This window comes from Rhinolophus ferrumequinum, chromosome 18, assembly GCF_004115265.2.
Source record: "Rhinolophus ferrumequinum isolate MPI-CBG mRhiFer1 chromosome 18, mRhiFer1_v1.p, whole genome shotgun sequence".
Taxonomy (NCBI): Eukaryota; Metazoa; Chordata; class Mammalia; order Chiroptera; family Rhinolophidae; genus Rhinolophus; species Rhinolophus ferrumequinum.
In genome coordinates, this window is record NC_046301.1 from 62,443,727 (window position 1) to 62,515,815 (window position 72,089).

General features: G+C 42.9%; 1 protein-coding gene and 1 long non-coding RNA gene across 3 annotated transcripts; both read right to left on the minus strand.

The window, feature by feature from the left end:
- Nucleotides 1-15,091: 15,091 nt before the first annotated feature.
- On the minus strand, nt 15,092-15,914 carry LOC117037981 (malignant T-cell-amplified sequence 1). Its single transcript, XM_033134540.1, has one exon. It carries the CDS (start codon nt 15,771-15,773, stop codon nt 15,228-15,230), a length of 546 nt encoding a protein of 181 aa, XP_032990431.1. The 5' UTR covers nt 15,774-15,914; the 3' UTR covers nt 15,092-15,227.
- A 4,605-nt stretch (nt 15,915-20,519) lies between these two features.
- LOC117037511 (uncharacterized) lies at nt 20,520-28,203 on the minus strand. Of its 2 annotated transcripts, none has more exons than XR_004425535.1 (3): nt 27,784-28,203; nt 26,986-27,172; nt 20,520-23,926 (listed from the first exon to the last, which is right to left on the minus strand). It is a non-coding gene; the product is annotated as an uncharacterized LOC117037511 (long non-coding RNA). The 2 variants fall into 2 exon arrangements; XR_004425534.1 differs by lacking the exon at nt 20,520-23,926 and adding an exon at nt 24,957-26,121.
- Between the last annotated feature and the right edge of the window lie 43,886 nt (nt 28,204-72,089).

The following is a 72,089-nucleotide window of genomic DNA, read 5'->3' on the forward strand; positions in this document are numbered from 1 at the left end:
AAGACCTGAAACAATAAATTGCATAAAAGAAAACATAAGTACTACACATACGGACCTTCAGTTCACAGAGTATTTTAGGAATTTGACCTCAAAGGCAAGGGAAGTAAAAGCTAAAATAAATAAATGGGACTATATAAACTGAAAAGCTTCTGCACAGCAAAAGAAACCATTGACAAAATAAAGAGGCAACCAACGGAATGGGAGAAGATTTTTGCAAACAATCCTCCAATAAGGGGCTAATATCCAAAGGATACATAAGGAACTCATACAACTCAACAACAACAAACCAATTAAAAAATGGGCAGAGGCCATGAATAGACATTTTTCCAAAGACGACATACAGATGGCCAATAGACATTAGAAAAATGCTCAACATCACTAACCATCAGAGAAATGCAAATAAAAACCACAAGGAGATATCACCTCACCCAGTTAGAATGGCTGTCATCAACAGGACAAATAATAACACGTGCCGAAGAGGCTGTGGAGAAAAAGGAACCCTCATACACTGTTGGTGGGAATGCAGATTGGTGCAGTCGCTATGGAAGGCAGTGTGGAGGTTCCTCAAAAAATTACGAATAGAATTACCATATGACCCAGCAATCCCTCTCCTGGGTATCTACCCCAAAAATCTGAAATTATTTATCTGTAAAGATATATGTGCTCTGATGTTCACTGCAGCTCTATTTACCGTGGCCAAGACATCGAAACAACCAAAATGTTTCGATAGATGATTGGATAAAGAAGTTGTGGTATATATACACAATGGAATACTATTCGGCGGTAAGAAAAGATGAAATAGTATCATTTGAGGCAACATGGATGGATCTTGAGATTATAATGCTAAGCAAAATAAGTCACACAGAAAAGTCAGGAACCATGTGATTTCATTGATATGTGGGATATAAAATTGAAAGCAACAAAGGAACAAGACAAATAAAGAAAGAAAAACTCATAGACACAGACAATAGTTTAGTGGTTACCAGTGGGTAAGGGAGAGGGGGTTGGTAGATGAAGGTAAACGGGATCAGGTATATGGTGATGGAGGGAGAAGTGGCTCTGGGTGATGAGAGCACAGTGTGATATATAGATGATGTGTTGCAGAGTTGTGCTCCTGAAACCTATGAACTTTGCTGACCATTGTCACACCAATGAACTTAAAAAAAAAAATCATACACCACAATCAAGTAGGATTCATTCCTGGAATGCAAGGTTGGTTCAATAACTGCAAATCAATTAACATGAAACACCACATTAACAAAATGAAAAATGAAAATCGTATGGTCATATCAATAGATGCAGCAAAAGCATTTGACAAAATCCACCATCCATTTATGATAAAAACTCTAAGTAGGAATTAATTATATCTCAACATAATTAAGGCCATATATATGATAAACCCACAGCTAACATCATACTCTGTAGGGAAAAGCTAAAAGCATTCCCCTTAAGATCAGGAACAAGACAAGGAGGCCCACTCTCACCACTTTACTCAACATACGAGGTCTGACAATTAAGTTCGTGAACTTGTTGCAACAATATTGCTAAACTTTTTTGATATCAGAGGCATTATTCATTATGAATTTGTACCAACTGGACAGTAAACCAAGTTTACTCTTTGGAAGGGCTGAAAAGTCTGTGTGAAAAAGTTAGACGACCTGAACTTTTTACCAATAATTCATGGCTCTTGCATCACGACAATGCACCAGCTCACACGGCACTGTCTGGGAGGGAGTTTTTAGCCTGTAAACAAATAACTGTATTGGAACACCCTCCCTACTCACCTGATCTGGCCCCCAATGACTTCTTTCTTTACCCGAAAGGAAGACATTTTGATGACATTCAAGACATCAAGGGTAATATGACGACAGCACTGATGGCCATTCCAGAAAAACAGTTCCAACATTGCTTTGAAGGGTGAACTAGGCTCTGGCGTCAGTGCATAGCTTCCCAAGGGGAGGACTTCGAAGGTGACCGTAGTGATATTCAGCAGTGAGGTATGTAGCACTTTTTCTAGGATGAGTTCGCGAACCTAATTGTCAGACCTCATATATGCCGCATGGATGACACTTGGGTTTCCATGTCTTGGCCACCATAAATAATGGTGCAATGAACATCAGAGTACGTATATCTTTACAAATAAATGTTTTCAGTTTTTTTGGGTAGATACCCAGGAGAGGGTCATATGGTAATTCTATTTTTAATTTTTGAGGAAACTCCATACTGTTTTCCATAGTGTCTGTACCAATTTACATACCAACAGTGCATGAGGGTTCCTTTTTTCTCAACTGCCTCTCCAACACGTTATTATTTAGTTTGATAAAATCCCATTCATTTATTTTAGCTTTTACTTCCCTTGCCTTTGAGGTCAAATTCATAAAATCCTCTTTAAACTCAAAGTCCATTAGTTAATATCTATGCTTTCTTCTATGCAGTTTATTGTTTCAGGTCTTATGTTTAGGTCTTTGATCCATTTTTGGGTTAATTTTGGTATATGGCGACAGACAGATAGCAGTCTAGTCTTATATTTTGCACGTGGTTTTCCAGTTTTCCCAGCACCAATAATTAAAGAGGCTTTCTTTTCTCCATTGTATGTTTTTGTCTCCTTTGTGAAACATAATCTGCCTATCTGAGGTCAGAAAAGTCCATGAACTCATCGTAGAAAAAGTGCTACATACCTCATTGCTGAATGTCACTAGTCACCCTCGAAGTACTCCCCTTGGGAAGCTATGCACGAATGCAAGAGCCTAGTCCACCCTTCAAAGCAATTTTGGAACTCTTCTTTCTGGAATGGCCATCAGAGCTGTCGTCGAATTATCCTTGATGTCCTGAATGTCATGAAAATGTCTTCCTTTCAATGTTTCCTTTATCTTCGGGTAAAGAAAGAAATCATTGGGGGCTAGATCAGATGAGTAGGGAGAGTGTTCCAATATAGTTATTTGTTTACTGGCTAAAAACTCCCTCACAGACAGTGCTGTGTGAGCTGGTGCATTGTCATGATGCAAGAGCCATGAATTGTTGGCGAATAGTTCAGGTTGTCTAACTTTTACACGCAGCCTTTTCAGCACTTCCAAATAGTCAACTTGGTTAACTACTTGGCAACAACTTGTTTGTCCAGCTGGAACAAATTCATAATGAATAATCCCTCTGATATCAAAAAAAGTTAGCAACATTGTTGCAACAAGTTCGTGAACTTAATTGTCAGACCTCGTACATAGGCCAAGCTGTACTACAATAAAATATCATTTTCTTTCTTATTGGTTTATAAGTTGACTAATCAACCAATATACGACCCAGAGGAATCTCAGATGGTATAGATACAGAGCCTCCCATTTTAGCTTAAGACACAAAGGAAAAGGAGGGTAAAACAAACCACAGACAAACAAAAAACAAATTAAATAAAGACAAACCAAAGCCAAACATGAGTACTCACAAACCAAATCCTCAACAAAGAAGAACTGGGGTTCAGAACCTGGTCTCCCATCAAAACTGGTACTGCAAATGGGTCTTGAGAGACCCCAAATGACATAAAAGCCCCCAAACTGGTACCAAATGGGTTACTCAAATGAGGACCCCAAATGGCATCAATGCCCCAATGGGAGACAGGGGAACCTGGTCTCCCACCAAAGCTGGTACTGCAAATGGGTCTCGAGACCCCAAATGGCATAAAAGCCCTAAACCAGTACCAGTGTTGGGGCTCAAATGAGGCCCCCAAATGGCATAGATGCCCCAAAAGGAGACAGAGGATTTCTGGGGCATTCTCCGGTCTGACAAGTCCCAGACTTCAAATGGGTCTCGAAAGACCCCCCCATATAGCATAAAAGCCCCAAATGGCACAAAAGCCCAAAACAGTCATTGCAAATGGGTTTCAAATGAGGCCCTAACCTGCAGTGTCCAGAACCAGACAACCATTTTCTTTCCACCAGCTTAATTGTTTATCGGTGTCCAACACTGGGAAGGGGAGAGATTGGAAAATTCCTCGAGAAAAAATGAATTCTCAGCAGCTGCTAGGACTTCCCTGCAATAGTCTCCCCAGGGCATCTGCCACAAGCAGCTGTGGATCTGACCGGCTGCGATGCTCTGTTCCCTCTCTTTCCCTGGTTGGGGGAGTGAGTTCACCAGCTCCTGGTCCAGTCTAATCCTATCCCTTCGTGGTTGCCAATTTGTTACCATGCAAAAGGTCTGGCTGCTCGCCGCATGAAAGCCAAAACTTGAGAGGTGAGGTTGGTGGAAAAAGGAGATTTCATTAAAAAATGCCAGCATTAAGGGAAGACAGTGGACTCCCTCCCTTCTCTTAGTACTGCCAAAATGTTTTATAAACACGCAAGAAGGGGCAGAACAAAGGAAGGAGAAGTTGGCCAGGTGACCTCAGGAAAAAGTGCTTCCCAGAGGCTGGTCTGCCTCAGGGTCAGCAGTGAATCTCGTAGAGATGCCAAACCTCTCCCAAGTCACTGTGCATGCATGGGCATGAAGTCAACAGAAACACTGAAACTGGTTTGCGCAGTAAATATGTAGCAAACAGAGTGTGGGGACCGAGCCCCAAAAAGCAGTTTCCAGGCTCTCGGCCTCACATAGAAAGGTGCTGGCTCAGGTAGTAAATGGCCATCGACTGTGATCAAATGGCCAGCAGCTGTGGCTAGTTGGCCGTCAGCTGTAACCAGTGAGCCATTAGCCATGAATATAACTGCCGAGGCTAGGCTAGCAGAAGAAAAGGGGGGAGCTAGCAAGAAGATGGTGGCTGAGCCTGCAAACGGTGCAGTGAGGGTTGAGAATTGTGTTGCTCCTGGTTCCTGTGTCTCCAACCCAGCCGCCATCGAGAGTATAGAGATATGACTCCCCTACCTATGGCTCCGTGGGTGTTCCTTTTTGGCCTCACCGTGTCCTGCGTTCTTATGTGGGGAGTGGGACCAGAGACCCCGCCGGAAGCCCTGCACGACACAGAGTCATTAAGATTTCGCGGGAGGGGAAGAAACAAAGAAAAAAAAAATTGTCCAAAAGTCCCAAGCCAATCCTTAGTCAAATTGAATTACATCAGAGGTTTTAATTTCAAAAATGGAAGACATAGGGCAACCATTACATAACCAATAAAGACAACAGCAAACAAATCACAGCTCTATTTGGCTTGAGAATCTGCAAAAGCTTTAAGAATGTGTCTGTATTTAGCATAACATAATGCCCTCCAGGCTCACCCATCTTGTTGCAAATGTCAGGATTTCCATCTAATTTTTCTATTTTTACATTATGGTAGGTTTTTAATGAGATATAGAAATAAATACAAATGTAACAGAATCAAGTGGACATTCGACCTCCAAAGAATATGGACATAATTACCAAGTAGGTATGTTTGTAAGGAGCCCTTGGAGGCACCGCTCATTTCATGCTTTGGAAGACACAGTCATCTTCAGGTCGAACCCTCAACACCCTCAAGTGGGAAAGGCCGTACTTGCTGTGAAAAGCACTATATTGCCCTAAAATCATTTGATACAGTATTTGGTTTTCGCAGTTGTTTGGCTATGCCTTAGACATGACCCTGACTTGCCTGCCCACATTTCTGACTCATTCTGACTGAAGAAAAAAAAGTCTTCAGATAGAGATAATCCCAAAACATGCGATTGAACATTTGATATTTTGCATAGTCAGATGTTTCCTTCTTAGAAAATGTTTTCTCTGTGACACAGATGTGCTTTTCAAAGCCTTAGAATTTCCTCTTCTGAAAATATGCTGAGCCAGCTGAATTTTTATAGGAAATAATTATATCCTGAATTTAGCTCTGCTAAAAGGGCATGCAAGATTGCAGTCCTGTTCTTTGTAAACAATTTGAAGTTTTCCTGGACTTTATCACGTGAGGATGAATTGAAGGGACTGGGGTCCTAGGGTTATTGTAGACTTTGATTTTTAAAGAATGAGAAAGTGCATCAAGGTAAAAAAAAATAGCCCACATATAATTATCATTAATTATCATTTGTAATATTCAAAATCCTTATTGATTATTATTTGTAGTATGTTTTCCATTCAAGATCCCTAGTAAAATAAAGATCGAGAGTGGATAAATGTGTGACAATGGTAGCAATGTCCCTTTATGTGTTTCCAGTTTTGGGGGAGATAGTGACTATAAATATTTTCTTTCCAAAGTCACTGGTAGGCTGTACCATTTCTACCAACAATGGATGAGACTTCCTTCATTGGCTCAGCATTTTTGCCAACCCTTACGTGGCCAGTCTTTTGTTGTTGTTCATTCTAACAGGTGTGTAGTAGTATCTCATTGTAGTTTAATTTGAATTTCTCTAATGATTACAAATGTTGAGCATCTTTTCATGTGCTTGTTTGCTATTTACATATCCTATCTGGGGAAGTGTCTGTTCAAATCTTTTTGGCCAGTTTTTAATTGCTTCTGCTTTTTCACTATTGAAATGTGAGTTTGTTACATATTCTGAATGCTAATTATATACTCAATATATATTTTGCGAATATTTTCTTTTAGTGTATAGCTTGTCTTTTCATTTTCTGAATTGTGTCTTTCAAAATGCAGATGTTCTTGGGGCAGCCGGATGGCTCAGTTGGTTGGAGCGTGAACTCTGAACAACAAGGTCGCCGGTTCAATTCCTGCATGGGATAGTGGGCTGTGCCCCCCGGCAACTAAGATTGAAAACGGGCGACTTGACTTGGAGCTGAGCTGTGCCCTCCACAACTAGATTGAAGGACAATGACTTGTAGCTGATGGACCCTGGAGAAACAAGTTCCCCAATTAAAAAAAAAACAATGAAACAAAACAAAACAAAAAACTCAGATGTTCTTAATTTCAATTAATTCTATTTTTTCATTTAAGGGTGGTGCTTTTGGTGTTATGCCTAAGAAATCTTGCTGAACTCAAAGTCACAAAGGTTTTCTCCTATGCTTACTTCTAGGAATTTGATATGTCTTAACATTTAGGTCTATAATCTGTGTGAGTTAACTTTTGTCTGCATTGCAAGGTATGGGCCAAAGTTCAGTATTTTTACATATGGATGCCTCCATTTGTTGAACCATTTGTTGAAAAGACTATTCTGAGACAGGTTAGTTAGCATGTTTTTAAGTAGACAGGGAGGTCCCTGATGGAATTAAAAAAGACAGACATATTCTGAGACTTCAGGTTTTGAAATCATTCCTTGACTCCAAGACAAAATGTAACAGCGCCTTGAGATTAATCATAAAATCCCTTTTGGCCTGACAAATGGAACAGATCTGATAGATAAGAGCGGGTTACTTTGCCAATCCCTTCAGGACGGGCTAACAACAAACCTGGTAGACGAATTCCATTAAAAGGCGTCAGCTCCCCTTCCCCAAACAGGAAGGGAAGACATAAAAGTAAGAGCTTTTGCCTCAGGCACTGGGAACCCTCATTTGGGACCCTCTCCCGCTTGGGAGCTCTGGCTCTTTGCTTTCAATAAACTATCCTCTTTTTAAAACTCCTCACCTCTGCTTGCTCCGTGTTTCCATTCTTCAGTCTCAGGAGACACAGAGACACTATCCCAGCACTCACTCACAGCAAAAATCTCCTACATCGTGTGGGGACTCGCAGAGCTCTTTAGCTTGCAAATATTCCGACATCACTTCCTCAATTGAATTGCCTTTGCAACTTCATAGAAAAGTCAATCAACAATATTTAATGAGTCTATTCCTGGACTCTTCTTGGTTCTATTGATTCATGTGTCTATCCTCTTGCTAATATCGCACTGACATATCTACCACAGCTTTAGAATAAGCCCTGGAGGCACGTAGTGGGAGCCACCAAGTTTGTTTTCCCTTTTTCAAAATAAATGTTTTGGGCTATCCTGTTACTTTGAATTGCCATTCAAATTTTATAAATTCTTATTAAAAATAAGTTTGTCAATTCTTATTTAAAAATATTGTGGGATTTTGACTCAAATTCTAGTAAAAATACTATACATTAATTTGGGAAGAACTGACATTATCACCATATTAAGCCTTCCATTCCATAAGCAAGCACACCACTATGTTTGTTAATGTCTCCTTTACTCAGCGCTTTTTTCATAAGTGTTTGGTAGCTTCGGCATACAGACCCTGTTAAATTGATACATAATTGTTTCAAGTTTTTTGGTGCTATTTAAACACACAATGGTCTATTTAAAATTTTCAATTTCCAATTGTTCATTGCTAGCATATGGACATGCAACTGATTTTAAAATATTTATTTGCTAAACTCACGTATCTGTTTTCATAGCTCTTTTGTAGATTCCTTTTGATTTTCTACTTAGACAGTTGTCTATGAATAAAGACAGTTTTGTTTTTTATTTGCAAGCTCTTTGCCTTTGTTCTTCTCATGTGGAAGCCCCCTCACTATAGAAATTTTAAGTCTCCTTTTCCCTAGTTTCTTAGCTCCTTAGCCCCCGGCTTTGATTACTCTTCTAATCAGTTTCTGAGTCCTAAACTAAAGACTTCTCCCAGCCTGAATTACAGAATGTCTCCCAGCCCTGCTTTAGGAAACTACTTAAAAGCCTGTGACTTCCCAGTATTCCCCAAGCCATTCTGGATTTAACTCTTGGATAATTCCATCCCAGAGACCAAATAGATTTTAACATACCCCAGGACAGTAATCATTGTCCAACCCATTCTGGGCCCAGCTGGAAAACTGATGCCACCTAAATGACTGGTTGAATGGCTACAGGCTCTATAGAGCTAACGGATTTATTAATTAAAATCTATTTTTGGGGCTGGCCCGGTGGCTCAGGCGGTTGGAGCTCCATGCTCCTTGCTCCGGAGGCTGCCAGTTTGATTCCCACATGGGCCAGTGGGCTCTCAACCACAAGGTTGCTGGTTCGACTCCCTCAGGGGATGGTGGGCTGTGCCCCCTGCAACTAGCAATGGCAACTGGACCTGGAGCTGAGCTGCGCCCTCCACAACTAAGACTGAAAGGACAACACCTTGAAGCTGAACGGCACCCTCCACAGCTAAGATCGAAAGGACAACAACTTGACTTGGAAGAAAAAAAAATCTAATTTTCCTCATTCAGGGGTCTTGGGAATACAGAGGATACCCCAGCAAGATTGCCAGTCTCAACCAAAGAAGCCAGCAGGTCTTCCAGGCGGATCTCGAGACCCCTTTCCCTCATCTGAGATCAGACAGGGCGAGAGTTCCGTGAATCCCCCAGTAGGTAGGGACAGCTCCACGCCCCTGCCCCGCAGGAAGCAGATACAGAAGAACAGACCTCCTGTCCCTCACCTTCCCATAGAGATTTTATGGGGATCACGTCTCTCAAGGGAGAAACAAGGCAGGCAGTTAGAGACAGGCATCGGGTCTCTGCATCAGTGCCCATAAGACCTCCCCTCTCCACCCCAAACTTCCCCTTTTCATTGTAATTATCTACTTCTGTGAGGAACAAATGGGTACAAAACACCCAACTAGATTAAACTGGACACTCACAGTTGAGCAGTTTAAAAAAGATGGTCGTTGACCACAGGATGGCCACGGGGTTTGAAAATTAATCTGGGGAACGTAATTTGGTGGTTACCAGAGCGTAAGGGTGTTGGGGGGTGGGGGATGAGGGTGAGGGGGATCAAATGTATGGTGATGGAAGGGGAGCTGACTCTGGGTGGTGAACACACAGTGTGATTTATGGATGATGTGATACAGAATTGCACAACTGAAATCTATGTAATTCTACTAACAATTGTCACCCCAATAAATTAAAAATAAATAATAAAAAAAAAAATCTTAAGCAGTAAAAAAAAAAAAAAAAGATGGGGTCAATCGCAAGTGTCAATCAAGTGGTCCCACGCCCGGGAAGGAACAGCCCATCCTAGAGAAAAAAAAAGATAGAAACTCCAAGTCCTCACCAGTCGACCCTTTTTTTGAGCCCAGGACCTTGGCCCTTTGCGCCTTTTTTGCCTTTTGAGGCTCTTCCTTTGTTCCACCTTGAGCCCCTGGACCTTTTTGCCTTTGAGCCCCTTTTTTTGCTCCTGATAATGCCACCTTGGGCCTTTGAGCCATTCTCTACTGCTCGGGTCTGTTCCTATTTCCTTGAAGTGTACTATCTCTTCTAATAAACTGCTTTTTCACTACTTTATCTCGGTACCTTGTTCAATTCTCTGCTCGAGATGCCAAGAACCTGGACCCCGCGCCGAGAAGAGCCCACCCTCCAGTAACACTTCCATTATTGCACAACCGAGAACGGCCAGTAGAAGTAGTTATAGGGGGCACTCCTGTCTTGTTCCTGATTTTAGGAAGAAAGCATTCAGACTTTCACCAATAAATATATAGGTATTTCGTAGAAATATTTTATCAGGTTGAGGAATATTTCTTTTATTGAGTGAATTGATACTGAATTATGTCAAATGTTCTTACTGCATGTAGTGAAATGATAATATGCTTGTCCTTCTTTAATCTATTAATATGGCTTATTACATTGATTGATTTCTAAATATTGAAACAGCCTTCCATTTCCCACAGAATAAACTCCACATTTTGCCATTTTTACGTATTGCCGGGCTCACTTTGCTAATATTTTTAAAGGATATGTTGGGACGGAGTCCCAGACAGCAGTTTCCAGGCTCTCGACCTCACATGGAAAGGTGCTGGCTCAGTTGTGTAACCCTCACATGCAAGCACTTATGTAACTAGTTCGCCATCAGCTGTAACCAGTTAGCCATCATCCACTATTATTCTGCATGCTATATAACTGCCGTGGCTATGTTAGCAAGCGTGGATGGTGTGGACCTTGTGGATCCTACTTCCTGTGTCTCGACCAGCCGCCATTGAGACTATGGTGCAGGAATATCCCTTGTTGGGGTGTTGGTGGGTGTTCACTTTCTGTGTCTCAACCAGCTGCTCTCGAGAACATAGTGGTATGAACCCCCTATCCATGGCTCCGTTGTTGTTCCTTTTTGGCCTCACCGTATCCTGCATACACTTGGTGGGAGGTGAGCCCCTGCATTACAAGATATATGTGTTTATGTTCATGAAGGATATTGGTCTGTAGTTTTACTTCCTTATAATGTCTTTGGTTTGGATTTTTGAGTAATGCTAGCCACAAAAATTGAGTTGGGATGTATCCCCAAAACTTCTTTATTGTGGAAGAATTTCTGCATAATTTTGACTTTTTCTTCCTTAATGCTTGGTAGAATTCACCAGTGAAACTTTTTAGGTCTGGAGTTTTGTTTGAAGAATTTCACCTCAAATTTAATTACTTTAGTTATGTATTTCTTCCTAAATTTCTCCCTCTGAGTTTTTCTCAAACCTTACCAGTTGAGATCAGGTATTGCTCCCCCACTGCCATGGTAACACAGATCAAGGATTTAACACCTGTGCTTTAGGGGCTATATAGCCCTTAATGGAAGTCATGATGTCTCCCTTGCTACTCAAAGGTGGCAGGAGAAGCTAGCCTGCGGATGGCTGGAGCAGCCAGGGCATTTTTCTCCTTTGGTTCCAGGCCAGTGGCTCCCCCTCCAGTGCACATGCCTCAGTGTCCAGAAAGACCCTGGGCTCAGGGACTCTCCTTTTACCCTCAGCAATGCCACCCCTACTCCCAGAGCCGCTGTCCCCACAGGACAAGGCAGGGTGGTGATATGGGCATCTGCACGCAACAGAGCCATAAAATTTTAGTTCCTCTTAGAGGGAGCTGCTCACAGCTGTGTGCCCAGAGTTTCCTGATTTTTCCACTGAAAGCCCGGGGCCTGGGAACCACCTCAATCCCAGTAAATTGAGCGGTTGGTCACCTTTGTTCCTACCCCACTGAACTTCCCCAGTTCATTGAGCTTTGTTCTAAAGTAGCTGAGGCAGCAGTCGAGGAGCGGGAGGGGCGTTAGGGGCTTCTGGGAAGTGAGGCTTCTCAACAGGACGCAAGGCTTGGCGGTTTCCAGATGCTTCCTTTTCCTCTCAATAAACAAACTCTTCCTCCAAAGCCCTCCATCTCCTCGTGCATAGCACTGAAGTCAGCGTTGAAGACCCTGTGACTCAGCAGCCACTGCTGTATCACCTTTGAACCAGGGTGAACCAGGAAGGAACGTTAGGGCCGTGTACATAGATGAAGAGACCTGAAAGAAGGCTTAGAATAGACCCACAGGGTCCCCTTTCAACTTTTGGTGGAGATGATACGGGCCAATCAAGTAGCCCTCCCACTGAAAAACTAAAATTTTCTTTCCTATAGGGTTTTAAGTTTCCTTTTCCCCAGTTTCTTAGCTCCCTGGTTCCTGATCTTCATTACCTTTCAAATCAGCTTTTCAATCTTAAACAGAAGAGTGTTCTGAGCCTGAATCATAGGAGGTCCCCTGCTCCAGGCCATCCCAGGCCCAGCTCCTGGGTGAACACACCACCTGAATGACCAGATTAAACAGAGGAGAAGACCACACAGCTAAACAGAATTTCTATCCCACAGCCACCTCACATCAATAACTTTGAGCTCTGCTTCTTGCTTGGGCGAACACTTTTAACTCTGTTTAACCAAAATCTATTTTTCCTTACTCAGGGGCCTTGGGGATATGGATGATACCCCAGCAAGATTACCAGTCCCAACCAAAGAAGCCAGCATGGTCTTCCAGACGGATCTCGAGACCCCTTTCTTTCATTTAAGATCAGATAGGGCAAGAGTTCCATGAATCCCCCAATAGGTAGAGACAGCTCTACGCCTGTCCAGCAGGAAGCAGATACAGAAGAAAATACCTGTCTCTCAACTTCCCATTGAGATTTTACAGGGATCATGTCTCTCAAGGGGAAAACAAGGCAGGTAGTTAGAGACAGGCATCGGCTCTCTGCATTCTTGCACTTCCAACACAACCCACAGGATGAAAGGCCTCCCCTCTCCGCCCAAAACTTCCTTCTCATTGTAATTATCTACCCCTGTGAGGAAACAAATGGGTACAAAATACCCAAGTAGATTAAACCAGTCACTCACACCTGTGCAGTAAAGACCACTATGACCTTCATTTCACCTGGGCCTCATTACACCGTCATTATAATATCATACATATGCCCGGAAGTTCATTAATATCATTATAACACTGAATTCTGCGAAGGAACATGCACAATCTAAAAAGATGAGGTAATAGCCTCTTGTCAATCACAGGTGTCAATCAAGTGGTCCCAAGCCCAGAAAGGAACAGCCCATTCTAGAGAAAAAAAGGATAAAAACTCCAAGTCCTTGCCAGTCAGCGCCTCTTGAGCCTTGCCTTTGCTTAGGGCCTGCTCCAAACCTTTGGGAGTGTACTTTTTCTCCTAATAATGCCACCTTGAGGTTTGAGCCTTTTAAGCCTATTCTTTTGCTCGGGCCCACTTCTACCTCTTTGAAGTGTACTTTTTCTTCTAATAAACTGCTTTTTCACTACATTACCTCGGTATCTCATTCAGTTCTTTGCTCGAGATGCCAAGAACCTGGACACTGCGCCGAGGAGGGCCCACTCTCCTGTAACAGAGACAGTTGTTTAGGACATGGTAAAAAAACCAAAGGGTATTTACCTTGACTTTCTCCCTCGGTGTTTGTCAAAGTCGTTGGTGCTCCAGAATCTTGTCATGAGAGGTTTAGAAGTCCTCCACAGGTGTGGACTAATGGCCAGAGTTAATGGTAATGATTGGGGTGGAGAATTAATAGGGACGGAAGCCCAATTAATAGGGACGGAAGCCCAATCCTCTGAGGAAAAACCAGTGATGATAAGAAGTGTTTAAGAGTTGTCACAGGACAACTCTGTTGAGAGGATATGATCCAATGTGGAGATTCATGAGAACAGAAGGCCATTCCTTCCCACTCCTGTTCCCAATTATATTCCCATTGTCTCCCCCCTCTTAGTGACTCTTCCCCCTCAGCATATAAAAATACTCAGAAATCTCATTAACAAACATGCAACAAAAAAATAATAAAAGCAACAGCAAAATAATCTAAACTTCAAAACAAAACATCTTGACTATTACCTTCCTCTAGCTTTCACCCACTATCTTTTAATTCACAACCAAAATTCTGTAAGGAATAACATGAAGTCTAAACGTCCGCGTACTACCTTCTCACTTTCCTTTCACCCCAAAATCTACTGCAGTTGATTTTTACATTGAATTTTACTGAAACTGCTCATGCAAAAGTCACTGATGAACTTTCACTTGACCTATTTTATCCCCTTTAAGCAATTTTTCAGTTGGGTGTCTATGCCATTGTGTAAAAATTGAGATTCTTTGGCTTTAAATTTCAGAAACCTCCAATAAAAATGGAGTAATCTATAAGGAAATTTTATTCTTTAATAACTTAGCCACACCCCTTAATAAGACATCCTAATATATGGAGGCTCCATGGATGATTAATCATCAGTTTAGAAATCAAGGGCACTGTTGATTTTCATTTCAATTTTACCATGTTCAGACTTCACGTGTATCAAGATTGTGAGCAAAATCACACATGCCAATGTCCATTCAGAGTAGGGAGACTGTTTCTCCCCATGCACTTTTAAGAGCCTGAAAACTTTTTCTGGAAATCTTTTAGTGGCACCTCCTGACACAGGTTACACACCCACCTATAAATGATTCAAAATGAAGGGAGAAAAGACACCCATTGTCACAGGAGTTCCTTAATAGGGAAGATCCTACTTGGCTTTAGGCCCCATGTCCACCTATAAACAGATCAATCTCACAGGGAAATAGACCACCACATGGGCCTACAGTAATCAGCATTTACCTGGTTCATGTACAATAGAGATGGACAGAGTTCTGCCAGCAAAGAGGGAGGGGGCAATGTTGGTTGGATGCATAACCAATAATGCTGGCTGTATACTTTTTAATGGATTTTCTGCTTCCACTACAATTGTTCAAGTATCCCATCTTCTGCTCATCCTTTAAATGTTCATATTAATAGAGCTGTTCAGGGCTCATCTCCAGTCATTTTCTTCCTCCCAACTCTTCACTCACACCATTGGGCCTGTGTACCACTGAATGCTCTTGACTTTGAAATCTATTTTTCTACAAGAGATAATTTACCTGTGCTTGAACTGATATCAGCTTGGACAGACAAGACAGCAAACCTAAACTAATTACTCCTCTTCAAACACACACACACTCACATGCATACACACACACAAATGTGCATACGACGACAGATACACAGACATATGGACAAGTTCGAAATCTTTACTTTTCTTTTTAGCTTCTGTTGAATTTATTCAGCATAACCAAAGAGGTATTGTCTTCATGCTGCTACACAGACAGACACAGACACAGCACAATGTGCATATTTAGCCCGAGCGTATTCCTTTTGAGGCTCATTTATATGTCTTCATATGCCACAGCCCATCATTTAAATAATGGATATTTTCAATGCCAATCCCTTTGTTGACCTTCTCAATATCTTCTGCAGACATCTTCATGACTCCAACACACAGAGCATGCTGTTTTCCTTCTGCCATGATCGCAACAATCGAATCCACTGCAGCAGGGTAAAGCTTGGCTCCGGGAGAAGTTAAGCCTGGACACATGATATTTGCTCCACTGAGTACAAATTTGATGGCTCCTTTATCAACTTGCTGGCGTGGCAGGATAAAAGGGTATTTGTGAAGCAGCCTTAGAGTTGGGTAAAAAGGCCCTTCTCTTTGTCTGAAAAATAGTAACTCTCCATTTACTGTAAGGATTTCTATATGTTCGTGGCATCGGACTATTTTGACTGGATCTTTCTTAGGCATGATTTGATTAAGCCATGGTTCAATGCGTGGAAACTGCTCTGTCAACTGGTTCTTAATACCCTTAATAACTGACGTTTTCAACTGGATGCAGTTGGACACGTTTTCTTTTTCATCAAATTTCTTGAACATGATCCAAAGTGAACGGGGCGACAGTACAAAAGTGCCCGGAATGAAGGAAAAACGGAATTCGCGAGGGTCGACGAGGGACGCTTACCGGCGGAAGGCCCGCAGAGCCGCTCGGAGCGCGTGTCGTGAACCGGAAACGGACGTGCTTTACGGCTCGCGCACAAGCGACTTCCGCTCCTCGGACCGTGGTGCTTTCGCTGGCGCTTTGGGGCTGCGGGTTCCCCTCCACGGCAGGTGGGTGACCTGGCGGGGCTTGAGAAGGAAGAAAAGTTGAAACGGTCCTTCTTGTTGCAGGAAGAGAAGGTTGGAGGGTGCCTGTCTTTTATTTTTATTTTTGGGAAGCCGCGTTCCCATCCGCTTACCCAAGAAAGCAGGGGCGACTCCTGGCTGACGGGCGTCTCCGGCTCCCCACGGTCACTACCAGGGGCGGGTCCTGTTCATTGTTCCTCTTCCACGTGTCTCACCATCTCCCGCTGCCCTCACGCTCTCCGGCTTTGTGAAGCTCGGGTCCGTAAGCCGTTGCTGCTTGTCACCCCTAAATGCAAGAGAGCTTGTCCCTACCGAGCTCTCTCCACCGGCACCCAGAGCGGAGAGGCTTGGCGGCCAGGAGGGATGCAAATGTTGGATTTCAGTCTTTTTAAACGTATCCTAATTTATTTTATGGCCCAGAATACAGTCTGTTTAGATGAGTGTACCAGGTGCTCCTGAAAAGGAGTGTTCTGCTTTGTTTGGGTCCAGTGCGCTCCGCTCATGCCAATGATGCCCTGTTGGGGTGGATAGAGTTGTTCAGGTCACCTCTATACCTTATTTTCTGTTTACTCGTTATATCAGTTGCAGATCAGCATATTGAAATCACAGCTATGGAAACTATGATTATGGGTCTATTTCCCTTTTCCGTTCTGTTAGCTTTGGATTCGTATATTTTGAAACTTCTTTATTATGTCCATACTCAGATTGATATGGAAGTCACCCTGTTAATTAGGATTTTACTTGTCATCCTAAGAAGTGTGAGGTCCATGAGAGCAGGAATTATGTATTTTATCCCTGTATTCTTTCACTTAGAGCAAAAGCTGTTTCATACTACCTACTACACACCCAAGAAATGATTGATAAATGAATGAAAGAATGCTTCCTCTTCCCCAAGATCTGGTCCCTTTCTTTCCTTGCCAGTGGGTGAAAAGAATAAGCTCAAATCCTTGCTATCTGGACGCTTCTGCTATCCAGTAAACACATGCTTAGTTTGGGAAGCCTACACTGAAATTAGAACAGGTGTTGGATATACAGTGGAAAGGTCACATACATTTCTGCATTCTTGAGAGTTTACAGTAAGTGAGTGTGTCATGTGTAATCTCCCCAATCTCAGGACAAAAATCTGTATTAGTCTGGGTTTTCCCAGGCTGTCTACCTGTATGAATGTATTTCTGTGTATGTATATACGTGTGTGTGTGTGTATGTACACACACACATTCACATATATATATATATATATATATATATATATATTTAATTATAAGGAATTGGCTCACATGATTATGTTGGCTGAGAAGTTGCGACATCAACAGTCAACAAGCTAGAAACCCAGGAGAGCCAATGGTGTAATTCAGTCTGAGTCTGAAGACCTGAGGATGGGGAGAGCTAATGGTATGAATTGTAGTCTGTGTCCAAGTCCGAAGTCAGGAGAAGACCAGTGTCCCAGCTCAGAAGCCATCAGGCAGGAGGAATTCCTTCTTACTCAGGGGAAAGTCAGATTTTTTTGTCCTATTCAGGCCTTCAACTGGTTAGATGAGACCTATCCACATTAGGGAGGGCAATCTGCTTTATTCTACCAATTAACATGTTAATCTCATCCAGAAATACCCAGAATAATGTTCTACCAAATATCTGGGCACCCAGGGGACCGATCAAGTTGTCACATAACAATAACCATCACAAGGGTAGAACGTCTTAAATGAGGCACTGTAGAATGGGGTTGTTGGGACAGAGTCCCAGAGAGCAGTTTCTAGGCTCTCGGCCTCGCATGGGGAGGTGCTGGCTCAGGTGGTGAATGACCATCAACTGTGATTGGTTGGCCATCAGCTGTAACTGGTTAGCCAATTGGCTACTGATGTCACTGCGGGGTTGCGTTGATTGGTTGGTTGGTTGGCAGGCAGAAAAGTGAATGGGGGACTGCGGATCACGTGGCTACTACTGCGTGTGTCTCCCCTGGCCGCCAGTGAGACTATAGTGGTATGACTCCCCTATCTGTGGCTCCGTGGGTGTTCCTTTTTGGCCTAGCCATATCCTGCGTGCTTATGTGGGGAGCGGGAACAGAGGCCCCACACGACAAATGGCGCAGTGAGCAGGGTCTCCCGCACGACAGCGGTGTTCACGTGTGCTGATCCTAGAACCCAGGAAAGACTTCTCCCTACTTACTAGATGGAAATCCTGGAAGTTACTGAACTTGTCTGTGTTTTAATTTATTCATCATGAATGTCTGGTTTACAAGAATACCCATCTCCTGGGGATGGGGGTGAGAATTGCTTGAATTAATACTTAGAACAATTGCATTTAAGTATTTCACATAGCTATTATTACATTAACAGAAAAAGGTTACATGAATATTTTAGTGCTCTTTTCATACAGAATACAGTATAACTGGCCCAAGATTTCAGCTGTCCTGTTTATGGCCGAGTCTCTGATCTGCCTCCCTGAGACCTCAGTCCAGTCAGTGTGATCCTGTAAGAGCCACCCATTTCCAGACACACCCCTGGTTATTTCATTAGCAGCGTATCTTGCCCATTACGTACGGGTTTTACGTGTTTAACTCTTAGAGGATGATTCTTTTTCTTTAGTTCTTTGGGGCTGCTGCATTGTTCCTATGTGTGAAGTCAGTACTGTATGAGCAGCATAAACCAGATGTCATAGATATTCAAGGGAGGAAAAGCCATTACTGGCTGGAATGACCAGAGAGTCCTGTCTCTGGAGGACTAGTAGCTTGATCACAAATGATCTGATCTGGAAATGGCTGTCAGACAAATGCCCCAGGGATTTTTTTAATGGAGCTATTTTAGACAAAGGACTTTAACAAAGCTTAGTCTTGAGTTCCATGCAGTGAGAAATCTTTTTGAAGCTAATAATCATTTTTATCTGAAATCATACTCAGTTCTGTACAAATATAACTCTTTTCCAGGGTCAACTGTTTCTTAGACCACAAGCACGTATTTGCTGTCTTCCATGAAAAGGACACTAAACCCTAGTCTCTGCATCTAAATTCTTGAGTTAAAAAATGAAAACCTTTTCTTTTTAGACTTTCTAAAAACTCACCTCTGAAATGGGGCTGGTTCTTAAACTTTGTAAAAGAACCCAGGGCTTTGATGTTGACCTATGTTAGCATGTGAAAAAATACGGTGCATAAATGTTGCTTAAACTAATATGTTAAAACATTAAAACACACTACCAATTTATTTGGGTTAAATAATTTGAAATCTATTCAAAATTAATTAACTATATGGAATTTTAAAAGAAGAAGGAAATTTAAGGCATTGAACTCTGTTTCAATCCTGGGATGTACCACTTCCTAAGTTCTATTAGCCTCCTTCAGTATCACTTTATTTGCTCGTGAAATCTGAATAATACTGTATATACTTCAGTGTATATGAGGTGGTTATGAGAAATAAAAATGCAGTGTATAAAGGACTTAATAGTAGGAAACAGGAAGTACATTTAACAGTGCCTCATTTATTTATTTGCAAAACACCCTTTATGCGGTGGTTATAAGGTCTAAAATTACATTGTCTATGTAAAAATTTTACAGAAAATTACTGTAGCTTTGGATGATTACTAAGTCAAATAGTCAAGTGATGTCAAAATTCAATTTTATTTCAGTTATCTCAAGAGAATATGTAATTGAGACATGGTGATTATGATGCAAAATTAAAATGATGAAACTGAGTTAGAAAATTTCTCAGTTTCCTCGAAGCTCCAAAGCCTTAATGCAGCTTTGTCTGCATTCTGAGAAATGACCACTAGAGGGCAGGAGAACCAAACTAATGTCTAATGCGGTTGCCAAGATTTTAGTACTGTACAATACTGGAAGGAATATTCTCAACCAATAGGTAATTATTTTTTATCATACAACTATTTTCCCTCAGTTGTATGTCCTAAATAAATAAATCCATCTCTGCAGAGTCAAAATATTTCCCAAGATCATTTGAAGCACATTCTAAATAGTAATTTACTTAATTTACAATTTGCCAATTTTCTTTATAAATAATCAACAAAATATTTTTTAAATATCTATAAAAAATAATGTTAGCCCTGTATTTTTGGACTGCTCAAAGAAATATAAAAGTTTTTTTCTCACATTCACATTGAACTATTTTTGAAAATTTTAAAAAAGGTATGTATTACAGGTAACTCCCGTATAAGACGACACTTCCATAACACGGTTCGAGAATTGGGGAAAACACTCGTACAACACAGCATCCTAGAACATAGTTTCACTCTAACACGGTTTGAGAATTAGAGAAATCCCCGAACCACACGGAGCGTAATAAGATCTTTTAAGAGCAAAAACTGTCTCATTCAAAATTAGGGAAATCCCCGAACAACACCGAATGTAATAAAAGCTTAGTAGTGATGACGAAGAAAACATTATTTAATACATATTAATATGTTATACTTTTGGTGAAAATTGCTTTAATAAAGATATTTCTCTCAATTATAAAAACATAATAGTATGCTTTTTAAATTTTTGGAACCTAACCCTCTTTTTTGTACTAGTTCTTTGTTTTGTATAACACAGATTCGCATAACACAGCATTTGTTAGGAACCTAACAGCTGTGTTATATGGGGGTTCCCTATAGTAAAAATAACCTGTTAACATCCAAAATGTTTTTAATTTTGTCTTCTACCCAATTGCTCCTTTCTACTGGTAACACTGTTTCTCATCTACTCCAAAAAATGTTTTCTACATACCCAGCATATAGATGGATAGTTAGGAGGGGATGGGGGTGTGTGGGTGTGCGTGTGGGGAGCCCCAGGATCTTAGGGGCTCTCATTCCCAAAATAACCTCTTGGGAGGGTTGAGCCCTGGCCTAGGAGGCTGGAACCCTCCCTTCTCTGGATTCCACCCACCTCCCTGCCTGGACCAACCCCTGCCTCTCCTGGCCTTAGTTTCACAATTGTCACATGGGAGTCAGACACTGAACTGTGTGAGCCCAGCTCACCACGGACCCAGCTTCTGGGTGGGGGTGGCTGGACGTGCATAGGGCCACGGACAGCACGTGCGCAAGATGTCACCTCGCTGCATGCGCTGTGCACCCACAGCTCCCAGCCAGGCGGTACCACTCGTCCCTGGTGGCCACTGCTCTTGAGAACCCATGACCCCTGGAACCTCCATGCTGTCCCACTCCGGCCAGGTGGGCCAGAGACCTGGGTACATAGAGTCATGGAATACACCGTCCAGCTGTCCTCCTCAGACTATCCTAGGGGCCAGCTCGTGCATGGCTGGGGCAGGGGGCCGGAGACAGCCGTTGACACCGAGTCTAGGCAGGGAGAAAGTCAGGCTGCTTTTTACCCTTCCTCCTCTATGCCCTCCCTGTTTTCTGAGGCAGGACCCCTGGCCGCAGCCTAGGCTGGTGTAGAAGGGGCCAGGAGGGAGCCCTGGGAGGAAGTGGCCCCACAGTGAAAGCAGAGTGAGTGTTGGGGGCAGTACTGTCATTAGGAAGCCCCACATGCTCATTGATTGAGTTCACCCCATTTTATAGATGAGCAGTGGCCCCAGCACTCAAGGTCCCTCAGCTCTAAGTGACTGAGCCCCACTGAACTGAGTCTCTGTGAAGTCAGGGTAGAAGCTTGCCTGTCACAGGGCTGTGACAGGGCCCCAGGTCAGTCTGACCCCAAAGGTGGTGCTTGCATGGAAGCCCAAGGAGGTGGCCCCTGGGCCCAGACTTGGAGGTGAATCCCTCATGGATGAGGGACTATAGAGAGGGGCAGAGCAGGCAAGGGGCTGTGAGGGCCCCTGAGTGAGTAAAGCTCTAGGGAGGCTGGAATGGGGGTGAGGGGTGCATACTGGGTTCATCAGGACCAGATCACACAGGACTCTAAATGCCAGGCAGCCAGGGAGCACTGTGGGTTGGGGCTGGGCAGGAAACAGTCTAGAGCCATAGCCTTGGAGAGCTGAGCCGAACATGTTACCCACCCCCACCAAGAGCCCCGGGGGATGAGATCTGCCTGGGTGTGCTCTTGTGTGCAGTGGAGGGCTGTGGTCATTGTCTGCCTCCCAGGACGGGGTGTGCTACCTGGAAGGCCAGAGCTGGCTACTGGTCAAAGGAACAACACCCAGAGAGGTCCGAGCGGGCACCAAGGGGACTGTCCCGCCTGCCCAGATCAGGGCGCTCCTGTCCGAGTGGCTCCAGGCTGACGGGCAGAGTGCAGAGCAGCACGGAGGCGTGGTGCTTGTGGCTGTGTGGCCGCCCAGGGCAGGGTGGAAGCTGACAAGGAGATGCTGCTGGAGGCCGAACTGGAGCTGGCGATGGTGGGGGCCGAGGAGGTCCACTCCTGGCACAGGGGAGTGGTAAGGTCCACCGAGGTCCCAGATTTTGCAGGGTACCCCATGGCGGGGTGCATCTTGGGGTCCTTGGGAACTCCGAGAACCTGGGGCTTCTTGGCTCCTTTTGTGGGTGCAGACTGGAGAACAGTGGCACTGAGAAGGCAGGTGCTCAGGCAGTGCTGTCAGACAAGGGGCAGGCACTCCTTTTCTTGGCCATCAGAGGACTGCAGGAAAAAGCTCATGTTGGTCTTCTTCACTCCAGAGCTGGAGGAGCCAGCTGAGTGCTCGCGGAACACACCAGTCGAGCCCCTCTGCTGATGTTGGGCTGCCTCTGATGGGCACCGGACTTGGAGGGGAGCTGCCGCTGGTCCGGGGCTCTTCTCTGGGGCCCTCATTTGGGGCCTTTGTGGCTGAGTGAAAGGCTGGCTTTGCAGTGGTCAGACCCACTGGGAGAGTGGGTGTCCCAGGGTGCCTGTGGGCAGAGGTGGCAGTGGCCCACACCCAGGAAGAGAGGAGTGATAGGTGGTGGGCGTTTGCATTAATGTGTACGGTGTGATGGAGCATTCTAGAAATAGATGGTGGTGATGGTTGCAACAGCACACTGAATTTTACTTAATGGCATTGAGTAGTACCATTTAAAATGATTAACAGGTAAATTTTCACTGTGTGTAAATTTTGAAACATACAATGTAAAGCGTAAAATAGATAAAATAGAAAAAGGAAATAAAAGTTACAGGCACGGGGAGAAGGGCAGCCCGGGTATAGGAGCCGCTGCTGCCTCAGGAGCTGATGCTGGTGAGGCCGCCAGGATGCATCTGGCCCTGGAGCGGTGCCACCCCGAGTGCTAGAGACACCACTGGCCTTGGCTGTGGAACTGGCATAGGACCTGGTGCCAGAGCTGGTGCTGGAGCTGGTTCTAGAATTGGCTCTCCTTCTGTGGCACTCCGATTCTGTCACTGGTTCTAGAACTGGTGAGAGAATGGCTTATAGACGTTGCTATAGGTCTGCAGCTAGGACCAGAGCTGGCGGGAACACTTGAGCTGGTGCCAGAGCTGTCCAAGCCCAGTTGTGTAGGCCTTGTGCTAGCAGGGGCTGGGGCTCTGTAGCCCCACCTGCTGCCTGTGGGTTAGATCCTGTCTCACCTGCTGAGCTGTCAGCTCTGAGGGCTGTGAAGGTGTCTGGGGCTCGTGTTTTTATGAGTGTTGCAGCCGCCTGCACATGACAGGGAGCCCTGCACAGGAATGCAATGATGAACGAACCAGTCACCCCAAGACTTCTTTGTGTCTCGGGTCTCATCTGTAAGGGGACAGCAGCCACCTCATAGGACTGGTGGGGGATCACACTGGCTCAGTGCATGTGTACGTACCTCCTGCTGCCAGGCGCTATTCTGGAGGCTTGGGGATACAGCACAGAAAAGGACCGCACCTGCTCACAGGGAGCTGACTGACAGGAGTGTGGGCCACAGGCAGGCCGTCCCGCTTGTTTGGGAGCAGCTGCCAGGAGGAGCGGGCCGTGCCCGTGTCCTTGTCCAGCAGCTCGGGACCGTCCTGAGAGGAGCTGGAGGGGATGTGGGCCTTGGCGTGAGTGCCCAGGCTTCGTGTACTCCCAGGTGGCCATTCCCATCTGTAAAATAGGCATGTGAGAGAAGCATTCCTTGGTTCCTCCACCAAATTTCTCTTGTTCCTGTGAGACACACAAAGACCTCCCTGATCTGTCTTCCCACTGGGAACCCCGGACGCTGGAGTTTGAGTTTACCAAAGGAACTGAGCAATGTCCTTCAGAAGACTGGCTGGGGCTCCCCTCTGGTCAGTGTCCACACTTGGCCGGGATCCCTGGGCTCGAACCTCCAGTGGCCACAATGACCCTGGCATTGGTGGCACACTAGTCAAGCCATGTCTCCAGGTGTTCAAAAAAACCAGCTTCCCATGGGAGGGACAAAACAGAGAGGGCCAGCCCTGCAGGCAGGCAGGACCAGCGAAAGGGCTGCAAATCAGTAGATAAAGAGTTTCCTCCCTCCACTCTTTCTTCCTGGTCTTTCCGCCTACACTGTGTGTCATCTCAGGGATGGTCATCATTCATTTAACCAGATCCACAGTGAAGGAAACTGGGTTTCCAGTGTTTTGCTTGTATGAAGAAGGCTGCAGTGAATGACTGCTTATGTCCAATGTAGACGTGTTTACATGGACTTAATTCCCTGAACTGGGATAGTTGAATCAAAGGGTAAATACATTTGTCGTTTGATAGACATGGCCAAACTGCTTCCTTTGGAAGGCAACTTGTACCTCATCAGGAATGAATAAAAGTTCCTATTTGTACACACCTTCGGAGTGCATTCTCAGTCTTCTGGGTTTAATTTTGTGTTCGGGCTGAGACTGAGCATCACGTAGTTAAGGCTATTTATATTTATTTTTCATGAAGTGTATTATAATGTATTTTGCCCATTCTATACTGTGTAGCTGCTCTTTTCCTCATTGGTTTCTAGGATCTCTTTATTTATAGGGGGTGTTAGGCCCTTAGCCTGAGATGTGAGTTGCAAATATTTGCTCTGAGCTTATCATTTCTTCCTTTTTAAAATATGGTACCTTTTCCGCTGGTATAGTGTTAAAATATCAGTTCTCCCCAATTTGATTTATAGATTCAATACAGTCCCCATAAAATGCCTCAAAAGGTATCTCTTTGTGGAAATGGTGACCTAATTTCGAAATTTATATAGAAATACTTACAGAAGTACTTAATACCCCTGAATCGCACAATTTAAAATGATTAAAAGGTTACATTTTATTGAATCTAAATTTTAACACATAAAATATTTATCAAAATTTTAAAAATATGAAAGAAAAAGGAAAAACAAAACATGCTACCAGCAGAGGGGAGAAGGCCAGCTCTGGTGCTGGGTGGAGCTTAGGAGAGGGTGCTGAGGGAGGAGCCAAATGCAGCCCCAGCTCCACAGGTGCCTCACATGGCTGTAGCGGTCCTTCCGGCCCAGCAGAAGCCAGCTCTCGTGCCACAGTTGCTGCTAGAACTGGTGTGCATGTGGCTGTGGCTCTGGCCATGCCCCCGGAGATGCCATCAGATTTAATGACAAATGTCTCCAGCTCTAGAGCGGCTTTGCTTCTGTAGTCATGCAGCTGGATCTGGCTTTTGAGATGGCGCAGGAGCCAGTGCTGGGGACAAGGCCATTGGGGACATCATCCACAGGCCTGCTTCCCCAGGGGCCAAACACGGAACACATCCCAGAGCTTTCCAGAGAAGGATGTCTTCCCAGGCTGAGTCCACCTGACGTGTGGTCTGAGGACAGTGGCTTCCGATCCTGCTCTAGCCTCTGGCAGTTCCTCCCTGAGCAGCCCCAGCACTGACCCCTCCCCATAGGTTTCACTCTAGGGTTCTGCCTCCCTGGGTTCCTGGTCAGCCAGCTGTGTCAAAAGAAGTGGGCACGGTGCTCCAGGTGTGGGCTGGGCATGCTGAGCTGCGTGTAAGCCACAAACTGCTTCAGGCCAATAAAGTCACATCCTCCAGATGCTGGTCCCCCGGCCTCAGCCCCCAGAAATCCGTCACCACAGAGATGGGAGCCCTCTGCCTTATCCCAAAGCCCACTCACTCTTAGTTGTTCCTGGAGTCTGTCCCCCTGACAACGAAGCAGAGGAATCCATATCCAGAGGAGGTCAGGAGGGCGTCGCATTGAGCGTCCTGTGGCCCTCAGGGATGTCTGTGATGTCTCATGGGATTGGCCAAGGCCCGGGCTGGAATGGAAGCCTGGGGCGGAAAGGGACTTCAGTCTGCCCCATTCAGTGAACTACACCCAGTGCCTAGAAAAGGGCCTGCACACAGTAGGCACTTAATATTATATACATATATATATATATATATATATATATATATATATTTATTTATTTATTTATTTATTTATTTTTTTTTAAAGATTTTATTGGGGAAGGGGAACAGGACTTTATTGGGGAACAGTGTGTACTTCCAGGACTTTTTCCAAGTCAAGTTGTTGTCCTTTCAATCTTAGTTGTGGAGGGTGCCATTCAGCTTCAAGTTGTTGTCCTTTCAGTCTTAGTTGTGGAGGGCACAGCTCAGCTCCAGGTCCAGTTGCCATTGCTAGTTGCAGGGGGCGCAGCCCACCATCCCTTGCGGGAGTCAAACCGGCAACCTTGTGGTTGAGAACCCACTGGCCCATGTGGGAATCGAACCGCCAGCCTTCGGCGTTAGGAGCACGGAGCTCTAACCGCCTGAGCCACCGGGCCAGCCCTAATATTACATTCTTGACTGAATGAACCTCAGATACCTCAGTCAGCCCTCAGGGGTTCCTGCTCTGGCTACACCCAGGACGGGGGACTCTCCCCAATAGAACGTGAAGCCTTTACAGATGGAAAACAGCTCTTCCCAAGGCCACAGAATAAGTGAGGCTTGAGGCAGAAAGCTCCTTCATGGGAGAGGAAAATCATAAGTAGGAACGACCACAGCCCTTGGCAGCCCTTTCCACGGGACCAGGCATGGGGTCAGCACTCGCCATGGCTTATCTCATTTAATCCTGACAAGATCCCCACAAGAGAGTTTGGTCCCCATAGCACCCCAGTTTTCACACAAGCAAACAGGCTCAGAGGTGAGGTGACATTCCCAAGACGCACAGCTAGGAGGTGGCAGAGTAACCACTGTGCTGTACAGGGAGAGGTGCCCACCTTTTCCGCAGCAGGCGTGTGACCTGTTGGGTGCTGGAGAAGTTTCAGTGGATAGATGGGAAGATGGGGACACGGAGTCTGCTCTGGAGGGCAGACACTACATATTCTAGTAGCTTCTCCGGCGTGCCTGCGTTCACGGTCCCCACCCTGGTAATCTCATCCAGGTCCAGGGACGATTAGTTTTACACTGGGATGGGACAGAAGAGGAATGGGTCAAACAATTCGAATGGTATCAAACTGCAAAAATACTTATGGCCATGATGTGAAATAAAAGCAGTATATAAAGAATTGTCTGATATCCCGGCAAAAGTAATTTTGTTTTCACAGTAGTTGAATGAGTCAATGAGAGGGTCTCGGAACCCCCTCCCGCCTCTGAGCAGCTCACATTGTGGAACTGGAGTCTAATAATAAAAGGTGCAAGTTGAGTTGGAGGCAGGGGCACGCCCAGAATGACCCCTGGGTGTCCCCTTCCCTCGCCAGTCGCTCCATTGAGCACAGTGGGCACGGCCCGCCCCCTGGTGGTCATCCTCAGCACTGCAGCCGCAGGCGGAAAACCAGGTGGGGGGGAAATACACCTTTGGGGTCTTCAAAGCAGTGGAGCTGGCTCCAGGATGGATGAGAGGAACCTCGGATGCTCCATGTCCCCGGTTTATGTCTACTGTCCTGGGGTGCCCAGTTTACCCGGGAGGCCCCGGCATGGGTGGTCCGGCCCCTGATCCCCGGAGAAGCAGTCTAGTACCCTGCCCCTGGCTCCCAGGCCGCCCCCGTCCCAGTGACCTCGGGGTAGAAAGCATTTACTGGACTCAGCGCAGTGGGTCATCGATGGAGAACAGTGATAGCACACAGTCTCCCACGACCCTGTAGGATCCTCGGGTCCCCGCCCCAAGCACATTCCAATTGCAGTGAAGGAATCAGGTCTTCCTTCTGTATCCTGGAGGACCCTCCCCATGGGTGCTTGTCCTGGTCGCAGGCGCCCAGAGCGGTGGACACCGCACTCCAGACCCCGTCCTCTCCAGGCTGCCCTTGGGTAGCACGACCGACTGGGACCCTCGGGACCCCAGCCCATCAGCCTGGAATAGCTCCCCTCGGGATGCGGTGAGCCACGGGAGTTTTGCTGGGAGACTGCGGCCGGGCCTGGTCCCGCCTGGGCTTCAACGCGGGGCGCGCGATCCCCCTTCCCCACTGTCCGATCTTCAGAGATGTGGGGGTGGCCCGCTGGCTTCCTCTGAGCCTCTAGCCAATCGGGGCCTCCCGCTACTGGCGCCGCCAGCCAATCGAGGTGTCCACGGCCAGCGCCGCCCTCCTGTGGATGCCGCCGGCCAATCGGCGTCCGCTGTGGCCTCCCGGGAGAGCCGCGCAGCAGCCGCGGACAGCTGGGCACCGGGAAGTGAGGCGGCGTCGCGGGGGGCGGCGGAGGGGGCATAGGGCGGCGCCTCTCCTTTCCGCGACTCGCCCGGATGTGGAGGGGCCACCGAGGGGACACGTGCAGCCGCATCGGCCTGCCCAGCTGATCTCCTGTTCCTCCCTGGGAGGCTTCCTGTGTTTTAAAAATGGATGGAATTTTTAGAGCACAGATTTTCTGAAAATGGGGATCGTCCCTATGGTGTTTCATATTGAGGCCAAATCATAATTTTTCAGAAATAATGTTTGGGAAAGCCCAGAAGAAAATGTGGAGCTTGGGTAAGGGCAAAAATAGTGGCAGTCACCTAACTAGATCAAACAGCAGCCAACTGTTACTGGAACACGTTATCTGTATCAAAAAGAAAGGAAACGGTGCTGTCGCCAACTTGGTTTTAAACTGAAGTTTCAGGTTACCTGTGTGAAAACCTGACCATGGAAGCACTTTGAACTTTGGAGCTTTCCCCTTGGACTTCTAATTCTTGTCAGTGCTTTGCGACACGGCACTAACTAAAAAGGCTTTCAAAAAAATTTTTTTTTAACTTAGTCTTTGATAAAAAGATGTTGCTTTCAGAAATCACATAGGAAGTTATTGGATGACTCGGAATTAGAAGGATGATCCCTGCTCATCTAAATATTTAGATTATTCTAAGACTTATGAACTCTTAGAGGCCACGGGTGTTGTTCTCAGCATCTAGCCAAGAACATGCATATTTGGCAGCCATTCAATGGCTTTAACTGTCTTGACTTTATTGTCTGACTTCAATTCTGTCTTTTATGTCCTGTGCCTTCTGCACACAGCTGGGTGTAGGAATTCCTGCACACAGCACAAGGAAAAGCTGTGAAAACCGTGCTTATGGGACCAACACATTCCTTTTTTATTGTTGTTGGACTTCAGGGGCAGAGTTGGATTAATCACAATCGCCCTGCCCCCATCCATGCAAAGGCTTGTTTTGATTTCGTTATTTTTGATAGTGTAACACCACAGCCTGTTGCCCCAGAAATGCTGTGTAACAGCCAACCACAAAAGCTGGGTGGCTTACAAGCACGTGGTTTACTACTGCTGCGCGCAGGGTGGGCAGCTCTGGGGGTCATGGTCCCCGCTCACTCACACATCCAGGCGTTGGCGGGTCTCCCTTGGGACCATTAGGGCTACTCTGCTTGGCTCCACTTAGCTCTCATCCTCAAGCAGGCAAGTCTGGGAGTATTCTCAGGATGATGGCAGAGGCGGAGGAGACCTGCCAGGCGTCCTGAGCCTTCTGGTTGGAACTGGCATCTGTGTTGCATTTTGCCGGCCAAAGTAAAACACAAAGACAGCTCAGATGCAAGAGGTGGAGGCATTGGTCTGTCAGGGCCTGTGGAATCAGATGAAATCTGTAGATCAATCTGGGCAGAATTGACATCTTTATGATATCAAATCTGGCTTTCAAATCTGGCATATTTCTCTGTTAATATATTTCCTCTCTAAGTACCTCTTTATGTGGTTGTATGGTTCTCCCTGTAGAAAATACATACTTCGTTTGTTGGAATTATTCCTGGGTACTTGAGTGTCTATGACACTCTTGGAAAATGTTGCTTTGCTGAAGTTGTGTTCTCAATTTGTTTGCTGTCAGTGCAAAAAAAACGGTTATCTTTGATACGTTCATCACATTTCCAGACACTTTGCTATACTGTACTAATATTTCTGTTAATTTGCCTGCATACTCTTGGGTTTTTTAACATAAATGATCATATCATTTGCAAATAATGATAGTTTCCTTTGCTTGTTTTCTAATCCTTGAGTCTCAGATTGCTATTTCTGAGTTGCTTCTTCTGACCAGGAGCTCCAGTCCAGTGGCTATTCATTCAGTCTTGTCCCTGATTTTAAAGGCAATGCTTCCAGTATTTCCACGACTAGGGTGATGTTTGCCTAGGTTTTTTGGTTTGTTTGTTTTCATCCTTGATTTTTTTGTTGTTGTTTTAAATATGGATATTCTTTATCAGCTTAAAGAATTTTCTTTTCTCCTAATTTACTAAGAGTTTAAATCATGAATGGGTGTTGAGTGTTCGATTGGGATGATTTTCTTGTTGTTTCTCTTTTAATCTGTGGCTTATTATGGATTTCCTATTGTCAAGCCATCCTTGGATGTCTAAGATAACCCCGCTAAGGGTGTGCTATATTATTTTTCCCTGTATTGTTGTATCCAATTTGCTATTACTGAGGATTTTTGCAACTATATTCATAAGTGAGATAAATATGTAACTTTTAATATTTTTGTGTGCTTTTGATTTCAGGGTTATGCTGGTTAGGTAGAATGAGTTGGGAGTGATTCCTTCTTTTTCCCTGTCTGAAAGATTTTGTGTTAAATTGGGATGATTTCTTCTTTGAAAATTTTGTAGAATTCTGTGTGTGTATGTGTATGTTTTTAACTAATTGCTTTATTTTTTGAATAATCATAGGACAATTCAGCCTTTATTTCTAATGTTTTTATGGGAATTTTTTCATTTCATTTCATTTTTCCAAATTGTCAGCTTATAGTCATTGATAATATTTTCTTAGATTTTGAATTTTTATTTTATCTGTATGTGCTGCTTTTCATTCATGTCATTTAAAAAAAATTGGTCTTCTGAATCTTTTCACAAGTTTGGCTACTTTATTAACGTTTTTCAAAGGACTAACCTGTGGCCTGGTTGACCTTCTGTCAATCTTTATTTGATATTCATCCTTCTTGTCATTTTCTCTTTTTTTCTAATTTCTTGGCGGTTCTTTTTCTAACTTAAGATGGATCCTTGGCTTATTAGCTTTCAGCCACCCTGAATCTGGCGGCTGTGTGAAGTTGAAGTGTGAAGCCTGTTGGGAACATTCTGATTAATGAGGCCCTGAGTCTTTTTTTTTTTTAACATTAAAAAATAATCCTTTTCATTTGAAATAATCTCAAATATACAATATTGAAGAAAATGACTTAGCTCAAAGGTATAAAACTAATTTGATCTTATCTTTTCTGCAAATCTCAGTGCCCCACGCCCCAAATAAATGAAGCATAGTTTTAAGAGGAACCATAAATTACTTAATAAAACCAGTAAAACTGTCATCTGTTTCTAAGACAAAAGAAAATATATTCATATGAAAAGAAATTAAAATGTCCTGTCTCTGAAAAGTATCTTCAAAATTAATTATAATGCTAATTAATGCAATTTTAAATAAAAAGTGAGAATAAAAAATGGGTCTTTAAACAAATAAATATAAAATGCTAATTATAATGATCCGTGTCAATGGAGTCACAGCACTGAATGAAATCAGGGATATTTTAGAAGTAATCATTGTGTCTTAAAATACTTGAATCTGAGTTAATACTACATCCTATTATTATAAAAATCATTTAATTTAGAGTAATTAAATAAAAATATTTATTTTCTAGCAAAAGTTTGGGACAAAGAAGTTTGTCTTTACCTCTTAAATTAATCATATATGTCCTATTGTGGTTTTTTTTTTTTAAATTCGTTTCAGGTGTACAAAACAATGTAATAGACATTTAACCCCTTACAAAGACATTTCAAACCCCTCTCCCCCAATCTATTGCCCCTCTGGCATCCTATTAAAATTCCATTGACTCTATTCCCTATGCTGTACTCCATATCCCATGACTATACATATATATATATAAATTATTGTTAACATACAATATCATCCAGCTTCATGTGTACAGTGCAGTGGTTAAGTACCTACACTGTCCATGAAGTGGTCTCCCTAATAATACATGTGCCCATCTGACATGCTACAAAAACTTTACGACATTATTGATTATATTCCCCAAGCTGACTTTTGTATCCCCGTGACAATGTTTTTTTAAAATTTTGTTTGTTTTTGTTTTTTAAATTAAAGTTTATTGGGGTGACAATTGTTAGTAAAGTTACATAAATTTCAGATATACAATTCTGTATTACATCCTCTGTAAGTCACATTGTATATTCACCACCCAGAGTCAGTTCTCCTTCTATCACTATATATTTGATCCCCTTTACCCTCATCTCCCACCCCTCACCCCCTTACCCTCTGGTAACTACTAAACTATTGTCTGTGTCTATGAGTTTTTGTTTCTTATTTACTTGTCTTGTTTGTTTTTTTTTTGTTTTTGGTTTATACACCACATATCAGCGAAATCATATGGTTCTCTACATTTTCTGTCTGACTTATTCGCTTAGCACTATAATCTCAAGATCTATCCATGTTGTCACAAATGGTCCTATTTCATCTTTTCTTACTGCTGAATAGTATTCCATTGTGTATATATACCACAACTTCTTTATCCATTCGTCTTTCGAAACATTTTGCTTGTTTCCATGTCTTGAGCCCTGTGACTATAGCTGCAATGAACATTGGAGCACACTTGTCTTTATGAATCAATATCTTCAGATTTTTTGGGTAGATACCCAGGAGAGGGATTGCTGAATCATATGGTAATTCCATTTGTAATTTTTTGAGGAACCTCCACACTGCCTTCCATAGCGGCTGCACCAGTCTGCATTCCCGCCAACAGTGTATGAGGGTTCCTTTTTCTCTACATCCTTCCAAACACTTGTTACTATTTGTCTTGTTGATGATAGCCATTCTGACTGGGGTGAGGTGATATCTCATTGTGGTTTTTATTTGCATTTCTCTGATGATTAGTGATGTAGAGCATTTTTTCATATGTCTATTTGCCATTTGTATGTCCTCTTTGGAGAAATGTCTCCTCAGGTCCTCTGCCCATTTTTCAATTGGGTTGTTTGTTTTTTTGTTGTTGAGTTGTATGAGTTCCTTGTATGTTTTGGGTATTAGCCCCTTATCAAGAGGTGCTGTTTGCAAAAATCTTCTCCCATTCAGTTGGTTACCTCTTTATTTTGTTGATGGTTTCTTTTGCGGTGCAGAAGCTTTTAAGTTTGATGTAGTCCCATTCATTTATTTTAGCTTTTACTTCCCTTGCCTTTGGAGTCAAATTCATGAAATGCTCTTTGAACCCAAGGTCCATAAGTTTAGTACCTATGTTTTCTTCTATGCAGTTTATTGTTTCAAGTCTTATGCTTAAGTCTTTGATCCATTTTGAATTAATTTTGGTACATGTTGACAGATAGCAGTCCAGTTTCATTCTTTTGCACGTGGCTTTCCAATTCTGCCAGCACCATTTATTGAAGAAGCTGTCTTTTCTCCATTGTATGTTTTTTGCTTCTTTGTCAAATATTATCTGTCCATATTTATGTGGGTTTTTTTCTGGGTTCTGAACTCTATTCCATTGGTCTATGTGTCTGTTTTACTGCCAATATCATGCTGTTTTGATTATTGTTGCCCTGTAGTACAGGATAAAGTCAGGGAGTGTGATACCTCCAGAATTGTTCTTTTCTTTTAGGATTGATTTGGCTATTTGGGGTCTTTTGTGGTTCCAAACAAATCTGATGATTTTTTGTTCTATTTCTTTAAAAAATACCATTGGGATTTTGATGGGGATTGCATTAAATCAGTATATTGCTTTGGGTAGTACAGCCATTTTGACTGTGTTGATTTTTCCAATCCATGAGCACGGAATGTCTTTCCATTTCTTTGTGTCTTCTTCAATTTTTTTTAAAAATGTCTTATAGTTTTCAGCATATAGGTCTTTCACACCCTTGGTTAAGTTTATTCCTAGGTATTTTATCATTTTGTTGCAATTACAAAAGGAATTCTTTTTTTAGATTTATTTTTCTTAGATTTCATTGTTAGTATATAGAAATGCAATGGACTTTTGTACATTGATTTTGTAGCCGGCAACTTTACTGTATTCGTTTATTGTTTCTAAAAGCTTTTTGGTGGAGTCTTTAGGATTTTCTATATAAAGCATCATGTCATCTGCAAAGAGTGACAGTTTGACTTCTTCATTCCCAATTTGGATGCCTTTTATTTCTTTCTCTTGCCTGATTGCTCTGGCAAGGACTTCCAACACTATGTTGAAAAGCAGAGGTGATAGGGGACAGCCCTGTCATGTACTGAACATAGAGCAAAGGGTTTCAATTTTTCACCGTTAATTATGACATTAGCTGAGGGTTTGTCATATATGGCCTTTATTATGTTAAGGTAATTTCCTTCCTTACCTATTTTATTAAGTGTTTTAATCATAAATGGATGTTGTATCTTGTCAAATGCTTTTTCTGCATCAATTGATATACTCATATGATTTTTGTCCTTTATTTTGTTTATGTGTTTATTTAACACATTGATGGATTTGCGTATGTTGAACCATCCTTGTGCCCCTGGGATAAACCCCACTTGGTCGTGATGAATAATCTTTTTAATGCATTGTTGCATTCGATTTGCTAGAATTTGGTTTAGGATTTTTGCATCTGTATTCATCAGAGATATTGGTCTGTAGTTCTCTTTTTTTGTGTTGTTCTTACCAGGTTTTGGTATCAGGGTAATGTTGGCCTCATAAAATGAGTTAGGGAGTATTGTCTCTTCTTCAATTTTTCGGAAGAGTTTGAGCAGGACAGGTATTAGATCCTCTTTGAAGATTTTTTTTTTTTAAGATTTTATTGGGGAAGGGGAACAGGACTCTACTGGGGAACAGTGTGTACTTCCAGGCCTGTTTTCCAAGTCAAGTTGTTGTCCCCTCAATCCTAGTTTGTGGAGGGTGCCGCTCAGCTTCAAGTTGTTGTCCTTTCAGTCTTAGTTGTGTCAGGTGCAGCTCAGCTCCAGGTCCAGTTGCCATTGTTAGTTGCAGGGGGCGCAGCCCACCATCCCTTGCGGGAGTCAAACCGGCAACCTTGTGGTTGAGTGGATGCACTCTAACCAACTGAACCATCCGGGAGCTCAGCAGCAGCTCAGCTCAAGGTGCCATGCTCAATCTTAGTTGCAGGGGGCGGAGCCCACCATCACTTGAGGGACTTCAGGAATTGAACTGGCAACCTTGTGGTTGAGAGCCCACCGGCCCATGTGGGAATCGAACCAGCAGCCTTCGGAGTTAGGAGCATGGAGCTCCAACCGCCTGAGCCACCGGGCCGGCCCCTCTTTGAAGATTTTGTAGAATTCACTAGTGAAGTCATCTTGTCTCGGATTTTTGCTTTTGGCAAGGTTTTGGATGACTGATTCAATTTCCTTATTGGTGATCGGTCTGTTTAGATTTTCCAGTTCTTCATTGTTCAGCCTAGGAAGGCTATATGTTTCTAAGAACTTGGACATTTCTTCTAGGTTATTGAATTTGGTGGCATATAGTCCTTCATAGTATTCTTGGATAATCCTTTGTATTTCTGTGCCTTCCGTGATAAATTCCCCTCTTTCATTTCTGATTTTGTTTATTAGTGTTTTTTCTCTTTTTATCTTAGTGAGTCTAGTCAAGGGTTTGTTAGTTTTGTTATTCTTTTCAAAGAACCAGTTCTTTGTCACATAAATTTTTTCTATTGTCCTTTTGTTTTCTGTTGCTATTAGTTCTGCTCTGATTTTTATTATTTCCTTTCTTCTGCTGATCTTGGCTTTCATTTTTTCTAGTTCCTTAAGGTGTAACGTGAGGTTATTTTTTGGGATTTTTCTTGTTTCTTGAGATAGGCCTGTAATGATATAAATTTCCCTCTTAAAACTGCTACCCTGCATCCCCAAAATTTTGGTAGGATGTATTTTCATTCTCATTTGTTTCTATGTATCTTTTGATCTCTCCTATTATTTCTTCTTTGACCCCGTTGTTCTTTAAAAGTATGTTGTTTAATCTCCACGTATTTGTGGTTTTTCCTGCTTTCTTTTTGCAGTTGATATCCAATTTCAAAGCTTTGTGATCAGAGAATATGCTTGGTATGATTTCAATCTTCTTAAATTTGCTGAGGCTAGTTTTATATCCATGTACACTAGAAAAAATGTATAGTCTGATGTTCTAGGATGAAGTGCTCTATAAATGTCTATTATGCCCATTTAATCTAATGTGTCATTTAGGGCTGCTATGTCATTATTTATTTTTTGTTTGGATGATCTATCCATAGCTGTCAATGATGTATTTAGGTCCCCTAGTGTAATTGTGTTTTGGTCAATTTCTCCCTTTAGTTCTGTTAGTAGTTGCTTGGTATATTTCGGTGCTCCCTGATTGGGGGCATAAATATTGATGAGTGTTATATCTTCTTGTTGTATACCATTTACCATTATGATATGTCCATCTTTGTCTCTTGTTATCTTTTTCACCCTGAAGTCTATTTCATCTGATATCAGAACGGCTACACCTGATTTTCTCCGGATACCATTTGCTTGGAGTGTCAATTTCCACCTTTTCACTTTGAGTCTATGTTTGTCCTTTGTAGCTGAGACATGTCTCTGGGAGATAGCATATGGTGGGGTTTAGTTTTTTGATCCAATCTGCTACTCTGTGCCTGTTGATTGGTGAGTTCAGTCCATTTACCTTTTGGGTGATTACTGATATGTGAGGATTTCCTATCATTCTATCCTTAGTTTTCTGGTGAGACTGGGTCTCCATTGTTTCTTTGCCTTTTGTTGCTGTCTATTAGTTCTGTGTGGTGGTTCTATGATTTTTCCCTCTGTTTCTTCTTTTATTACGTTATATATTTCAGTTCTGGATTTTTTTTTTGAGTGGTTACCATTAAGTTTATGTAAAAGAAAGTTTGATATTTAGAGTATTCCATTTTCTTCAGCATGCTTACTTTCTCCATTCCCATATTTGGTTCAGGCCTTTACTCTCTTCCCTTTTATGTTTTGGTTGCCACAAATTGTCCCTGTTGATGGTGGTCGAATAGCCTCCTTCAGTATTTCTTGTAGTGCGGGTCGTGTGTTAGAAAATTCCCTCAGCTTCCGTATGTCTGGAAAGGTCTTTATTCCTCCTTCATATCTAAAGGATATCTTTGCGGGATATGTTATTCTTGGCTCATAATTTCTCTCCTTGAGTAATTTGAATATTTGGTTCCTCTCCCTCCTGGCTTGTAGAGTTTCTGCTGAAAAATCTGATGATATTCTAAAGGGCTTTCCTTTGTAGGTTACCGTCTTCTTTTCCCTGGCTGCCTCGAGGAGAGTGTTCTGCAACAGGTTGATAGAAAGAGGTCTTTCCTTTGTTTTCCAGTAGGTGTTGATAGAATGGTTTGTTTTCTCTCTGACTGCAGGCTTTTATTGTCTCTCACACTGCAGTGTTATGTTTTCTCTGCACTATTCCGGCTTTTCACACAATGGGGGGTTTCCCTGGTAGGCAGGCTTCTCCTCTATGAACATTTTGCCTGCGTCATAGGGCGCAGTCTCTGTGGGGGGTTGTGGAGAACTTCTGAAGTTCCAAACCTCTTCCTGCAGCAGATTCAGCACCCGTGTGTTTCAGAAGCTCGGTTTACTCCTTCAGGTATCTGCCCGATAGGTGGGGACAGAGACAGGGTGGGTTGTGAGATGTGTCCCAGAGCAATGGCGACGACCACCACCACAGCCAGTCCTGCTTCTACAGCTCCCTCCCCTTTGCAGGAACTAGTTGGGCTGCGAATCTGTGTCTGCGGTCCACAGTTCTCAGAACAGCAAATATTCTGTCCTTTTGATCTGACACTGCTACTGTTCTGCTTCTAGCACCGGGCAGGTGGGGGCGGGGTGAGCTCTGGGAGGGTGGGGAGGGGGCGGCTAGTCTCAGTGCCTATGCCTTCCATCCTCTGCTTGGCAGTGAGGGCTTGTCATGCAGGAGACCCTGCTCGCTGTGCCATGTGTCGTGCAGGGCGGCATGCGGGGTCTCAGCTCCCGTCCCCCACATAAGAATGCAGGACATGGTGAGGACAAAAAGGAACACTCACGGAGCCATAGGTAGGGGAGTCACACCACTATACTCTCGCTTGTGGCTGGGCTGGAGAAACAGGAAACAGGAGCCACACAATTCTCAACCCTCACTGTGCCGCTTGCAGGCTCAGCCACCATCTTCTTGCTAGCCCCCATTTTTTGCTAGCCTAGCCACGGCAGTTATATTAGTGGCCAATGGCTCACTGGTTACAGCTGACGGCCAACTAGCCACAGCTGATGGCCATTTGATCACAGTTGATGGCCATTTACTACCTGAGCCAGCACCTTTCTATGTGAGGCCGAGAGCCTGGAAACTGCTCTCTGGGGCTCTGTCCCCACAGGGCTTATACCACCGTTTTCAGCCTTTTCCCCCAGTCTTTCCTCCGAGGTCTCTGCTGTGAGCGTTGGGTTCAGCCGTGTTATATGCTGCCCCCTCAGCCCTGCGGGCCATAAGCGGAGCCCGAGCAGTCCGAGTTCTTCCCTCTCCCGCAGCTGCGGTAGTTCCAGGGTGCAGCGAGCTCGGAGCACTGAGCTAGGTCTGCGTCCTGCGCCTGCGCGGTTCCGTCTCCGCACTTCTCCCTTCCCTCCTCCCCTGCTCGCGCAATTTGCCCACCTTTAGGTGAATTCAGTAGTGAGACCCTTCGTCTTGCCTGTCTGCTGTGCAGGGAGTCCTTTGTTCAGTTATAGTTGTTCAATTTGTTGTAAATTCCAGGGGAGATTTTCAGAGGCTCACCTAACGCCGCCATTTTTATGACATCGGGAATAATTCTAACATTCTTTTGGTAAAATGCACATAACCAAATTTGCTATTTGTACTAGTATAAAGTATAATACAGTGACATTTAGTGGACTCATATCATTGTGCAATCATCAAACACCTCTTCTAATACACTACATCTAATTCTAAACCATCAAAGGAAACCCCATACCATTGAGTAATGACTTCCCATTCTCCCTTTATTCTGGGCACTGGCAAACACTAACCTGCTCTCTGTGTCTAAGGATTTGCCTGTTTTGGATGTCATGTAAATTGATTCACACAACTTATGACCTTCAGTGCCTAGCTTTTTTCACATACCATGTTTTCAAGATTCATCCAAGTGGTAGCTACTATCAGCTCTTCATTCATTTTTATGACTGAATAATATTTCATTTTATGGATATACCACAGTTGTTTATTTGCTCATTACTAGATGGAAATTTGGATTTCTACATTTTGGCTGTTGTGAATAATGCTACTAAGTATTTTTGAGTGAAAGTTTTTGAGCACCCTTTACAGTTTGTTTTCATATATATCTATGATCAGATGGTATTTCTGTGTTCAACATAATGGACAAATGCCAAACCATTTTATACAGTAGCTATACCATTTTACTTTTCTACCTGCAATGTGTGAGCATGCCAGGTCTTCCACATCACATCCTCATCAACGTGTGATATTTTCTGTTGTTTTTTTTTAATCATAGCCATCCTTGTGGGTGTGACGTTGTGTCTCATTGTGGTTTTGATTTGCCTTTCCCTGAATAATAATGTGTTAGTCTATTTAGACATTCATAATAAAATGTTATAGACTGATTTGCTTAAATAACAGAAATGTATTTCTCCACGGTTCTGGATTTCCAAGATGAAGGTGCCATTAGAGTTGATTTCAAATGAGAGTCAGGTAAGAGGGACCTGCTCAGTAGGGTCTGCTACTGAGGGCGTCAGTAGGAAGGCCTAGCCTGAGCAGAAACACTGAGCTTACTCTCCACACACACTCACCATCTAGTGTCTTCCTGGCACTAGGGCTTTTATCCTCACCCAGTGCCCACCTGGCCAATCAGGGCTGAGGCTCTGCGTGTGTCACAATGGGGGATGTTTGTGACATCATCAGTCCCCTCCTCAGGTGGCTGCATCCCGAGAAGTGCCTTGTCCCACTTCTAGGCCCAGAGCCATATCCCATGACAGTCCTTGCCCTTCCAGCTCTGGCTTCCAGCTGTGCCATTCTCTGTGCTCTGTAGAACCAGATGCACCAATCTACAGAAATGCACTTGGGGCCCAGGGGCAGTGACTTGCCTAGGGTCACCTTGCCAATTGGAAGAGAAGAAATGTCACCAACACGCTGTCTGTGGGAGCTGCTGTGTCTGAGAGGTGCTGTGTCCAAGAGGGTGCAGAGATGAACATGAGCAATGGACACCAAGCAAAACGGGATTTGGAGCCTTTGTTGGTGACTTAAAACAATACCCACTTATTATACCTCACAAACTGATGGCTCAAAAATCTGGTCATTTAATCCACACGTGTTGAGTAATATCATGGGGATATTGGTAGACACAGAGGCGGGTCGCTCATATGTCGGGCCCTCTGCCAGGAGTGATTGGCAGAATGGGCTCAGCCAGAATGCCAACTAGCTAATCCTATGCGTGTCATATCAGCAGAGTGATTTCAGAGCATTGGAATTTCTACAATTATAGCTCAGGGATTTCAGAATATACCAAATGTTAGGAAAGGGAAGGGTCCCATTCTTTATGTCTTGGCTCAGGAGCTGGCACAGTTTATTCTATGGGTCTACTTATTGTACTAATGAAAGAAGTCTGTTCACTGGAAATAAACCCACATAAATATGGACAGATAATTTTTGACAAACAAGCAAAAAACATACAATGGAGAAAAGACAGCCTCTTCAATAAATGGTACTGGTAGAATTGGAAAGCCACATGCAAAAGAATGAAACTGGACTGCTATCTGTCACCATGTACCAAAATTAATTCAAAATGGATCAAAGACTTAAGCATAAGACCTGAAATAATAAGCTGCATAGAAGAAAACATAAGTACTAAACTTATGGACCTTGGGTTCAAAGATCATTTTATGAATTTGACTCCAAAGGCAAGGGAAGTAAAAGCTAAAATAAACGAATGGGACTATATGAAACTTAAAAGCTTCTGCACCGCAAAAGAAACCATCGACCAAATAAAGAGGCAATGAACTGAATAGGAGAAGATTTTTGCAAACAATGTCTCTTGATAAGGGGCTAATATCCAAAATATACAAGGAACTCATACAACTCAACAACAAAAAACAAACAACCCAATTGAAAAATGGGCAGAGGACCTGAAGAGACATTTCTCCAAAGAGGACATACAAACGGCAAGTAGACATATGAAAAAATGCTCAACGTCACTAATCATCAGAGAAATGCAAATAAAAACCACAATGAGGTATCACCTCACCCCAGTTAGAATGGCTATCATCAACAAGACAAATAGTCACAAGTGTTGGAGAGGCTGTGGAGAAAAAGGAACCCTCACACACTGTTGGTGGGAATGAAGACTGGTGCAGCTGTTATGGAAGGCAGTGTGGAGGTTCCTCAACAAAATTAAGAATAGAATTACCATATGACCCAGCAATCCCTATCCTGGGTATCTACCAAAAAAAATCTGAAAACATTTATCCATAAAGATATGTGTGCTCCAATGTTCATTGCAGCTTTATTTACGGTGGCCAAGACATGGAAACAACCAAAATGTCCTTCGATAGATGAATGGATAAAGAAGTTGTGGTATATATACACAATGGAATACTATTCAGCGGTAGGAAAAGATGCAATAGGAGCATTTGTGACAACATGGATGGATCTTGACATTGTAATGCTAAGCGAAATAAGTCAGACAGAAAAAGTAGAGACCCATATGATTTCAATGATATGTGGCATATAACCAGAAAGCAACAGAAGAACAAGACAGACAACTGAAAGAACAAAAACTCATAGACATAGGGGTTACCAGAGGATAAGGGGGCAGGGGGAAGTGGGGCTCTAGAAGAGGGTAAACGGGGTCTAATATATGGTGATGGAAAGAGAATTGACTCTTGCTGGTGAACACACAATGTGAGATATAGATAATGTATTACAGAATTGTACCCCTGAAACCTATGTAACTTTACTAACAATTGTCGCCCGTTGTGTCCAGCGCAACACGGGCAGTGAGGGTGTGCAAAGGGGCGGCGTTGCGTTAGGTTTTAAAAAAGAAAGAAACAGAGGCTTACTGCAGTTAAATCTCAGAAGGCCAGGGGGTCTCGCAGACACCAGAAACTGGAGCCCTGAATCGGGCAGACTGGTGGCTTTTACTGATAATCACACAAGGAAGTAGCATTATCTTTTCCACGGTCTGTGAATCTCATACATCACGTCACAAAAGTGAATCAAACCAATTATCTTTGTCCCCAAGCAGCCGGAGCGGAAAGTCTTGTGATGACTTAGGTGAGGTATGCACCTCCCTGGGGGCCAAGTCTCTCATGCTGTAACAGTTCCGTTGAGGTAAGTGGAGAGAGCTGATCTTTATCACTCTCATGACTTCTCTCAATCAGGTGAGAGAGGAAAGCCAGAGTCAGTAATGGCTTTTCCCAGGCAGGGGGGAAGGGGAGGCAAGGCTCCTTCCCGGATCTTCTAAGGCAGCTCATTGGGGGACCCCACTTGGTTCCGCCTGGCTTGAGTTGTTTCTCACGTGAGATATCTTACCCATCTTTGGCTGCAAACCATCTTTTGGGGACCAGACAGAGAGACATGAGATATAAAACATTGAGATAAGCAAAGTCCCAAAAAGGCACAGTCTCACAGGCTTTTCTTTCCTCAAGGAAAGACATGGGGGGGGACAGTCGGTAGGCTGCTGTGTGACAACATGCCCCAATATACCTTAATTTAAAGGAGAAAAAAAAAGAAGTCTCTTCAGTGGTGAGGGAAAGACTCTCACTACCACCACTTAATGGGATATTTATTCACAGGATTTGCAGCCACATTCTGTGGCCACATGTTGTACTCCCACAGGCAAAATATACAGACTCTCTCCCAAAAGAGTGAAAATTGGCAATGATTCTTGAAATCTGGCCATCTGAGAATTAATGAAACATACCCCCACATTCTCATAATGTACCAGAGGAAACAAATAGAATTACTGGAAGCAACACTGGATTCTAAAGGGGACAGAATAGGAGAAGCACCGCAGGCCCACAGCAATCTGAGTTCCAGCCTAGTCCAGTCTGAAGGTCCTTCAGTATAGCTGAGTCCTGCTCCCTGGAAAAGACTCAAGTCTTGGCTCTATCCTTCTCACCAATTCTTCTGCTCTACAAGAAAATGTCTCTGCTTACAACTGAGTAGGCCCAGACAAATGTGGGGTCTAGGGACCTCTTTCCAATTTGTACTCTCTTTGTCCATTTCAGTTCAAATTGAACGAAACTGTTAAAATTCCTTTTCAAAAGTTGTGGTCTCTCTATAAAACTATAATCTCCATTAGACAAGGGACACCACCCCCATTTATTTCTAAGATGGGCCCTTCTACCCTTCGGACCAAAACTTAAGGTGCAGTGCTTAATGCCTTTAAAACTCAAGAAACTTTCTCATGTAGTCAGAAGGTCCAGGAGGCAGAGCCTTCAGGATATTTGAGGACTTATTGTGTATCAGAGAGCATCTACTAGGAACAATTCTAACATTCTGTTGGTAAAATGCACATAACCAAATTTGCCATTTGAACCTATATGAGGCACAATTCTGTGACATATAGTATACTCACAGCATTGGGCTCTCAATCACCTCTATCTAATACACTCTATCCAATTCCAAACCATCAAAAGGAAACCCCATACCAATGAGCAAGCCTTTCCCATTGTCCCCTCTCTCTATGCCCTAGCAAACAGTAACTGCTTTCTGTCTATGTGGTTTTGCCAATTCTGGATGTGTCATGTAAATGGAATCACAAAATATGTGGCCTTTTGTCGCTAGCTTCTGTAACTTACCATGTTTTCGAGATTCATCCCTGTGGTAGCCCAAATCAATACTTCATTCATATTTATGACTGAATAATACTTCATTTTATAGATATACTACATTTGTTTATTCATTCATTGGTTCACGAAAATTTGGGTTTCTAGCTATTGTGAATGGCGCCACTATGAACTTTTGCAGAAAAGTTTTTGAACATTTGTTTTCAGTTCTTTAGGGTATATATCTATAGTCATATGGTATATCTAAGCTTGACTTGCTGGTGAAATGCCAAAGCATTTCCTGCAATAGCTATACCATTTTACTTTTCTGCCCTCCCTGTATGAGAGTTCCAGTTTCTCAACGTCACAGCCTCATCAACACTTGATATTTTCTTTTTGTGGGTTTGATTCGATTTCCCTGACTACTAATGCGTTAGTGTGTTTTGACTTTCATAAAAGCTGTTACAGAGTGGGTGGCTTACAGAACAGAAATGCACTTCTCTGCAGTTCAGGAAGTCCAAGATACGGGAGGCATCAGAGTTGATTTATAATGAGGATCAGGTGTGAGGGTCCTGCTCAGCGGGGTCTACCAATGAGGGCATCAGCAGGAAGGCCCGGCCTGAGCAGAATGAGACAGCACACTCCCCGCACAGACTCACTGTAGGGTGCCTGCCCGGCCCTGGGGCTTTTATCCTTCCCCAGCGCCCACCTGGCCAATCCCAGCTGAGGATCCGCGTGTGTCACAATGGTACAGCTGTGACATAAGCAGTCCCCCTTGTGCCACTTCCTGCCCCAGAGCCATATCCCACGACAGTCCCTCCCCTTCCAGCTCCAGCCTCCATTCACCCCATATTCTGTGCTCTGTAGAACAAGATGCCCTAAACTACAGAGATGCCCTTGGGGCAGAGGGACAATGACTTGCCTGCGGTCACCGTGCCAGTTGAAAGAGAAGATATGTAAAGACTCACTGATCCTGGGATCTGCTGTGTCCAAGAGGGTGCAAGTATGAAAGAGAGCACCAGAAAGCAAGCAGTGGGGGCTCGGAGTCTTTGTTAGTTACATAGAACAACACACCCTTATACCTCACAAATTCGATGGTCAGGAATCTGGTCAGTTAATTCACATGTATTGAGTGACATCACAGGGATATTGGTGGCAAGAGAGGCAGGTTGCTCATGTGTCTGGCTCTCTGCTAGGTCTGACGGGCACACTGGGCTCAGCCAGACTGCCAGCCAGATAGATAACCAACCCATGCATGTCCTCTCAGCAAGGGGTTTCAGAGAGTTGGACTTTCTACCATAGAGTTCAGTGATTCTAGACTTTAGCAAGTGTTAGGAAACGGAAATGCTACTTTCTTTCAGTCTTGGTTCAGAAACTGGCAGAGTTTACTCTTTTCAAGTTTTTTTTTTTTTTAACTCTTTACCCTGCATATTATTTTTAAGTGTATAGCGTCCTATTTGGTGTAGGGGTTGCCATTTCCTGCTTCTGTCTGTTCATATTACTACTCATGGTTTTGTATTCCTTTGCTGTTTTTGTTGCAGGTCGCATAGCCTCCTTCACTATTTCTTGTAATGCAGGTTGTTCGTTAGAAAATTCCCTTAGCTTTGTATGTCTGGACAGGTCTTTATTCCTCCTTCATATTTAAAGGATATCTTTGCTGGGTATATGATTCTTGGCTCATAATTTCTCTCTTTCAATAGTTTGAGTATTTGATTCCACTCCCTCCTGGCTTGTAGCGTTTCTGCTGAAAAGTCTGATGATAATCTAATGGGCTTTCCTTGTAGGTTACCGTCTTCTTTTCCCTGGCTGCCTTGAGGAGTCTTTGTTGTTAATTTTTGACATCTTCAATACAATGTACCTTGGAGAAGGCCTGTTGGGATTGAGGTAATTAGAAGTTCTATTTGCTTCTTGGATTCAGGGCCTGTGTGGTTCAGTGGCTCTGTTTACCCCTGCAGGGATCTGCACAGATAGGTGGGGGCTGGGGCAGTGTGGGTTGTGAGAGGTGGCGCTGAGCAATGGTGGCGACCACTAGCACAGCCAATCCTGCACCCAAGGCTCCCTCCCCTTCACTGGAAGTAGTTGGGCTGCGAGTCCGAGTCTGTGGCTGCGGACCACAGTTCTCAGAACTGCAAATATTCTGTTCTTTTGATCTGACATTGATACCATTCTACTTCTAGCTCTGGGCAGGTGGGGGTGGGGCGAGCTCTGGGAGGGTAGGGAGGGGGCGGCCAGGCTCAGTGCCTATGCCTTCCGCCCTCTGCTTGGCAGTGAGGGCTTAAACTGCCTTTTTCACCCTTCTTCCCTCAGTCTGTGCTCCAATGTCACTGCCACGATTGCAGGGTTCAGCCGTGTTATATGCTGACCCCTCAGGCGGGACTGTGGGCCATAAGTGGGCCCTAGCACGGTGCATTCTTCCCTCTCCCGGGACTGCTTGTAGCTCCAGGATGTGGCACAGTTGATTATATGGGGCAGACTGCTCAGTGCTGACAGGAAGACTCTCACTGCCACCTCTTAATGGGAGATGCATCATAGGATTTGCAGCCACAAACATTCTGTGGCCATACATTATATTCCCACATGCAGAATACACAGACCTTCTCAAAGAGAGAGAAAATTGGGAATGGTTCTTGAAATCTGACCATCTGAGAACTGAAGTAACACCCCACCACATGCCCAAAATATAACAGAGGAAACCGAGAGGCATGCTGCCGTCGACACTGAATTCTAAAGGGGAGAGAATGGGAGAAGCACTGTAGGCCCACAGCAACTGTGTTTCCCCGATAATAAGACCTACCCGGACAATCAGATCTAATGCGTCTTTTGGAGCAAAAATTAATATAAGACTCGATATATAATATACTATGTAATATAGTATAATGTAATATAATAAACATAATACTGGGTCTTATATTAATTTTTGCTCCAAAAGACGCATAAGAGCTGATTGTCTGGCTAGGTCTTATTTTCGGGGAAACACGGAGTCCCTACCTGAAGGAGTCCTTCAGTTAGTCCCTACCTTCTCCCTGGAAAACAGTGCAGCTCTTGTCTCTGCTCTCTGACCACTCCTTCTGTTCCACAAGATAAGGTCCATGCTTGCAGCTGAGTAGGCCTAGACAAGCTTGGGGTCTAGAGAAATCTTTCCTATTTGACTGTCACTGCTCCTCTCAATTCAAATTGAATGAAACTGTAAAAAACCCTTTTCAAAGTTTGTCGTCTCTCTATAAAACTATAATCTACTCAATTAGACAAAATCACCATCATATTTCTTATTAAGACCATCATGTTTCTCATTTTGGACCAAAACTTGTGTTGCAGTGGTTAAAGCCTTTCAAACTGAAGAAGCCATCTCATGTAGTCAAAAGTGTCTAGGAGGCAGGGCCTTTAGAATATCAGAGGACTTACTGACTATCAGAGAGCATCTACTACAAACAATTCTAGCATTCTTTTGGTAAGATGCACCTAATGAAATGTGCCATTTGAACAATGGAAAGGACAATTCTGGGATATTTAGTATATTCACAGCGTTGTAATAATCAATATCTCTATCTAATACCCTCTATCTAATTCCAAACCATCAAAGTAAAACCCCATACTATTGAGCAATCATTTGCAATTCTCCTCTTCCTCTAGGCCCTGGCTGTATGGATTTGCAGATTCTGAACGTGTCATGTAAACGCAGCACAGGTCACCATCTGGTATCTGCCCAGCACTGGGACTTTTATCATCACCCGGCACCCACCTGGCCAATCCCAGCTGAGCTGAGGCTGTGCGTTTGTCACAATGAGACGTTCTGTGACACAGTCAGCCCTCTCTCCAGGTGGCTGCATCCGCAGAAGTGCCTTGTCCCACTTCCTGCCTGAGAGCCTTTCCCACATCAGTGCTTCCCATTCCAGCTCTGGGTTAAATCTTCACCATACTCTGTGCTCTGTAGAACCAGATGCCCCACTCTACACAGACACACTTGGGGCACAGGGACAATGACTAGCCTAGGGTCACCTTGTCAGTTGGAAGAGATGAAATGTCCAAAACTTGCTAACTGCAGGAGCCTCTCCATCCTAGAGGTGCTGTATCCAAGAAGGAGCTAGAATGAACTTGAACACAGGCTACCAGGCAGAGGGCGCTTGGAGTCTTTGTTGGTGACTTAAAACTATACCCACTTGTTATAGTGGACAAATTTTGGGGTCAGGAATCTGGTCAGTTGTCTACGTCTATTGAGTATGCCAGACAGAGAGGCAGGTCACTCATATGCCTAGGCCACTGCCTGGTGTGAGGTGCAGGCTGGGCTCAGCAGGACAGCCAACCAGATAACCCTGTGCACGTCCGCGGCAGGGAGGGACATTCTACATTATAGTTAGGGATTCCAGACTGCATCGTCAGTTAGGAAAGGAAAGGACCACTTTCTTTAGGTCTTGGCTCAAAATCTGGCACAATAGATTCTCTGGTCTACTTATTCTACGAGTCAAAGCAGACTGCCCAGTGCTGAAGGGAAGAATCCCACTGCCACCACTGAAAGGAGGGTATATCAACGAAATGGTCACCACAATTCATTCTATGGCCACAAATTAGATTCCCAAATGCAAAATATACACAACCTCTCTCAAATGAGTGAAAATTAGGGATGATTCTTACAAACTGACAATCTGGGATTTAAAGGAAAAAAAAACTTACATGCCAAAAGGTAACAGAGGAAGCAATTGAGGCAAGAGACACGGGAGTGTGAAGAGGAGAGAATAGGAGAAGGACAGCAGTCCCACAGCAATCTGAGTTCCCGCCTAGTCCAGATAGAAGGTCCTTACATTTAGCCTAGTGCTTCTCCCTGGGAATGACTGCAGCTCTGGGCTGTGCCCTGGGACCAATCCCTCATTTCCACAATGAAAGGTCCATGCTTGCAAGTGAGTAGGCCCAGACAAGTTGGGTTGCAGTGGCCTCTTTCCCATTTGTATTGTCTCTAACCCTTTCAATTCAAATGGAAGGAAATCTGTTAAAATCCTTTCCAAAACTTGTGGTCTCTCTGTAAAATTATAATCTACTCCATTAGAAAAAAATCAACCACCACATTTCTTTCTAACATGGGCCCTTCTCCCCTTTGAACAAATATTTGAGACACAATGGTTAGTGTGTTTATAACTGAAGAAGATTTCTCATGTAGCCAAAAGTGTCTAGGAGGCAGGGCCTTCAGATATCAGAGGACTTATTGACCATTAGAGGGGCCCTACTAGGAGCAATTCTTACATTCTCTTGGTAAAATGCACATAACCGAATTTGCCATATCAACCATTATAAATTCAGTGACATTAATATACAGTACCTCCACATCACATCCTCATCCACACTTGTTATTTTCTGATTTTGTTGATCACAGCCATCCTTATGGGCATGGCGTAGTGTCTCGTTGTGCTATTGATTTGCATTTCCCTGACTCATAACGCATTAGTCTATTCAGATTTTCATAACAAAACATACACTTGGTGCCTTCAATAACAGAAATGTGTTTCTCCACTTTCCTGAAAATCCAAGGTGAAGGACCCATCAGTGTTGCCTTCTCATGACGGTCAGGTGACAGAGACCCGCTCAGCAGGGTCTGATGCTTTGGAAGCCCGCAGGAAGGCCCGGCCTAAGCAGAACCACACAGGCCACTCTCCTCGCAGACTAACTCTCTGGTGTCTGCCCAGCACTGGGGCTTTTATCCTGGCCCGGAGCCCACCTGGCCAATCCCAGGTGAGGATCTGTGAGTGTCACCATGATACAACTGTGACATCGTTGGTTCCTTCTGCAGGTGCTGCATCCCCAGAATTGTCTTGCCTCACTTCCTGGTCCAGAGTCTTATCCAATGACAGTCCTTCCATTTCGAGCACTGGGCTCCACCAGCACCATACTCTGTGCTCTGTAGGAACTGCGTACCCACACTAGAGAGGCACTTGAGCCCAGGGATAATGGCTTGCCTAGGGTCACCTTGCCTATTGGAAGAGAAGAAATTCTCCAAACAGCTGTCTGTGCGAGCTCCTGGGTCCAAGAAGTGCTCTGTCCATGAGAGTGCAGGGATGAATGTGAGCTCCCGAAACCAACAGAAGGGGATTGGAGTCTCGTTGTTGACTTAAAACCACACCCACGTATTATACCTAGCAGATTCGGGCATCAGGAATCTTGACAATTGATCCACAGGTGTTGAGTAGTGTCAAGTGTGTACTGGGAGACAGAGAGGCGGGTACCTCCTATCTCTGGCCCTCTGCCAGGGCTGGTGGGCAGGCTGGGCTCAGTGGGTCTGCCCACCAGGTAACCCAATGCATGTCTTCTCAGCAGGGTGATATCAGAGAGTTGGACTTAATACAGTAAAGGTCAGGCGTTCTCGACAAAACCCAGAATAAGATCGAAAAGTACCACTTTCTTTAAGTCTTGATTCAGAAGCTGGCAGAGTTTATTCTTGGGTCTCTTATTCTACTGGTCTAAGGAGACTCTGAATCTCTCAGGGAAGACTCTCACTGCCACCACTTAAGGGAGGTGTAACAAAGAATTTGCAGCCACAAGACATTCTCTGGCCACAAATCAATTCTCACATGCAAATAGTACAGACTCTCTGATGTAAGAGTGAAAACTGGGAATGGTTCTTGAAGTACGAAAATCTGAGTATTAAAGAAATACATCCAACATGCACCAAATGTAACAGTTGAAACTGAATTGCTGCAGGTACCCCTAAATTCTAAGGGGAGGGAATGGGAGACGCACAGCACGCCCACAGCTATCTACGTTTTAGTCTAATCCAGACTGAAAGTCCTTCAGTAGAGCCCAGGCCTGCACCCTGGAAGAGAGCACAGCCCTTGGCTCTTCCCTCTGAACAGTCCTTGTTTTCAATGAGGAAAGGTCGAAGCTTGCAAGTGAGTGGACCCAATCAGTGTTTTTGTTGTTGTTGTTGTGTGTTTTTACTTAAAGTTTATCGGCGTGAAAATTGTTAGTAAAGTTACATAGATTTCAGGTGTACGATTCTGTAATACGTCATCTATATATCACATTGTGTGTTCACCTCCCAGAGTCAGTTCTTTTTCAGTCACCATATATTGGATCCCCTTTTCCCTTATCTGCCCCTCCTTACCCTCTGGCAACCCTTAAACTATGTCTGAGTTTTTCTTTCTTTGTTTGTGTTGTTGTTTTCACTTTAATATCCCACATATCAGTGAAATGATATGGTCTTGACTATTTCTGTCTGACTTATTTCACTCAGCATAATAACCTTGAGGTTCATCCATGTTGTCTCAAATAGTACTATTTCATCTTTTCTTATTGCAGAATAGTATTCCATTGTGTATATATACCACATCTTTATCCAATCATCGATGGAAGGACACTTTGGTTGTTTCCATGTCTTGGCCACCATAAATAAAGCTGCAATGAACATTGGAGCACACGTGTCTTTATGGATATATGTTTTCAGGTTTTTGGGTAGATACCCAGGAGAGGTATTGCTGCATCATATGCTAATTCTATTCTTAATTTTTTGAGGAACCTCCACACTGCCTTCCATAGCGGCTGTACCAGTCTGCATTCCCGCCAACAGTGTATGAGGGTTCCTTTTCCTCCACAGCCTCTCCAATACTTGTTACTATTTGTCTTGTTGATGATAGCCATTCTGACTGGGATGAGGTGATATCTCATTGTGGTTTTTATTTGCATTTCTCTGATGATTAGTGAGGTTGAGCATTTTTTCATGTCTATTTGCCATTTGTATGTCCTCTTTGGAGAAATGTCTCTTCAGGTCCTCTGCCCATTTTTTACTTGGATTGTTTGTTTTTTTGTTGCTGAGTTGTATGAATTTCTCATATATTTTGGATATTAGTCTCTTATCAGAGACATTGTTTGCAAAAATCTTCTCCCATTTGGTTGGTTGCCTCTTTATTTGTTAATGGTTTCTTTTGCCGTGCAGAAGCTTTTTAATTTGATATAGTCCCATTCATTTGTTTTAGCTTTCACTTCCCTTGCCTTTGAGGTCAAATTCAAAAATGCTCTTTGAAACCATGGTCCATAAGTTTAGTACCTATGTTTTCTTCTATGCAGTTTGTTGTTTCAATTTTTATGTTTAGGTCTTTGTTCCATTTTGAGTTAGTTTTGGCACACGGTGAAAGATACCAGTTACTGTGTTTCCCCGAAAATAAGACTGGGTCTTATATTAAGGTTTACTCCAAAAGATGCATTAGGGCTTATGGTATGTCATCCTGAAAAAAATCATGCTAGGACTTGTCTTATTTTTGGGGAAAAATGGTAGTTTCATTTTTTTTGAAAGTGGCTTTACATTCTCCCAGCACCATTTATTGAAAAGGCTGCCTTTTCTCCAGTGTGTTTTTGCTTCTTTGTCAAAAACTATCTATCCATGTGGGTCTATTTATGTGGGTTTATTTCTGGGTTCTCAATTATTGGTCTGTGCATTTGTTTTTCTGCCATTACCATAGTGTTTCAATTGTTGTTGCCCTGTAGTATAAGCTGAAGTTGGGGAGTGTGATACCTGCAGCATTGTTCTTTTTCTTAGGATTGCTTTGGCTGTCGGGGTCTTTTGTGGTTCTTTACAAATCTTATGTTTTTTGTTCTATTTCTTTAAAAAATACCATGGGGATTTTGATGGGGCTTGCATTAAATCTGTATATTGCTTTGGGTAATATGGCCATTTTATTTATGTTGATTCTTCCAATCCATGAACACGGAATGTCTTTCCATTTCTTTCTCTCTTCTTCGATTTCTCTTAAATATGTCTAATAGTTTTCAGTATGTATGTCTTTCACATCTTGGTTAAATTTATTCCTAGGTATTTTATTGTTTTTGATGCTATTGCAAAAGGAATTCTTTTTTTCTTTCTTTTCCTGAGATTTCATTGTTAGTATCTAGGAATGCAATGGACTTTTGACTTTTTGGGTTGCTTTTATAGCTGGAAACTTTACTGTATTCATTCGTTTACTGTTTCTAAGAGCTTTTCGGTGGAGTCTTTATGATTTTCTATATATAGCATCATGTCATCTGCAAAGAGTGACAATTTAACCTCTTTATTCCCCATTTGGATGCCTTTTATTTCTTTCTCTTGCCTGATTGCTCTGGCGAGGACTTCCAACACTATGTTGAAAAGCAGAGGTGATAGGGGAAAACCCTGTTGTGTTCCTGAATGTAGAGCAAAGGGCTTCAGTTTTTTACTGTTAATTATGAGATTAGCTGAGGGTTTGTCACGTATGGCCTCTATTATGTTAAGGTATTTTCCTTCCATACCTATTTTATTAAGTGTTTTAATCATAAATGGATGTTATATCTCGTAAAACACTTTTCTGCATCAATTTATATAATCATATGACTTTTGTCCTTTATTTTGTTTATGTGGTGTATCACATTGATGGATTTGCATACGTTGGACCATCCTTCTGCCCCTGGGATGAAATCCACTTGGTTGTAATGAATAATTTTTTAATGCATTGTTGTATTTGATTTGCTAGAATTTTGTGTAGGATTTTTGCATATGCATTCATCAGAGATATTGGTCTGTAATTTTCTTATTTTGTTATCCTTACCAGGTTTTGGTATCAGGGTAATGTTGGCCTCCTAAAATGAGTTAGGGAGTATCATCTCTTCTTCAACTTTTTGGAAGAGTTTGAGTAGGACAGGTATTAGATCCTCTTTGAATGTTAGTAGAATTCACTGGTGAAGCAATTTGGTCCTGAAGGTTTGCTTTTGGAAAGTTTTCGGATGACTGATTCAATTTCCTTACTGTTGATCGCTGTACTTACATTTTCCAATTCTTTGTGATTCAGCCCAGGAAGGTTATGTTTGTAAGAACTTGTCCATTACTTCTAGGTTATTGAATTTGGTGGCATATAATCCTTCATAGTATTCTTGGATGATCCTTTCTATTTCTGTGGCATTTGTGATAACTTCCCCTCTTTCATTTCTGATTTTGTGTATTTGTGTCTTTTCTCTTTTTATCTCAGTGAGTCTAGCCAAGGGTTTGTCAGTTTTATTAATTTTTTCAAAGAACCAACTCTTTGTGGCATTAATTTTTTCTATTGCCTTTTTGTTCTCTATTTCATTTAGTCCTGCTCTGATTTTTATTATTTCTTTCTTCTGCTAACCTTGGGTTTTGTTTGTTCTTCTTTTTCTAGTTCTTTAAGGTGTAACATGAGGTTATTTATCTGGGATTTTTCTTGTTTCTTGAGATAGGCCTGTAATGATATAAATTTCCCTCTTAAAACTGCTTTCATGCATCCCCAAAATTTTGGTAGGATATATTTTCATTCTCATTTGTTTCTATGTATCTTGTGATCTCTCCTCTTATTTCTTCTTTGACCCGTTGTTCTTTAAAAGGATTGTGTTTAGTCTCCACAAGTTTGTGCTTTTTCCTACTTTGTTTTTGCAGTTGATATCCAATTTCAAAGCCTTGTGACCTGAGAATATGCTTGGGATAATTTCAATCTTCTTAAATTTGCTGAGGTTGGTTTTATGTGCCAATATATGGTCAATCCTTGAGACTGTTCCGTGTACACAAGAAAAGAATGTGTAATCTGATATTCAAAGTGAAGTGCTGTATAAATGTCAATTATGTCCATTTCATCTAATGTGTCATTTAGGGCTGCTATGTCATTATTTATTTTCCGTTTGGATGATTTATCCATAGCTGTCAGTGATGTACAGGTTGTTAGGTTCCTTAAAAATGCTGTGTTATGTGAACTTGTGTTATACGAAACAAAGAACTAGTACAAATAACCGAGCTAGGTTCCAAAAATTAAAAACAAAAACAAAACATTAGTGATATTTTTATAATTAAGAGAAATATCTTTATTGAAAAAATTTTCACCAAAAGTATAACATATTAATAGGTATTAAATAATGTTTTCTTCATCATCACTACTGAGCTTTTATTATGTTCGTATTATTCAAAGATTTCCCCAGTTTCGAATGAGGTATTTTTGGCTCTTAAAAGCTCATATTATGCTCCATGTTGTTCGGGAATTTGTCTAATTCTCAAACAATGTTAGAGTGAAATCGGGTTCTAGGAATCCGTGTTGTACAAGGGTTTTCCCCATCTTGAACTGTGTTAGAGCAAAACCATATTATAAAAATACTGCAGGTGATGTCATAAAAATGGCAGTGTAAGGTGAGCCTCTGGAAATCTCCCCTGGAATTTACAACAAATTGAACAACTATAACTCCACGAAGGACTCCCGGTGCAGCAGACAGTCAAGACGAAGAGGCACACGACTGAAATCATCTAAAGGTAGGCAAATTGTGCAAGCAGGAGAGGAGGGAAGGGAGAAATGCGGAGACGGAGCCGCGCGGGCACAGGACGCAGACCTAGCTCAGTGCTCCAAGCTCGCTGCATCCCAGCACTACCACAGCTGGGAGAGAGGGAAGATCTCGGACTGCTCGGGCTCTGCTTATGGCCCACAGGGCTGAAGGGACAACATATAACACAGCTGAACCCAACGCTCACGGCAGAGACCTCACAACAAAGACTGACGGAAGAAGGCTGAAAACGGTGGTTTAAGCCCTCACTGCCGAGCAGAGAATGGAAGCCTTAGGCACTGAGACTAGCTGCCCCCTCCCTACCCTCCCAGAGCTCGCCCCGCCCCTACCTGTCCGGTGCTAGAAGCGGAATAGTACCATGGTCAGATCAAAAGAACAGAATATTTGCTGTTCTGAGAACTGTGGTCTGCAGACATGGAATTGCAGCCCAACGAGTTCTGGCAAAAGGGAGGGAGCTATGGAAGCAGGACCGGCTGTGGTGGTGATTGCTGCCATTGCTCTGGGCCACCTCTCACAACCAACCCCACCCCTTTCCCCACCTATCTAGGCGGATCCCTCCAGGAGTAAACAGAACTGCTGAAACACATGGACATGAATCTGGTGCAGGAAGAGGTTTTAAACCTCAGAAGCTCTCCACATCCCCCTATGGAGGTGGTGCTGTATGACCAAGGCCAACTGTTCACAGAGGAGAAGCCTGCCTTCCAGGGTATCCCCTCATTGTGTGAGAAGCTGGATAGTGCAGAGAAAACATAACACTACAGTGTGAGAGAAAATAAAAGGCTACATTTGGAGAGAAAATAAAACATTCTACCAACACCTACTGGAAAACAAAAGACCTCTTTCCATCAACTTGTTGAACCCACTCCTGTAGATGTCTAGGAAGAGAAATAATAAATCATTAATGGCCATGAATAACAAGACAGCTCAGGAAGAAAATGAAAAGTCTCTAGAAAATGAACTTAAAGATACAGAAATATGTGACTTAAATGACAGAGAATTCAAGATTGCAGTTCTTAAAAAACCGAACGAGATGCAAGAAAACACAGACAGGCACTTTAATGAATTCAGACACAAAATAAAAGAACAAAATGAACATTTTACCATAGAGATTGACATTTTAAAATCAACAAAATAGAATTTCAGGTGATTAAGAACTCAATAAAAGAAATGAAGAATGAAATAGCCAGCTTAGGTAGTAGAGTTGACCAGTTGGAGGAAAGAATCAGTGACATCAAAGATAGAAATCTAGAAATGACACGGATGGAAGAAGAAAGACACTTGAGACTTAAAAGAAATGAAAGAATTCTACAAGGACTTTCTGACTCCATCAGAAAGAGCACTATAAGAATAAAGGGCATACCAGAAGGAAAAGAAAGAGAGAAGGGAACAGAGAGTATATTCAAACAGTCAATGAGAACTTCCCAAACTTGTGGAAAGAACTGGATCCTGGAATCCAAGAAGCAAATAGAACACCTAATTACCTCAACCCCAAGAGGCCTTCTCCAAGGCACATTCTATTGAAGCTGACAACAATCAATGACAAAGAAAGAATCCTCAAGGCAGTCAGGGAAAAGAAGACAGTAACCTACAAAGGAAAGACCATTAGAATATCATCAGATTTCTCAGCAGAAACTCTACAAACCAAGAGGGAGGGGAACAAATATTCAAACATTAAAAGAGAGAAATTATGAGCCAAGAATAATATATCCAGCAAAGATATCCTTTAGATATGAAGGAGGAATAAAGACCTTTCCAGACATACAGAAGCTGAGGGAATTTTCTAACACATGACCTGCACTACAAGAGATACTAAAGGAGGCTATTCAACCACCATCAACAGGGACAATTTGTGGGGTTAAGAGGAGAGGGGGGTGATAGATGAGGATAAGGGGGATCAAATATATGGTGATGGAAGGAGAACTGACTCTGCGTGGTGAACACACAATGGGATTTATAGATGATGTAATGCAGAATTGTACACCTGAAAAATGTGTAACTTTACTAACAATTGTCACCTCAATAAACTTTATTTAAAAAAATGTCCCACTAGATGTTAGTGTTGATAGAGGGAAGCAATGATCTGAAATCTTCTGTATTTTGAGTTACAGATCACTTACCTCTTTTGTTTTATATGAGTAGAAAATTAATTTGTACAGCCTATCTATGTTGATACACATTTCACATATATGCATGTATCTATATATCCAAAAGAGGAGAAAAAAATTCTGGAATAAACTACTATTAGGAACAAAAGGACTGGTGGGAAAAGCATCAGCAGTTTGAAAGGGCATCAGGCAGACCTGTGTTTGATTCCAGCCTTCACCTATTGAACAAATAACATAATCTTACGGACTCAATTTTCTCATCTGCAAAATGAGGGTGAAAATACCTACTTCCTAACTTGTTCTGGACATTAAGGAAATAACAGTGTAAAAAGCCTAGAAGAATGTCTCACACAGAGCAGTTTCCTAAAAAAATAGCCAATGAGGTCCTCCTTCCCTGGCTTGTGGGGTACCACTCTTGCTTATCCATTGTAGCACTCCTCGGCTGCAGAGACTAAGTGTTCTAACTTTATATTTCCATCTGTTGAACCACCTTACAAATAATCTGCACCCATACTTTCCTTTGGGGTTGTTGGCAGATGTGCTTCTTCAAACTATCCATCGTCCACAAATTATGGAACACTCTTCTTCAGAGGGAGTCCCCATTAAAGGCCCTGCCCTCCCTCCCCATGGAAAATCAGTCATCTCAAGACCAGAAGCTTTGGAACTCAGAAGAGGGTGTTAGAGTCTGTGAAACTGCTATGGTAATTCATGCCTCTGAGGCTTTCGTCTCCTTGTTGAGTTCATCTAGAAAACCTCCGCTTCCTTCCATCTCTCCATATGTCTCGTCTTCAGATGCCAGATCAAGGACCCTTTCCCCATGAAGCATATTGGTACCATATAAGGCTTGCCTTGGAATTTCCACCACGTTTCTACCATACAGTCAGGATGACACAGCCCAGCTGGTAAGCACACCTACATTATTCATGTGTGCAGTTGGATCCAAATGAAGTTTGCATAGACTTTGAAATTACTTGCGTGTCTCCTCTCAAGGGAAAATCATGCAGGTCTCCAAACAGATAAAGTAATCGTGGTTCATTTAATTGTATCGTCAGGTAGCTGGAGAAGATTAACGTTGTTCATTAGACAGAGTCCTTGAGAAAAATTCCTGAGCAGTTTCAGATAAGAAAGATGAAGACAGCTGGAACATCCCAAGCTATGTGTCTAAACTCCCATTGTCTTGCCAACCTCTCTGGTCTCTTAATTAGACTTCTTCATTTCACTAACAGGTTACCATTCTGAAATATGTCCAGGACAGAACTGCAGTTCACTCTCTCTACTGCTGCCACCCCTGTCCAGCTTCCACCATCAATCACCTGGAATATAATATCTTCTCAATCAGAGTCCCTGCTTCACATTAGCCTTGCCTTCAGTTTATTCTCCACAGAACATCTGGAGAAATCTTTTTCAAGTAAGGCATTGTCTTCTCATGCTCTGCTCTCGGATCTCCTCTGACTTCCTACCTCACTCCAAGTAAAAGCCAAAGTCTTTATAATGATGTGTAAGCCTAGAAATTTTAAAATGAAAGGACTATTTTGTTTGTTTTTTTCCTCAGTGTCATCCCTCTCTGAGGCACTGGCTAACCAAATAACAGAATGACCTAAGTATATAAGGGGATTCAAGAAGAAAACAATTCAAAAATATTCTGCCGTGTAGTTTACCCCTGGAGTTCTATGGTATTATGTCTGCCACTGTGTCATGCTGAATAATAAGGTTGATTTCAGAGGAGCTTAATCAGTAATCCTGGAAGCAGAAGTCTTACACTGTAAGAGACTGTTAGCATGTGAACTGCTATCTTTAGGTCAGGGTTAACAGCCCCTAGCCTGAAACAACATAATTATAAAATTCCAGGATGTGGGCAGTTGCAGCATGGAGACTAGAAGTCCTGTAGCTTATCTTATACTCCTGGTCTCCTTGTCCTGTAGTAAATCTTATACTCTTTGAAGCTACGCAAGTCCTGTAGCTTATCTTATACTCCTGGTCTCCTTGTCCTGTAGTAAATCTTATACTCTTTGAAGCTATGTAAGTCCTGTAAGTTTATCTAGTACTCTCAGAAGCTATGGAAAGCCTTGAAAATGCTATATAACCCCTTGGCTTTAAGTGTTTGGGGTCCTTGTTAAAACCCGCTGCGTCGGGCAGAGACTCGGACCCCAGCCGGCTGGTAATAAACCTCGCTGTGTGACTTGCATTATTGTGCGGGTTCTCTGTCTGTCTGAGGGGGACAATTCCGGACCTTAACAACACCAGTTTCCTGAGAAGATTACAGAAAATCCTTTAGTAGGATTATAGTCAATGGATGAAGGAAACATGTAGTGTTGTGGAAGAATGACGAGGACCGAGAGACTCAAGCAGCATGCAGAGATCAGGGAGAACACAGCTTTGTTACGCTGGCGGGCTCAGCAGGATTGTTCCCAAAGAACTGAACACTTCCTGGGGTCAGGCGCTTTGTTTTATAGGGTTAGGCCTCCGGGTTTGGAGGAGATTCGCGCTAGTGCTATTGCGACGCTAGGGATTGGTTACATCTGGCCGGGTTGCGGGGATGTCTGTCCCTAGCAGCTGTGATTCTTCAACATTGTTTTGACAGGGAGGCCTCTAACTATAGTGCCCGCGGAGACAGCTCTGATAAGGGGATGGAGGGAGACAGGTCCAACAAGGGGGGATGGAGCTCTTAGCGGGGTCCTGCAGGAAAAACCGATCCAACAGTAGGAGATGCTAAAAATTTAGGATCTGTCTTTTTCCTCATTGGTTTAGACTTCACAAAACTGTAGCACTAGAGATATGCTACGACTTGGCAAGGAGAGAAAAGATAAATAGGACAGGGACGTAACTGGGGTAGGGGAAGGTCTTTAATCCTACAGTACAGCGCCCTATGAAATGGTCAGAAAGAAATCACTGTGTCCAAGCATGAGCTGCAGTCTGTACTCAGGCCTGTGTTAGTGTCACAGTGGATCTACTCCAAGGCTGGAGGGTGGAAAGAGGCATCTTGGGGGCTGGGTGTGGGGGATAGTGGTTATAGTTAGCTATATGATAGTGGTTTGAACTTAGAAGGTATCTGAGTTATTATAGGATTCCACCTAGCAGAGATTGGAGATAATAGGAGTGAGATAAGATGCCAGCGTACCAACCAAATTGACTTGGGTTTAGATAGGCCTCCAGGTTTTGTGTTTGTTTAGTTGTTTTGCTTTGCTTTACAAGGGAAACTAGACGCAACCAAATTCATGAAGGCAAAACTATCATGGGGAAGGAGGAAAATAAATACAAAACCCATTGGTGTTAAAAAAAATGCTAGGATACTTATCATATGTTAGGTAATTTACATATAGTAGCTCATTGTAAGCTTTCCATTAAAGTTATTCAGAGGTTTCCCCCAGGCAGAGCAGGCTTGGGGCAGGGAAATAAGTTTTAAGCCTGAGGACATACTGCTGGACCTCATCAGGCAGGACCTGAACTACAGGTTGGGGCCTTACGTCCCCACAGCTGGGTGGAGCCACGAAGGCAGATTGACAGTTTCCTAAGTTCAGTGTTTCTCAGACGTTTTGCAGGTACATGGTGTGCGCAGTATCTACTTGGGCCTGCTCCTTCTCGGCCCCGTGGACTTGCTGGGGCAAAGGGAGCTAATGCAAACATGAAGTCATGCTGGTTGCTGTGCAATAAGCAATAGACGCCCGAAATCCATGCGGACCAGTTACCTCCTTGCCAGGCGAATCTGTGCAAGTACGGCGGGACCCGGCACTACTACTTGGAGACCCTGGTCTGCTTGCCAGGCGGGAGGGAAAAGTACAAAATATCCCTAGGTGTGACCTTTTGTGCCTCACCCTAGTCTATTAGTACGATAAGAGTTGCTTCCCAAATCTCAGGATTTTGAAAAATCTAAATGTTCCAGGAAGTGCTCCTTAAGAGAACAGAGAGGAGTTATTCGTTGTCTCCAGGTATCTATATTTGGATAATTTGGTCATCTAAGTTGGTTTGGCAGACTTCTATGTGAATGTTTTCCTGTTCTTGGTTATCCTTTTCCTCTTCCCAAACCTGCTGCATTACCAGACGAAACTGGTTTCTGTTATTTAAAAATATCCTTAAAAGAGATGTTGATTTTCCAGAACTGAGCTTCACATATTAGAAAAGGAAATACCTTGTCTGACACTTGATATGTTTTCTAATTGCATGTGCTTCTGATTTGCTATGTTATACCACATTTTATGAGGTGAAGCAGCACGTGGACAGACACTGCTATATAGGACACATCTCTGAAGGCGACCAGCCAGGAAATGGGGGAAAAAAGCACAAAAAAAAGTGTCTTCAAAAATCATGATCTGTTGTAGAAATAACTCATTTTACGCTGAGGAGGCTAATGGGTCTGATTGATCTTTGAAGCGTTGGGAAAGGATGGAGCACACCTTACCGACCTTCCTGACAGAGCTTCAAACGGACAGAAAAGAGTTCCAAACTAATACCCTTGATGAAGATTTAATAGGGATGAAAAATAATGTATAAGTTACTGTGTGGACAGAAATAATAGAATTCATATTCAAACTCAAATAAAAGTTCACTAAAAGTAAATCACACCAAGTATTTCAGTTCTCTGGAGGATAAGAGAACCGTGAGTGCATGCCTCCTTGGGCATATTTGCCAGTTTTCAATGGAAAACTATGTACTAAAATTTAAAACAAGGCATAGCACATGAGACAAATGCAGAAAACTAACAACTTGAATATAATTAAATACACACTGGATGAGAAGAAAGTAGAACACTTAGAGATTCATTATACAATGACATGTTAAGGAAAGTTATTATTCATGGTGAGTAGCTGCTAAAGTAATGTCATCTACGTTGAGAGTAACTGTCAAAGTTAAGTGCTAACAGCTGTAGAGACCCCTCTGTACTATTAATATCAATAGGTAAGTGACACAATTCTGCCCATAGCATTAGTAAATAAAAGTAGCACCAAATTTCTTTACGGAGGAAAGCAACAATTATTCTCAAATTGGAAGGAAGCCTCCAGTTCATTTGGGTCGATGGTAATTTTGCTCGGTTCCATGTGTTTAACAAATTGGGGCCCTCAAGGGACAGCTTGCTGGCCAGAAAGACCAAGATGATGACACAACAAGTCTGTAGTGAATGCATATCTCACAGCTTTCTTATTCCACCTCACCTTAGGGTTTAGGCTCTTGGTCCATCTTGCCAATATCCAAAAGTATTTACATTTGGAAACTTTAGCAGGCTTCTTTATAATTGGAACTCAAGTACGCATCCAGCTTTGTTGTATGCCTTCTTAAGTGATCTGGAAATCTTCAGCAGCTATGTCACTTATTCCTCAGAGAAAAACTGTTTGTGTGAGTAATGAGAACATGCCCCCGTCTATTGTCAATGTATTCATTTTATAAACACATTTCATGAGCACATTGTGCCCTAAAAGATTTCTAAGTTCTTCCATTATTTAAATTTTACACGGGAAGGACTTTAGTGCCCTCTTAGCCCCATTACATAGGCTACTCTTTTTTTTTTTTAATTAAATTTATTGGGGTGAGAATTGTTAGTAAAATTATACACATTTCAGGTGTACAATTCTATAAAACATTATCAGTATCTCACATTGTGCGTTCACCCCCCAGAGTCAGTTCTCTTTCCATCAGCATATATTAGACCCCATACGTAGGCCACTCTTAAGAGTCATGATTTCTCTGAGTATTGACAGAAGTGGACTCAGAAATGCCCAAGCTAGATTTTTCCATGGAAAGAAGACATTTCTTTTCTTTACAATGTTATGAAGTACAAAAATAAATACCTATCTATCTGATAATAGGAAATGGGGAGTTTTGAAAATAACTCTTCCTGGCTTTAACGAAAAAGTCTTGGAGATAATAATACTCCCGTGATTTTTCCTAATGATATTTTCCATACGTAAAGTGCTGTTACTAGCAACTTAATTCACTCAGTAGAGATTTTGCCATCTTCTGTTACCATATTGGCTTAGTTCCCTGGATAATAATTTTTACTTCATGCACATCTACAACATAGCTGGAGCTCTGAGGACTAAAAAGTCAATAGCCTTAGGAATATTATATTTGTAGCCAGAAAATTCAAACATTTTGGATACTGACTTGTTTTTACATGATTTGTTTACATTTATCATTACAATGGCTCTGAAGTAGGTATTGTTTTCATGCCTAACAGTGAACAAAACCCAGACTCAGAGATACTTTACCGAGCTAAGTAATAGACACTGAGTTCAAGGTCACATATTCTGAGTTCAGTCCAACGCTCTTTCCACAATTTCTTAATATTCCATAATAAATTGGAGCATCGTGGTTGTTGCAAGCTATGTATCTTTATTTTTTTATATAATTTAAAATTTTTATGAAAATACAGACAACTTGCAATATTATATTAGTTTCAGGTGCATGCAATAGTTATTCAATGTTCATATACAGAAAGAAGTGATCACCATAAGTCCAGCAACGATCTGATACTGTACAATGTCATCACAATATTATTGACTGTACTCCCCCCTGCTGTACATTACATCCCCATGACTTAGTTGTTTATACCTGCAGGTTTGAACCTCTTAGTCCCCTCTATCTTCACCCCCTTTTAATTTTTCAATTACAGGTTGACATTCAATATCATTTTATATTAATTTCAGGTGTATAGCATAGTCGTTAGATGTTTATATAATTTAAGAACTGACCTACTAGTCTAGTATGTACCTGGTACTATGCATAGTTATTACCATATTATTGACTATATTCCCTATACTTTACATCCCTGTGACTATTTTGTAACTACCAATTTGTACTTGTTAATGACGTCATCTTTTTCATCTTTCCCCCTACACCCCTCCCATCTGTCACCCCAATAAATCTAGTACCCATCTGACACCATACATATTTGTTACAATATTACTAACACCATACATAATGACTTCAATATTACTGACAACATTTCTTCTGCTACACCCTACAACCCCATGACTACTATGTATACAACCAATTTGTACTTCTTAATCCTTTCCCCTTTTCACCCTTTCCCAAGCCCCCTCCAATCAGGCAACCATCATCAAGGTCTTCTCTGTATCTATGAATTTATTTCTATTTTGTTTATTTTGTTCTTTAGATTCCACATAGAAGCGAAATCACATTACCTCTGTCTTTCGCTGTCTGACATACTTCACTCAGCTTAATACTCTCCAGGTCCATCCATGCCGCCACAGACGGCAAGAACCCATTCCCCTCCCTGCCAAGCAATATTCCATTGTATATACGTACCACCTCCTCTTTATCCATTCATCCACCGACGGAACCCCAGGCTGCCTCCATATCTTGGCCATTGTAAACAATGCTGCAATGAACATATGGATGCACAGGTTACCTCGAAGTAGCATTTTGGGTTTCTTCATATAATTACCCAAAACTGGGTCCTTCTTTGTATCTTGTTATAACCTTTGCTATAAAGTCTATTTTGTCTGGTGTAAGTATTGCTAGCCCAGCTTATTTTTTTCATTGCCACTTTTGTAAAATTTCTTTTTCCCATCCATTTCTGTCAATCTGTGTATGTCTTGTGATCTGGAGTCTCTTGTAGGCACCTGGCATGAGCCTCCCATTAATCTGCAGATGGCTGCCACCTGCACTGTACTTGGTGGTGCCTTGAGAGGCCAAGTGATGAACTGAGGCCAGCTGCCACCAATGCCGCCGGGCTTAGGGCCACTCAGCCACAGATACGGGTCACGCTGAAGCCAGATATTGCTTGTTTGGGTTTTGTGAACCTTTGAGAGATTTTAGGCATGTCCATAGCATGAGTGAAAGTAGGCCATTTTTACGGAAAAGCAACTGGAAGCAGCGTGGGTGTGCCTGAAATTTTGGTTGGGTGGAGTTTGAGAATCACCAGGGCAAATGAACGGCATTGGCCAGTTTGATGAGACTCAGATGGGACGTTTGTGTGCGTCTGCATGCAGGGAGGGGGAGGGCTCAACAAATAAGGGCTTTCACCTGTTCATCGGTCCAGGAGAAAGCAGCACCTCCAGCCTTCTGTCTGAATCCAGAAAACTCAGTTCCTCCCCATATGTTCCTGGTACCTTCTGAGCTGCTATCCCAGCGCTGGAGCTCAGAGCCCGTGATTCCGTTGGTGGGTAAGTCTGTATGTCTTCCCTTTAAGAGGAGCTCCTGGCAGTGCCACTGCCCTCTGTCACACTCAGTCATAATCTGCCCCTGGTTTTCACAGCCAGAAGTTATGGGGACTTCTCTCCCGAGCACTGGAGCCCTGGGCTGGGGAGGGGCTGGGACACCACACTCCCCTGGGGAGGGAACCTTTGCAGCTGAGACATCCCTCCCAGTTTTTAATGGTCATACGTTTGTGTGGGTCCAGCCCATTCCACGTTTCTGATCTCTGCCCCTCCTATGTTCATAGTTGTATCGCTTCGGTTCAGCTAGAATTCAGGTGATTCTCAACAATGTTCTTGGTTTAGTTGTAACTTATGTGGTCCTGAGAGAAGGTGAGCACAGCGTTTACCTGCTCTGCCATCTTGACCAGAAATCCCCAAGCTATGTACCTTTAGAGGAAAGGTGATTAAATCCTCCGGGGAGAAGAAGCTTCCCTCTGTTGTTTTTAAAATAATAAAACCATGAGACATGATTTTCTGCCACAACTTAATGAATATTTTATAGGAGAAAAATTTCCAGGTTGTGGAGCGTGAATCAAGGCTGAAGAGAGAAAAATGCAGCTCCTGAGCACAGGAAGCAGGAGAATGTGGCAAAGTATAGCAAAGTAAATGCCAGATCTTAAGATGACATGGAGAGTTTCACTACCTGGGAAGGTGTCCTGCAGGGTGGCCTGCGGGGTCTCTGCTCCCACTCCCCACATAAGAACGCAGGACGTGGCTAGGCCAAAAAAGTAACACCCACGGAGCCATAGGTAGGGGAGTCATACCACTATGGTCTCACTGGAGGCTGGATTCACACGACGTGCGACCTGCTATCCGCTTTGCTGCCAACCGACGGACTCTCCTCCACTCTCTCCTCGTAGCCGTGACAGTTATATTAGTGGCCAATGGCTCAATGGTTACACCTGACGGCCATCTACTACCTGAGCCAGCACCTTTCCACATGAGGCTGAGAGCCTGGAAACTGCTCTCAGGGGCTGTGTCCACACAGAAGGTGAGAGGTGGAGTCATTATTGTAGCTGAGTGTGTTACAAAATAAGCATCTTTGGCGAAACTATGATGGTCACCCTGACATTACTGACTAGAGTGCCCCAAAATTTGAGAGATAATTAGTAAGTGGAAAAGAGATATTTTCACCTCATTTTCCCTAAAGCTGCACGGGAACCTGGTACAGAAATGTCAGTGAATTTGAGGGGACGGTGGCTCTCTGTCAAATGAACTTTGTGACATCCCACAACATACCACAGCAATTAAAAAAAAATAAATCATTGTAGATGTACTTACAATGCACCTCAGATGACTCTGAGCTTATGAAAAATCGATTCTCTAGAATCACTGGGTGGTGTATAAATTACACGCACCAAGTTCTTCTGGTTCTCTAGTCCAAGGACCCGCCTCTTGCTTCCCAGGCACCAGCCACAGTTTGTTGGGCAGGATCCTGCCCAAACTCTCTCTGCAGACATAGATTATGGCTCTAATGGACTCATCAATTCCCTGCTGGAAAGGAACTGAAGAGCTAGTGAAAACTTTATCATTTTCAATCGTTTAAATGGCTTTTAGGTCTACGCTAATAAATTCTGAACCCATACTTCATAATTTTTGGTTCAAGCACCTAATTCTTCTTTTGTTTACAATCTCAAGAGTCTTAGCATAAAATGCTACTTTCATCATTCTAGACCTTCAAGAAAAATGACCTGCCAGTGTGAATTAAAGGTAGTTTCATTTTTCCAATATTGTAGGAAAACCCTTGTTGTGTGGAAGCACTAAACAAGTCCTAGATATTTTGTTCAGATACTTAAAATATGTACATAGGAGGGTAAAAAACAAACAATAGAGTTCTATGTTTAAACTATTTCATAGTCTAATTCTATGTTAGTGTACGAATAACATATTTGTTATAAATTATGCTATAGATAAATACCATAGGAAACATACAGGAAGGGAGAGGGTGCAGTGACTGGTGCAACACACAACATTCAGATAATTCTAGACTCATTTCTGTTCCATCTTGGCTGTGTGACCTTCACTGAGTCCTGCAGTCTCTTGAGTTTTATGTTTCTTATCTGTGAGTGTGGATACTAATACTTGTCTCCCAAACATTACTGACTTATACCCTGCATGTTTCTAAAAGTCATATGCAGGAACCCCAAGGCATTACTTACATCAATACCTCATCTGGGTCAGGATATGACTTATAGTGACCAGTGAAAGGTATTTTAGTTACAGTTGAAAATATCACAAGTTGAATATCCATGAGGAGAGCAGGGATACATCATCTATAAATCCCATTGTGTGCTCACCACCCGAGTCAGTTCTCATTCCATCACCTTATCTTGCACCCCTCAAAATGCAGGAACTTAGTTCTTAACACATTTCTGGTATCCTTGGATAGGTTTTACTGCCTTCCTTGATAGAAAATCTTCCTTTGTATTGACTAAAATCTTCTTGTCACTTGTTTTGGTTCTCCCATGAACAATGTCCAGAATTAACGTACCCCCTCCCCCACACAAATGGTATTTTGTTCATTTAAACACAGTAACCCTGATCACTCACCTTTATTTTCTGAGATTCCTGCTGGCTTTTGAGTATCATTGTTCTGGCAACTTTCCTCTGAATAGTTGGGCTTTACACACACTCTCTCAAGTATGTTGCTCAGAACTGAACATAGTACTATTACAGCTGTGCTGGGGCTACAGAAAGAACAAAGGAGCCTGTGTTCTCTCTTGTTCTATTGTCTGTCCATTTCTATTACTGCCACCTAAACTTTTAATGACTTTTTCTGGTAGTTGTAACATACACCTGACTCATTCATTCAAACAACATTCATTGAATGTCTACTGTGCACTGGAGTCTCTTCTAAACAAATAGAACAGTGAACCAACCAAGCAAAAATACATATTAGAGAAGTGCATTTAAAGAAAATCCTCACTCTTTTGCATGACATTGTATCAATAAGTATTATCGATTGCTGTGCACAGACTTGTTTTCAAGGCCCGATACGCAAGACACACCACCACAAGCCGGGATGAAGGGGTTAACGAGTTTTATTACAAAGCAAAAGTAAGACAAGACAGAGATTAAGGGAATATATCATCATACCACTGACAAGCAAGGAGGCAATTCGTCATACCACCAGGGCCCAGTCAATTAGACTCACAGAAACAGCAACGGCCTTTCATCAGCACGGGCAAAACATCATGCGCAGAAACAGCACCGGCCCTTCATCAGCGTGGGCAAAATCCCAATCAAGTAAAGCCATCAACACGGGCGGAATATCTTGCAGCAGCAGAGGCGGCTGGGGACAACACCTACTGCTACGCCCTACTCGGCTTTCTGGGGTTTTGAGGACTTCACTAACAGCAGCGGCAAGGAGCCAATAAGCATACGTGTTAACAACACAAGGAACTGCTCTCGGATCTGGCTAGGACCCGGGGCCAGTCCTTGGTAGGAGGTTAGATGTATCGGAGCTCGGCGCACCTGCGCCAAGGCGAAGGCCAGGCTCCACATCCTGTAAATATTTTCTTGGTCCCTGGGAGGGTAGCCAATCCTTCCAAGGCCAAGCACGTACCCCAGCCACTGTGAGAGTTTACATCCCCAAATGTTCCCATGCAGACCTTCATATTTTCTATTCCTTACAGACATCTGTCATTAAACCATTCTCTCCATCTTGAAATATTTTAATTATTTATCTGAAAGAAGGACTTTGCATTTTTCTAATTAAGTTTCATTTTGAAATGTATATTATTTTAACCTTCTGAGATTTTTGTGAAATTTTTATTTCATTATCCAATGCATTTACAATGACTTGGCTGTGTCAGTAAAAGTGATAAAATGTGTATCTTTTTTCACATTAGGGATTAAAATGTTGAACGGGAAAAGGCTGAAGACAGAGTCATATGGCATTGACTACAAAACTCAAGACAGATGCATAACACATTATTCTGTACCCTTTGGGCGTGAACAATTAACTATGTATTTGTCCACTTGATTGAACCTTCATCCAACTTAAGTTATTGCCGTGTGTGTGTGAGTGCGTGTGTGTGTATGTGCGCGCGCGTGTGCCTGAGAGAGAGAGAGAGAGAGAGAGAGAGAGAGAGAGAGAGAGAGAGAGGAGAGAGGATACCAGAAAAGACTTTCCCAAATGCCTTGCTGAAGACTTGTTAGTCAAATTTTGAAATAACTTTATGGTGAGGCATGATGTTCTGTGCTTGCCTCAGGTCAGAGGAGATGGATCAAGAGTATAAAGGACATGAGAAAATAGTTCTGTTCCTCGTTTCTAGGGCTAAGCATAAGCTAATCTAACTACAGTCGCTGACGCCTAAAAGGAGCAAGACCGGACAGCAAACAAACAAACAAAAAATCTAATATCTCACATAATTTCTGAAGGTCAGGGATATGAGAGAGGCTTAGCTGGAGGGATCTGGCTCAGGGTCTTTATGAAGTTGCAGGAAAAATGTTGGCCAGAGCTTCAGTCATAGTAAGTAAGGCCTGACTGGGGTTGGAGAATCAATTTTGAAGAAGGCTTATGCACACATCTTTTAATTAGAGGCCTCAACATTCTAATTGAATGTTGTCAGAAGACCTTATTTCCTTAGTTTCTACCACATGAACCTCTCCTAACAGCAACACAGCTGGCCTTCCCAAGAAATGAGGTAGAGTGATAGAGGAACGGCATTGTCTTAAATAATTATAAATAAATGAGGATGACTTTATTCCAATGAAGCTTTCTTTACAAAAACAAAACAAAACAAAACACACAGCCAGCCAGATTTGGCCTGTGGGGCATAGTTTGTGACCTCTTCTCTGCTTATATCCCAGTTCTTTGACTTGCTGATCTAGAGCTCTCTCAAAGAAGGAATTAATGCAAAATGTACAGTTTGTACAAAGTGACCAAAAGCTGGGGCCTGGTGACCTTGAATTCTGTCCTGGACATTTACACACCGCGCCTCCAGTAATGCAGTCTAGCATTTTGCACGTCGTTGATGCTGAGCTCACTGGTGGACAGAATCCATCTTTGCCCCTGTTTGGATAATGGACACGATTTCTGCTCATATTCCCTTTTGGGGCATCTTTGCTGTTTTCAGGAATTCATGTCAGCAATATGGTATTTCATTTTAAATTCTTGTGCCCCCCTGAAATGTGTCCCTGGGGACTTGAAGTCATTTAGAGAGGCTAGATTCTCTCTTATAAACTCATTTCTCCTCATGGACCTCAATTCACTTTTTTCAGTATTTGCTTTTCTCAGCTTCTCCCTGTCAGATTTATAGTCAAAGATGTGTTGGATGAAGCTCTGTGTTCTGTTGGTCATCCACCAGTGTCCACTCTTCTCAGCAGCACAAACACGACTCAGGTAACAACACATCCCCCACCAGGTACTGGTCCTTTGCTCTGTTCTTCTTAATAGCCCAGTTTTCTTTATTTTTTTGTTTGTTTAAATTTCATTGGGGTGACAATTGTTGGTAAAGTCACATAGATTTTAGGTGTGCCATTCTGTAATACATCATCTATATCTCACACTGTGTGTTCACCACCAAGAGTCAGTTCTCTACCCATCACTATACATTAGACCCCGTTTACCCTCTTCTAGGACCCCCTGCCTGCTTACCCTCTGGTAACCCCTAAACTACTGTCTAGGTATGAAAGTTTTTGTTTCTTCATTTGTCTTGTTCTTTTGTTGTTTTCAGTTTTATATACCACATATCAATGAAATCATGGTTCTTTCCTTTTCCTCTCTGACTTATTTTGCTTAGCATTATAATCTCAAGTTCCTTCCATGTTGTCACAAATGGTCCTATTTCACCTTTTTTTTACTACCAAATACTATTCCATTGTGTATAAATACCACAACTGCTTTATCCATTCATCTATCGAAGAACGTTTTGGTTGTTTCCATGTCTTGGCCACTGTAAATAAAGCTGCAATGAACATTGTAGCACACATGTCTTTATGGATAAATGTTTTCAGCTTTTTCGGGTGGATACCTGTTGTGACCTGCACAACACAAGCAGTGGGAAGAAACGAGGGAGGCGGCGAGGGCTAGGTTAAGAAATAAAGACACAAACACTTATATAGTAAGAAATCACAGAGGACCAAGGGACTCGCAGCCATAAAAGACTGGAGCCCTGAATGGGGTCTCTCCGAGTATTTATTGATTTTTCCAAAAGGCACTACGTGACTCTGGGCAGGGTCTGTTACATCTCAAACACCGCTTAGGACAAACACCTTATCGCCAATACCCATTCATTGTGTCCCAAAGCAACCTAAGCAAACTGTCCCCAGGTGGTCACTGGTGTGGTATGCTAAGCCTAGGGGGGAGCGGGTCTCTGTATTGCTTTCCCATGAGATAAACGAGGAGCCAGGAGGTTCCGCTCCACTATTGTTCCTTGCACCTCAAGGTCTCTGCCGCATGAGCCATGCATCAGCAACCTATGGTGGAACTTTAAGAGGAGAGCTTCCTCTAAGCTTTAGCAATATTCATGGGGGTCCCCGGGGTCCCTTCTGGCTTAAGTCGTCCCTCCCTAGAGGAAACTTACTCGTCTTCGACCGCGGACCCTGCATACTGGGACCTAGATAAGAGACTTATTAACTCAACCCCCTAGGGCACACAACCCTGCAACCCTCTTTCCTAAGGAAAGGCTAAAGGAGACAGACGATCAGGCTGCTATGTGACAACAGATACCCAGGAGAGGGATTGCTGGGTCATATGGTAATTCTATTTGTAATTTTTGAGAA

Bases quoted from the DNA above. Each gene is read 5' to 3' on its own strand.
- LOC117037981 (XM_033134540.1), bottom strand. From the start codon at position 15,773: ATGTTCAAGAAATTTGATGAAAAAGAAAACGTGTCCAACTGCATCCAG.